Raw genomic sequence first — 72,089 nt, 5'->3', positions numbered from 1 at the left:
GTTGGTGTGTGAGTGGTTTTGCTATATGAGTGTGTGAGTGGGTGCTTAAGTGTCTTTGTAGGTCTGTGAGTGGGCATGTAAGTGGCTGTATGGGTGTGTGCGAGTGGGTGTGCATGAGTGGGTCTCTGTGTAGGTATGTGAGGATGCTCTGGGTCTCTGAGTAGATGTTTGATTGACTTTTAAGTTTGTGAGAGGGTGTGTGACTGGGTGTATGGATGTATGAGTGGGTGTGTGAGTGGTTGTGTGGGTCTCTGAGTGGTGTGTGGGTAGCTGTGTGGGTATGAGTGGTTGTATTTGTATTGGGGTCAGGATCCATGGATCCACTGTGGATTCAAATGGAGGCAGAATGTGAGTAGTTGTATGGGTGTATGAGTGGATGTGTAAGTGGTTGTGTGGGTCTCTGAGTGGCATGAGTATAGCTGTGTGGGTGTGTGAGTCAATTGTTTTGCTGTATCAGTGTGTGAGTGGGTATGTAAGTGGCTGTGTGGGCTTGTGAGTGGGTGTGTAAATGGATGTGTAGCTGTGTATGTGGTTGTGTGAGTGGGTGTGTGAGTACCTGTGTAGGTCTTGAGTGTGTGTGTGTGGTTCTCTAGGTCTGTGAGTGGATGTCTTAGTAACTGTATGGGTGTGTGAGAGAGTGTGTGAAAGAGTATATGAATGGGTCTGTGAGTAAGTGCATGTGTTTTTTAATTGGGTTTAGGATCTACTGATATGGTGTGTATTCACACAGGGGCCATGCTGAGCACTATGGTGCATCCACGGATCCTCGTGTGTGATGAATGAAACCTTTTTAGCCAATATCTTGCCCAAGAGGGGTCCCCCACAGACCTCTATCCTGACCCCTTATATCCTATTCATACTTTGTCCCTCCCAGGAACCGTGTACTGATTCATAAAATGGCTGCTTCAGTTCTTTTTTCAGGTTGCGAATCGCTTTGCTGTTGGCACGTGGACATATATTACCTACTGGAGGTTTCCAGTTGGCAGTTATTGGTAGGACCTAGTTTCCATAGGAAGAAAGTTTTTTTCATTTGCCAATAACTTTGACAATGTTTGATGAATCCTAGCAAAATGTTCAAAACTAGTTTGCTACTCACTTCAGCTGTTGTCTTAAAAGTTTTGGGGTGATCTGTCATGCATGGGCCGAGAAAAAGGGGGGAGTTAAAACATATTTTTCCCCAATGTCAATTTCCAAAGTAATTTTAGTCATGGGTACCGCCCGAATTACTGAACAGAATTACACCAAATATGGCAGAAAGGTAGATGTTGGTCCAGGATAATGTCTTTTTGTCAGTTGGTGTAAATCTGTTCAGTGGTAGCAGAGTTATTAAAATACATTTTCGATTGTATATATAGGGACACGGAGGATCCACATTCCCTCCTGATCTCGTGCTCAATCTGATTGGCTGCCAACACTTCAAACCAGGAAGTGTTGGCAGCCATCTTGGGACTCAGCTTGAGTTGAGTCCTAGAAAATATTTTTTTTAAATGAAAAGGGGCAAGATAAGATTACCCTGACACTCTAGGCCTCTTGGCAAGGTCCCACAGGGACCATGCAGGGCCGAAAAAGCATTTAAAAAAGATTTCAGAAGAAGTTGTACTTGATATGTGTCTCCCACTGAATATCTTTCTTAAAACAGAAGTTTTGGCTCCCCAACTTCTCTGAATTTGAGCCCCCAGCTCCTGGAGGATGAGGAGGTATAAAAGGGAGGAGGGTGCAAGGGCCCCCTCTCTTCTGGCTTATAAAAGCCCCAGGGATTGCCACCTCCCTGAAGCACTGTTTTTAATTTAGGAGGAGGTTGCCCATGCAGCAACCCCCATGCCCTTGGGACTACCACCTCCCCAGAGCAAATCTGAAATTATTGTGGGGACCGCTTCCTCCCGGGCCATTAAAAAATACGAATGTGGGTGGGACTCCTGGTGCACTACTATTTAGAGGATGAAGACCTCCTAGATGCTGGGGATCCTTGGGGGCTAACAACGCCTTGTGGTATCTCCAGTAAGTCCCTCACAGTGGGATTGCTAAGAACTAATCAGAGGTCTGCCCCCTTTCTCCATCACTCTGCAAACACGACTACTAGTTAGAAAACCATAGAAATGCACTTAAAAAACAAAGGTGACAGGGATGTTATAGTTAGGAAATAGAATTTAAAAACCTTTAGAAATGCACTAAAAAAACAAAGGTTACAGGGATGTTATAGTTAGGCTCAGATTTCACTCATACAAAACCATAGAATTTAGCAGTTATAGTTAACTGAGCTAACTTTAACTCACACCCCGCAGTGCAATGCTTATGACCACACATATTATATCACTCATGACATGGTCAGTGACATCACTGATGACATCTCAAATGACATAAGTAATGGGATCACTGATGACATCCTCCACAAAACTACTCACACACCCTCTCACACCCCTATACAACCTCTTGTACACCCACCCAAATACACACAGAAGCAGCCACATACTCATTTTCAGACCTATACAACTACTCATACATCCCCTTATTCATCCATAGAGCCACTCATACACCCACTCACTCACTCATACAACCACTCAAACAACTACTCACTCACCCAAACAGCTACTCGTGCAACTAGCCACTCACCAATACAGCTACTTGCATAGTCACACACTCATCTATACAGCTACTGCACACCCACCTATTCATCTACACAGCCTCTCACACACCCAGTCACTCACTCATCAGCCTCTCAACACAGCCGATCACTCACCCATACAACTAAGCACACACTCATTCACATAACTACACAACCACTTACATATCATTCATACATCCATACAAGTAATCACACATCTGCTCACTCACCCATGGGCCATTCACACAGACCCATACTCTCCAATACAGCCACTCACATAACCAAACTCTCACTCAGAGACACTCACTCACTCACTCCTACACCAGAATTACACCAGACTTACACACCCAGTCACTCTCTTACAGCCAAACAGTCACTGACACATGCACTCACTCACCAATACAGCCACTCACTCACCCAGCGACTCATACACCCACTTATACACCCACACAGCCACTCACACACCCATATAGCCATTCAGACACACATTTACACATGGATACACACAGCTACTCACATATTATTATACTAATCAGCGATGCCACTTGAGATGACATCAGTGATGTCATCAGCGATGTCACTGAGCATGTCATCAGTGATGTAATATGTGAGGTCCTAAGCAGTGCATGCAGAGGCGTAAGTTATAGTTAGCTCAGGTAACCATAACTGCTGAATCTCTTTGGTTTTGTGCAAATGAAATCTGAGACTAATTATAAAGTTCCTGTAACCTATGATTTTTTCAGTAAATATCCAATTTTCTTTTTTAAACAAAGGGAACTCTTTTATCAACATCTCATATTGTTATTGTAACCTTTGTTTTTGCAGTTAATTTCTAGGGTTTATTTATTGTAAAATAATATTGTATTAACATATCTAAAGCCAACTCCCTGCTGCTCACAGTCTTAGGCTTGCCACCCAGACCTGTCGCCAAACCTCCAGCAGGCTATCAACCCCACACTGCGCTCACTTTTTGGCTTGAATGGCATAGGGTTGGTCAACGGACTACGGGGACTCTATCCACTGGGGCAAAAATATATATATGAAGGGGAGGGGGGGGCCGTTTAGCTCCCTGAGCCTTAACTGTCCCGGGTCCAAATTCAAATAATAAGGGTATGTGGCACATCAACCCACTCCCCGAGCTTTAAAAGGCCCCAGGGACCCCATTCCCTGGGAGCAAATACCTTTAAACAGGGAAGGGGTGTGAGGCCCTTTCCCTGAGCCTTCTTGGGCCCAGGAACATATCCTCTGAGGCTGAATTCTAAGGGGGGAACCTCCCTTGCCACCCCTTTCCAAGCATTATTAGGCCCCAAGGACCCCATCCCCAGGGGCCGTGTGTTTTGTTTTTAAAGGGGAAGGAGCCACACAGCCCTCCTCCTTGAGCCATCTAGGTCCCCAGGGACCCCATCCCCTGGGTCTGTCTGTTTTTTAAAAGGGATGAGGTAGTCTTCCTCAAATTATGACAAAAGGGGTCAAAAAATTGAAAGTGCTCCTCAGACTCAGGTCTTGCCTTGCAAGGGGTCAGGTAAGTGAACTGGTTCTCTCTCACCTCCTACTTCTAAATGTATTCACAGGTAAGATCCCATATCTAACCTTTAAAAATATAGATCTATCTTGGGGTAGTTCTATGTGATCCAGAAACTATTCAAATTCCGGATTGCAGTTAAAATCAAGGAATGTCCTTATCAGAATACTGGATACTGGTTCAATCAGCCACCATATTTAGACATGCTTCCAATATCTTTTCCTTAGTTGGCCTAACATCTCCTTGGTAATCTGCCCTGGATTATCCCAAACTATATGTAGGCCCAACTCATATATCCAAGACCTGATGTGTTTGAACCAAGATATTGAGCCAGAATTATCTAAGGTTTTCAGGTCAGCAAATGCTTGTTTAAGGGGGATCGGAGATTTGCTGGTCCAGAGCCTTATCCAATAAGTTAATTATTTGAGGGTCGCAACATCTGCTATATTCTTTAAGCCTAGGACTAAGTGCATCATGTGAGTGGAGCACTTTGGGGCAGCATGAGTATTGATTGTATACATTTATTCTCTATGTTCACCATGCCCTTGGTTTGGTCCATGCCTCAGATGTCTGCACCATAGAGGGTTGTAGCAAGTTCTCTTGTGTAATAGATTTCAAATGCATCTAATATTTGTTTGAAGTTATATGTATTCAATGTCTTCATGGTTGCTGACCCAGCACACTGTAGGGCCATCTGGCTCTTTAATATTTGGGGGGCCATGATAATTTACATGCCATCCTCACTCCCAGATAGTCAAAATCCTTGCTTTGCGCCAACCAAGAAGATCCCAGCTTCAGTTTCCCTCAAAAAGACCTATGGGGTGAATGTTTGACTTTGTTCAACATTCTGTCCATCAATTGCTCTTTTTGCATTTGTCACCCGAGTGGGACGGGTATGCCCAGACGTGGGTCCTGTGCTCACCATGCCACTGGAATCAAGTCAGCCTGGCTGATGAGGGGTGAAACCCCAAAACCGGTCCCAGGATGCTTGTTTATGGTCCAGGGAGGACCTGGCCTGTCAGTTCAGGCTGGACTGTTCCCGTAGGGAGCAGGGTCAAGACTGATTTGCATAAGGCTGGGTTTAAACTGGAATGGCATGGGGATCAAGACATCAATGGATTTAGGCCCAGACCTCGGAACTGGGTGAATGTTTGACATTGTTAAACATTCTGTTCATCAATTGTTCTTCTTGCATTTGTCACCCAAAGTGGGACGGGTATGCCCAGGAGTGGGTCCCGTGATCTCTATGCCACTAGAATAAACTAGCTTGGCTGATGAGGGATGAAACCCTGAAACCAGTCCCAGCATGCTTGTTTCTTGTCCAGAGAGGACCTGACCTGAAAGTTCAGGCTGGACTGTTCCCGTAGGGAGCAGGGTCAAGACTGATTTGCATTTGGCTGGGTTTAAACTAGAATGCCATGGGGATCAACAAAATGATAGATTTAGGCCCAGATCTCTGCACTATGGAAAATGTTTGACATTGTTCAACATTTTGTCTTTCCATGCCACTAGAATCAAGCTATCCTGGCTGATGAGGGGTGAAACCCCGATACTGGTCCCATTATGCTTGTTTCTGGTCCAGGGATAACCTGGCCTTGCAGTTTGGGCTGGACTGTTACCATAGGGAGCAGGGTCAAGACTGATTTGCATATGGCTGTGTTTAAGCTGGAATTGCATTGTGGGCGGAAACACGATGAATTGAGGTCCAGATCTCTGTACTGGGGTGAATGTTTGACATTGTTCAACATTCTTTCCATCAATTGTTCTTTTTTGCATTTGTCACCCTGAATGGGACGAGTATGCGCAGACATGGGTTCCGTGCTCTCCATGCCACTGTAATCAAGCCAGCCTGGCAGATGAAGAGTTCAACATTCTGTCCATCAATTGTTCTTTTTGCACTATGCAGGTGGAAGGTCATAAATATAGTTTTAGATACCTTCATTTCCAGGTCATATTTCATGCAGGAGATCGAGAACAAATTTCTGAAGTTCTGCATGACTTAAACTAATAGCATTTCGTCTACAAAAAGTAAGCCCGAGTATCTTTGTTCTGCCAATTTCGGGTGATCACCGTTGCATCCATATAGTGTATCGATGAACCCATTGCAATAGAGAGTGAACAAGGCTGGTGCTAAGACGCATCGCTGGCGAACTTTCCATTTGCTGTTCATGAATTCCTTCAATTCGCCCTATCTGCCCCAGCTCACTTGAAGTTCTACAAGGGTATTATTATATGAAGCAGGTTGGTTGGTATTCCCAAATCTTTGAGTGCATCCCATAGTTTTGCCTGGGGAATCAAGTCAGAAGCTGCTCGCAGGTCAACAAACACTACATACAGCTTACCAATGATTAACGTTGCTGTATTCCAGAATATTAAAATGAAGTGAAAGACCTGGTTAATAGAATTGAAATATGACCTGAGTCTGCCTGAAGATGTGGAAATACTTGATTTTTTCGGCCCAGGTTTGGATCTTTGCCAGTATAAACCAAAGGGGGACAAGGGCTTTTACCATCTAGGTCCAACATACATGCCCTGCAACGTATAGGTACAAAAAAGGGTATGCTGTTCCTATGGGGTGTGGGCTGTGTGGGGTTGGATGGTATGGGGAAAGGGGTGGTTGGGTACAAAGAAATACGGGGAGTAAAGTCCGAAGAGGGAACACTAATAGGGAAGGGGGAGTTCCAATTGGAACAAGGGCCCTCACACACCCCAAGGGGTGTCATGCTTCATCATAGGGCAGCTCCTCATCGGGCCGACGCTGCAATGCCCGACGTGCCCAGCAGGGGGGCTCTTTGCCGGAGATCTTCTATGTTGTTAGACCGGGAGGCCCTGTGTGATGAGGTGGTAGGGTCAACATGTATTGAGTAGAGTGGTGTGGGTGGTGGTTAAAAATAGCTATAAGTGTCCGGAAAGGCCTTTATTAGCTGGACACTGATGCTATGGCTAAAAACAGACTATAAGAGTCGGAGCTGACAGGACAATTCAACCTGCTACAGCTAGTATGTGTAGTGTGGGGAGATAGTGTGATAAAAGGTTGACATGTTTCACACCTTGTTTCTCCTGATGGATGAGCGGCGTTTTTTCAGGACCGAGGTACAAGGGGTACCCAATCTATTCTCTCTTTTTAGAAAAGGTCACGGGCATCCTAAAGTGTACCGTTTCCTATAGTGAGGATTTCAAGGTAATCCGGGGTGGGGGAAAAACAATGTCAGGTTGGTAGAAACCATCCTTCTCAAGGACCTATGGGTTCCGGAGCAGGGGCCTCAGCCTGTGCATCCACACTTACCGCAACAATGATGGAAGGAAGTGGCCTCCAAATCAGAGCTCCTGAACGCGGGACCTACCCACATCTGGATGCCAGGGAAGGGATAAGGCCCCCTCTCCGGAACCCATAGGTCCGTGAGAAGGACGGTTACTACCAACCTGACATTGTTTTTTTCCCCCACCCCGGATTACCTTGGAATCCTCACTATAGGAAACGGTTCATATTCCAGTGTCTCCAGGAGCATAATCAGACAACTTGCGGGATATTCGGTGAAACTTTGGTGCAGGAGGCGCTGCACAGCCTCACAGGTATTCCAACACACCAATACTCCAAGTGTAGCTGCACGTATCAAACTGCCGTTCTCTGAACAGGCCTGATCATGGGCCAGTAAGGGACCCCCTACCAGATCATAATCCAGGTCAGCACATGATGTATTGGAGAGGCAGACATCCAGGGCCCAGTATAACAGGCACCATCAGCAATAGAACACAGGTTGCATGCAAGTAAAATAGGCGAAGCTGTAGGTAAGTCCATAACTCACTCTCAGCATCGCCAAGGGCAAGCATCCAAAAAGTTGTTGCATTCACTCACGGTACAGACGCAGCCGTTGCGTAACAGGAGTAGAAGTACCAGCACACTGCACGCCAGTAAGAGGATCAATGGAAACCCACGGAAGGCGCTGGAAAAAATAGAATTAATAAAAGCCGGTATTACTCCAAAAATCATCTGAAAAGAGTAAAAAAGGCCAGATCCCACAAGTTTAAAAAAAATGTGCAAGGCCTTCAGTTCCAGACGCATTAAATATCTGATAAATGAATTCCTCAAAATGCAGTGGGAGATTCTTATTCAAGAGTGACTGAATCTCACTTGCTGTTCTCGCCACCTGTAATTCAAAGGTCTCTTGAGCTGAACAGAGAGCGACTTCTTGTTGAAACAATAGCACTTTGAGTCTTCTTATTTTATTGAAGTCTGTTTTCAAAGTAAGAATGGAATGCCACAGTGAACTATCTACACTCCTGTGTAGGGCAGAAAAAGCACATTGCTGCAACAAGTAACACGATGGGAAACCGTTACTATATACGGAATGCCGGCTCGTAAACCGCAGCAGTTGGGATTATTTAGGATAAGATAACTCCCATTAGAAAGCAAAGTTAATGTGAGAACAGTTGAAGGGACTGGTGTACCTTTTAGAAAACAGGCCAAATTGGGCTCAGATACTTTGCAAGAAGCATGAAGTTGAACTTGTGGACAAACTAAAGCAGGTCACACAGTAGCATCACAGTCGTCCCCTGTCAGGAAAACTTTCCTATCGTCACGTAGACAGTGGAATGTAAACGGTAAGAACCATAATTTGTGCAGGAAAGTACTACCAAAGGGTTCAAATCAAATCTACTGATTGGAAAATGTTTCATACATGCTGTAAATCGAAAGAGGGAAATGTACAAAGAAATAATCCTGTGTATTAACCATAATGAAGAATCAGTCTCTGCTATTGAGAACGGAAGCTGGTCTAATTTCTCAATATGTAATAGTGTGTATGTCGAATCTTTTATGGACATAAGCATTTGTTTATCCATCAAATTAAAGGGCAAAAACAGGGTCATAGTGTTTAAATAATGCCAAGGCACTTTCCCATTTTTCAATGGTTGCAAAGTCCAGCTGAATTGCATTACAGAGCACAATTGATTTTGACCATGATACAATACAGTTACATCTTTCTGCACAATGTCAATTACAGATGAAACAATATTGTCCAATGTGTAAATACGAGAAACAAACTATTAATGCTGTTGTTGACCACATCTAAAACCTTACACAAGCTGTCCTGATCAAGTTGTCTTAATCTGAAAACTGCCTCCATTTGGGACAGTCTCCAGAATTCATTATAAGCCGCATATGCAAAAAGTTTTGGGCATGGTGATTTCGGACCTAAAAGGAAATCTGCCAGATCAATGTCGCCAGATAAACAAGAGAGATGTTGTTTTACAGATGACAAAGCAGACTATCCCAACCAATGTTGACATAATTTACCCACAGAATAGGTAGTAACCGAATGTGAGTGTGGGAAACGAGGATCCGGTCTACTGAGAGTAAACCCAGAGAATCCATTAGAGAAACGCAACTGCCACGCATTTGTATTGAGGGGCCATATTAACCAGCTCAAAGGCTTTATAGTGGATGAGTTAAGGGTACCATTGCGAACCATATCGTTCAATGCCTCTAAAGATAAATTTGAATACCGCTGCCAATCGCCATATGCTTCTAAAGTCGGGAAAGAGGGAGAATTTAAATTTATAGCTGTATATAAACCAAAACAAGTAGTCTGTTGTACAGTATGATTCAGGAATATCAGCTGTGATGGTATCAAACACGCACGGATTAATGATTCAATTCCCTGCACCTGCCAATCTTTAGAATTACATTTTAAACATTGATTTATCCCTTGAACTAAATTTTTCCCAGCATTGATATTTTCTGCCATATAATTTTGATATGGGTAGCACTGAGCAACTTCATAGAGAATATATTTTATAGCAAAGGACTTCTCTTTGGGTAATACATATTACCCAACATATTGGTTTTCAAGATATCTTTGATAGTGGGATCAAAATTTGAAATAAATATTTGTTAGACCTGTCAGCCTTAGGGGGCTCTTCCCCCAAACTTTTTTGCTTGATTACCTCTAATTGTGCTGAATTCTTTGTGTATGCCTTAGAACTCTGAGCACGGTGCCACTGTGAACCAGTGCTAAAGCACATTTGCTTCTATTTTAAAACATGGTTTGATTGACTTACCCCCAATTGGCATATTTAATTTATCTATAAGTCCCTAGTATAGTGCACTACATGTGCCAAGGGCCTGTAAATTAAAAAGTACTACTTGGCCTGCAGCACTGACTATACCACCCACACACATAGAGCTTTAAACATATTTCAGGCCTGCCACTGCATTGCCCTTGTGTGCAGTTTACACTGCCAGGTCAACTTGTCTTTAAAACCCCTTGCCAGGTGCCAAACCCCCTTTTTTTACCTATAGGTCACCCCTAAGGTAGGCCCTAGACGGCCCATAGGGCAGGGTGCAGTTTAATCAAAAGGAAGGACATGTACTTTTAACTTTTGCATGTCCTGGTATTGAAAAACACCCAAATTTATTTTTCATTACTGTGAGGCCTACTCCTCTCATAGGTTAACATTGGGAATTCCTTACTACACTCATACGCCACAATTCTTGATTGAGACCGAGTAGATCTGTCATGTTTCATATCATTGGAATGATGTTGATAAATCATCGATACTAGTAAAGTTGAATTCATCATTACCCTTTTAAAAATACCACATTCAGAAAGATGTAATGTATCTGCTCAAAGCCCTGGGTGCCTGCAGCCTGTCTCCAATACATGTCTGTGTGGGTGACAGCTGGACTTTGTGCATTCCCTCTAGACAGCCACACACAGAGCGCACTTATCTGTGACTGAGTGGACATCTGCATCCTGATAGATCATCCTGGGCCGGATAGGAGGGAGGAGATGGCACTTACATCTAAATAGACTATGTTATGTTCGCTTACAAAGGGCTGCATACCCCCCGGAGTGAGTCTGAAGCCAGAGCTGGGAGGTATGACCTCTGTGCACTTCAAAGCCCCTCTTTGAACTAACCCACACTACAACTGCACAGCTGGGTATAAGTACTGGGTCAGTGACCCAACCACTTCAGTACACTACTGAATCTGAAAATAACTCTGCCAGGAGGAAGGACTGCTTTGTTGCTACAAGCACTGCCACTCTGGACTGCTGCTCTGCATTGAACTGCTTTGTTGCAGTGCTGTCATGCTGCCTGCTACCCCCTGCCCTGCTGAGGAAGACCTGAACCCATCTCACTTTAAGTCAGAGTGATCCAAGGACATGCTGGCTTGCCCCCTGTTATAACTCTCAGTGACATCAAAGACTTTTCATTGACCTGCAAAAGCACCTGGGCTGTGCTTGCTGTGAGTCTTGCAAGTCTAGCCTTGATAAGTGGTGCCAATCCAGTTCTGGGACCTTTGAAGTGGGTATAAAGTGCAGAAACTGCAAAAATCAACACATCAACATTGTTGCACCGATTTGAACCAATGCATCTCCATCTCAGTGGCTGCGAGGAGCAAGTACATTGATCTGACGACTGCCTAATGCCTTTGAGCCACGCGAAACTGACGCACCTCAGTCAACGAAGATGCATTGTTGCAAGTGCAACGATCAAGGCCATCGCTTTGCCAAATGCTTGACACAACGCCTTCATTCCCAACGCATACTCACCTTTGCACAGCTCGAGACCAATGCATCGCCTCCGTCATAAGATCGACGATGACGCATCACCTCCGCTGCTCCCTGCATTGTTCTCAGCGTCATCGCATTCAAGGTACTTTTTCAATGGGCCAAGACTGGTCCCTGTTTCCTATCCACGCTGCATCAAGGTCAGCCTGAACTTTTGGAATTACCTTGGTCTAGCTTTAAGCTTTTAAGCAATATATTTTCATTTATTCTTTAAAAATTCTTAACTCTGGTAATACTTATTGGATTTTGTTGTTTTGGTCTTAAAAATACAACCTATTTCTCTGACTTGGAGTGCAGTCTTTTTGTGGTACTTTTGCTGTGTTATTGTTTGAAGTGTTGCACAAATACTTTTAACATTGCCTTTTATGTTAAGCCTGTCTGCTCTGTGGCAAGCTACCAGAGGGTGAACACAGGTTAACTTATGGTGTGTACCTGACTTACCCTAACTAGGATTGTGGTTCCTGCTTGGACCGGGTACATACCTCTGACAATTCTTAGCAAAGCCACATTATTGCCAGTGATTTACTGTTTAAGCTTAAAGAACACAAACAGTCACATGCTTCATAGATGCTGACTGCAAGGTGAGATGGCATTTGGAGGCAACATTAATAAAATATTGTACTTAATGACTGCACAGCAGATAATTCTTCCTATGCTTATTTTATTTCTGTATTTTCAGCTTTTGGAATATAGGATGTAACGTAACATGCAACCGCTATAGAGCTATCTGCAACAAATTGTATATCCATGTTATCATCCCACATAGGTAGAATTATTGGATTGTAGTCTTTGATCCATTGTGATCCTTGCAATCTCCTACGATTGTAAGTATTCTTTGGTGATTTCCCACTAACGCATGTCTGACAGATAAAATGAAATTGTTCACTCTTTCTTTATGTAGAATTGGCCTGGGAAATTCAATGCAACACTTAGGGCCTAAATACGAGTCTGGCGGTCTTCAGGCCACCAGACTCGTGGAGGCACATTATGATCCTAGTGGTCGTGCCGCCCTGGGACCGCCGACTCCACCGGGGGCATCCATATGCTTGGCGGGACCGCTGTGGTCCCGTCAAGCATATTACAAGTTTCCTTTCAGCCAGGATTTTCATGGCCGTTTCTCCTCCATGAAAACCCTGGCAGAGAGGAATCAAAGGGGGACCTACATAGCCTCCTTGTGCCCCACGCCCTGTGGATGCACACAGGGGGGCATAACATCTGCCGACCTGTGTGCATGCACAGAAGTTCCAGCGCAACATAGACTTTTCAGTCCATGCCGTGCTGGAACTTTTTTTGATGTTCTCATTGCAGTGCCTATTTTATAGGCACAGCCATGGGAATGCCAAAGGAATCGCCCACCAATGACAAAAAAGTAATCACAGGCAGTTCTCACGTGGGTTTGGCGGTGGGGCGGTCCCGCTGTTGCACCATCAAACTCGTAATCAGCCCCTTAGAGTATTGTTTGGGAGATAGAACTCTGAAGCAGGGGCCGTGTGGGGACATTTGAGAGGATGACAAGACCTGTCAGATACCGTGCACCGCACCTAGAAGACATCGTCAGCGCTATCTAGTGTGCCTACCTCTTTTGCAGTGCAGGAGCCTGCAGGGCCACGCCTTGGCAAAGACGGGCTAAGACAAGGCCCGTCTTTGCGTGTCATCTCCTTTCAGAGGCCTGTCAGAGCCACCCCTAATGGCCCTGACATTTCTAATCTATTCTGGATCACTGCATGATTTTGAGGTAAGTCATTGCTCTATAAGTATTGTTCTTTTTAAACCAATGGGAAAAGAAAGGCTATATCATCAAAGGAGAGAAACGGCAACCACACTGTTCACAAGTCTTCTATTTCAAATTACCTCACTACTGTAATGGATGTGATCTCTTCTGAGATCAAAAACATGGAGGAAAGGATTGGTGCTCCACAGCAACAAGCTCATAACCCACCTTTAGAACAAGAGATTAGTGTACTCAGAGGGGAGACAAAATGCCAGTTTGCCCGGAAATGTGTTGAAAGAGTTTCACAGGAAGAAAGGTTGGGGACAAATTTGCTTAATTACTCTAGACCTTCTACACTTTGTTCTAGTGCAGAAACTGAGGATGATCTAGGGATACTATGTCAATCTTAGTAAGCCCCTCTCCAGTAAAAAAGAAAAGAAGGTAGGTAAAGGCCAGAGCACTGAAATAATCAGCACCCGCCCAAGGTCAGTCTGTACTGCCTGCATGAAATAAAAAATGTAGTAGCCAACAACCTATGGCTGAAGAAACGTTGAGTAATGAAAGAGATTGGGTAATAAAAGGCATCCATGATTGTGGCATGGAGCTCTGTAAGGAGTTCCTTAGTAAAAACAGAATCTTTAATGAATGATTATTGTAGTAAAATGCAAGCTGATATTCTGGTCCTATTAAGACAATCGCTGGCACAAGCAAACTTACTACCCATATCTTCTGACCATAAATACAGAAGATAAATTGCCGGTATCCAACAAGTGGGTTTCATAGTTCCTGTTATTCCTGCAAACCAGTTGAGAGCGAAGACATGTGTAGAGACACATTTGAGGAAATACAAGGAAACCCATTGTCAGTCTTGCAACCAAGTGAAGTGTGCAACTCAAGAGCTTTAAGGTAAAATAAAATTAACTTGTTTACTTCCCCATAATGCTGGGATAAACAATTCTCAACTATTGCACTCATAAAGAGACCCTCTTTATGAGTGTAACTACCATTAGACTGCACCCCATATGTTTTACTGTTTGAAGTGTTGCAGAAATACTTTACCATTACCTCTTAAGTTAAGCCTGACTGCTCTGTGCCAAGCTACCAGTAGATGAGCACAAGTTAATTAAGGGTGTTTTTGTGACTTACCTTGACTACGATTGTGGTTACTGCTTGTCCAGGGCTCATACCCAAGTCAACCAGGAACTCATTTTCTAATAGTGATGATTTGTTCTGCGAGATCCTTCTTACACAGAAAGCTGGATGGATAGTACAAACTAGCAACAATTCCAGAGGCAACTGTGTTGTGGTGAAGTTTAGGAATCCAAAGCTTGTCAGTCATCTATACAATATTTAAACCATCTGGCAAAAAAGAAGAGGCAATACGAGTACATCCCCTTGCTTATTTTTACAGGCCGAATTATCCCCTAACACATATTTGCACTCATTATGAGTGGGACGCACAGCCAACTTCTAGGACACAGGACTGTTATAATGTCTCTGTAAGTAATCATTTTGAGTCAATTGGAAGGCTGGATATGATTGATTGACAGCGCTCCCACACAAAGATGAATGAGTATAATCATCAGATGGAAACTGAGGAAAATATTTAAAAAGAATTGTTGTAGGGTAGTGCTGCAAGACATTTTGCTGTGCTGCCCTACGCCGATTTCAAGGGGAAGGAATGCACTGTATTTATAAGATTTGGTGTATTTCTGTCCTTTCAGGCAGCGCCGCTCATGATTAGCCCCCGTGCGCCAATGCAGGCACTTTTGCATCCTGGTGCAAGGGTGTCCGTGTTGTTGGCAGGATTGTTTTGATGTCGGAAGGGACACCTTCTTGCACAAAAACAATCATTGGAGGTATTTTCCTCATCTTATGTCTGTTGCAGAATTCAGCTCTCGTGGAAAGATGAAAAAGCTATGAAAAATGTGAACATTTCTCTTCATTACGCCTGCTCTAAGGAAGCACAAGATTTTGGCACTGCCCCAACTTTATAGGATATTGTAAATCTGGCGCAGTGCCAAAGTCCAACACCCAAAACAACACCCTTGGAATGCCCTTTGACGCATAGTGAGGCAAGGCAGCAACTTTCGCTGCTTTGCCTTTAATCCATACCTACAAGGCCAAGAAAAGTCATGCAGGGTGGCTGTACGTGTCCTTGTAGATATGGCTAAGCCTTGTGCACCACCGGAGCATCACAAAAAGTGACACTACGGCGGCGCACAGGACTTGTAAATAAGCCACTGACTTTACCCAAAATACCTATTCATCTTTGGCTGAATTAGAGCGTTTTTCCGACAATAAGACACTTTCAGTATTGGGGGGCTTAAGTCTCATTTAATGGAACATTGCGAAGTCTTGGGGCCATATGTAGAAAGCCAAATACCGGTCGGTAACGGCCGATTTTCGGTAAATATCCCGTTACCGACCGGTATTTAGGCTTTTGCTATGTAGGGGGCATATTTCAGGATTCCGTAATTTACCGAATCGGTAGAATTACCGAATCGGTAATTTTACCGATTCGGTAAATACCGAATCCTGAAATGATATGTAGGGGGAGTGTCTCGTTGGTGTGGGGATTCGTTATTTACCACCAACTAAAAGTTGATGGTAAATGACGAATACCTGTAAAAAAGCATTTTTGTGCAATTTGAAGTGTGCAATGTGGCAGACATACATGCCCTTAGGCCATGTATGTGCGCCACATGTGCACACATGGACGAATCAGGGGTGCAACAGGGTGTCAATGTGACACCCTGCCACCCATGATGATGCCTCCCCCATTACCGATTCGGTATTTACCGAATCGGTAATGGCAACTGGCTTCCCATTCATTCCTATGGGCCTCCAGGCCCATAGGAATGAATGGGAAGCCAGTTGCCATTACAGATTCGGTAGTGGAGAGGTGTGGCTCACTGGTTAGAGGTGGCAGATCCGTAAGCAGAGAATCGGCCAGGGACCAGGGTTCAATTCCCGACGCGGCAGGGTCGTGGACCAGGGTCAAAACGGACTTGATAATTCTCCCCTCGGTACCTACTCTAACCAGGAACACACTCGGCAACTCTGGGCATTAAGCTTGCCTCATCTCTACAACGGCCCCCCACAGACGCCGAGGATGCCTGGTTTCACCTTGGAGATACCCAGAAAGGGACCATCTCACAGGGATAGCCAGGACGGGTTCCCCAGCGGTCTATAGCGCCGGGACACTTCCGAGTAGCTGTGCGCTGTATAAATGAAAATAACATAACAACATAACATAAATACCGATTCTAAAATACTGACATTTACTGAATCGGTAATAATTTACCTACATTACATTTACCGATTCATATATACCGAATCGGTAACATTCGGTATTTAAGAATCGGTAAATGTAATTTACCTACATATGGCCCTAGATCTTAAACTGAAAACTCATACAGACTTTCGTTTGTTAATGCCTTTGACATTATATAACGCCAAGGAACCTGGATGGCAGAGAAATTTTATTTTGATGGTTTTCATGCTTTTACCCAGCAAGTCACCTCCTCACCTGCTGGCAGGGCCAAGGGAAATCTTGCTACGTTTATCTCTGTCCAAATTCCCGCACTGCGAATATCAGAAGTCTGGTCCTCCCCACACTTTCTGGTTGCTCTGCTTTCCTTGTCCGAAGAACCGGATATATTGTTGGTTGATTTTTATTACAATATTTTTACTCATTGTACGAGCAATGTTACTGACCATTTTGATAGTTTATTTAGAAGGTTTTTGTTTGCATAATAACCGCACTGTTTTATTAATCTGGGAAGGGGATATTAATGCTACTAAATGTGAATACAAGAGCTGGTCTGTCTTAGGCCTGATGGACTTAAAGAATGAAAATGTGACACATTTCAAACATACCGTTTAAGGTGAGGCGCTAAATAGACTGGAACATAACCTAGTTTTCACTAGTGATACAATCCATAGGTAAAGTAATACCATACCAACATTTACAGGAAATTCTAAAGGGAGTAGAATTGTTTTTATTATGTTATCGGCCGATCCATCCCCTTTACTTTTTTATGTTAACGTTGTTAGTCAGTGTATAAGTCATCACAAACCTATTACTACTGTGTGAAATGCATTCATAAAACCAAGGATCACCGCAGAAAAAACATATGGGATTGAATACCTTAAGAATAAAATCAGACAAAGTCGACTCTGCCACTTTCATACATGATTTAGTTGGTGAGAATCTGGAAACCATTGTAGCCTGTTTGTCTGTGTAGGTCCTAGTATTATCCAGCACAGATTAAAATCATCTGTAGGTCTATTTCAGATAAATTAACTTCTAATAGGGAACTGTGAAAACCCCACCCCCATAGATGGTTTAATGCAGCCTTTTTGGCCGCCCATAAACACTTGAAACGTACACTACAAGCCAGCTAACGATCAAGCCAAGGTATTGGGAAACAGCCATTGCAACGCGGCTGAAACCAGGCAGTACCTTTACCATGCATGCGTAACAACACATAGCCCTTACCATGCTTTTTTTTACAACACGTATGCATTTACCACGCATGCGTTGCCAGGTGGTAATGGCTATGCGAGTAACTAAATGGTGCTATCGGTGTCATTGTGGTGAAGGTACTGGTGCTGTGGTGTCATCAGAGGAAATAAAGAGCCTTCCGCTTCCTCTTGACGACCCATGTAATGGCTCGTATGAGAAGAGGATCCACATCGTCCTGTAGAGGTAAGGGGGATTGGGCATCGATATAGGGCTTTAGACTTGGGGTGTGTTTTTTCCTAAAAAGTACCTGGGGGCGGTTCAGGCCTCAGGGCAGGGGTTGGGTATTTTTAAAAAGTGCTCGAGGGAGGGAGGGTCCTGCTGTGGTCTAGTGTTAGGGCTTAGGGCAGGGGGCGGGTAATTACGAAACAGGGCTTGGGGAGGGGGGATTGTGCTGGGATTTAGTCTTAGGGCTTAGGGAAGGGATCAGGTATTTTCAAAAAGGACTGAGGGCTGGGGGGCACGCTGGGGTATACTTCTATTGCTCAGGGAAGGGGTTGGTATTTTAACAAGGGCTGGGGGCGGAGGAGGACAACAGGGACCCGTTTAAGGGAGGGGGCAGGAACAAATGTTATCACGCATAGGGCTTTACCATACATGCCTTTAAAGCTAAAATTGTTGTAAAGGCATGTGTGGTCAGGGTATATTTGTAAAAAAAAAATGTGTGTTAACGGTTATGCGTGGTACAGGTAATCTTGTTGTAACACGTGTGGTAAAGGCATGCGTTGCAATGGAATGCGTTGTACCGTCATAGAACCCAAGGAATTACTAAGGAAAAATAAGTTAGGATGCAAAGCCTGGGATGACTGTTTGCCAGCAGAGAGGATGAGAGATACTACTAAATTCTGGGAAATAGTTAACTCCCCTTTTTGTCTCTGACTAAGATGCTCCAAAGGTTGGGTCCTCAATGACAGCAGATTTGTGGGTGTCCTTTTTCAACAATTTTTCAACCAGGAAGCATGGAGGGATATTGTACCAACCCAGATAGCGGGATGCACATCAACCCTCAAAATTCCCAAGTTTTTAATGCAACTTCACACTACACCTCTTCAATGTAAACCATTCCATTGTATACTGCGCTGATATATGTTACTTCAGTATATGCTATTCCACTAGGTGCCATTCCACTGTTTGCCACTCCACTTTATACTATGCCACTGTTTGCTGTTCCACTCTACACCACTCCATTCTACTTTATTCCATTGGATGCCATTCCACTGTATACCACTTCCTGTAGGCTATTTGTCTCTATCCCATTCCAGTGTACACCACTCCAGTCTGTACCACTTCACTATATGGCACTGCACTGTACGCAACTCCACTATATGCCATTACACTTTACGCCACTCCAATGTGCGATACTGCACTATGCACTATTATTACACTCTATGCCACTTCATTGTTCCCCATTCCAGTCTCCACTACTCCAATCTATTCTATTCCACTTTATGCTACTCCACTCTATGCCACACCAGTGTACACTCTTCCACTCTGTATAACACCACTCTACAAAACTCTGCTACACTCTGTTACTCTACTAGACTCTACTCACTCTAATCCTGTACACTTTACTTTCCAAATTTATACTCAACTCTATGACCTTACACTCTATTTTACAACACTCGACTCCACTCTATAACAGTTTTCAGCACTGTACGACACAGCACTCCACTCTAATTTATGAGATGCTACTCCAATTTATAACAGTTTCCTCCACTCTATGCTATGCCCATTCAATGTACGCTGCCCCACTCTATGCTAATCCTCTGTAAACTATTCCAGTCTATGCTACTCCACTGTACATCACTTCATTCTATGCTATTCTATTCTGTGCCACTCCACTCTTTGAAATTCCACTTTACAGGATTTCACTGTAAGTTATTCCACTCTATGCTACTCCACTTTAAGGAAATCTACTCTATGCCACCACTGTGTACACCACTCCACTCTAAGCCTCTCCATTGCATGACACTCTCCTCCACTCTATACAACTCCACTCTACGACGTTCTATTCCATTATATCCCCGTACACTCCACTGTCCAACTCTATACTCCAGTCTATGCCTGCACACTCTAATGTACAACCCTCTAGTACACTATACAGTATGCGACACAGCACTCAACTCTACTGTACAAAACCCCACTCCAATTTATAACAGTTTACTGCCTACACTACGCCAGTACACTCCACTCCATGCCACCCTACCCTATGACACACCAATACACTTTTCTTTACTTTACTTCACACTACGCTACACCACTCTGCTCCACTCTACTCCCCTGTATGAGGCTAGGCTGCTATACAGCAATCCACTCTTTGCAGCTCCACACTACTGTGCTCTATGCAAATCCACTCTACAACATTCTACTACACTGTATGCCACTTTCTGACACATTACCTTGTCTAGACCTCTTTACTCCACTACACAACACTGTAATATACTGTATGCCACTGTACAACAATCTACTCTACATTACTCTAATCCACTATACAACACTGTACACAACTCTTTGTATGCCACTGCAACCAACTTCACTTCACTCTACTCTGACACAGTACTCCACTCTACAGTACCCCACTCATGTGTACTCCACTCTACTCTACTACACTTTATCGCACTCTACGCCACTGTAGTATACTCTGCTCCATGCAGCTCCACTGTCCAACACTGTTCTCTATTGTATGCAACTTTGCTTTACAACACTGTACTCCACTCTATGCCACTCTGACAATCTACTCCACTCTATGCCCATCCACTCTAAGCCACTGTACTAAACTGTATGACACTCGATGATACGCCACTCAACTTCTCTCTATTATACGCCACTCCACTATATGACTCTGTACTCAGCTTTACAATTCTTTCCTCAACTGTACTCCACGACACTCCACTTGATGGTACTCCACTCTGACACTCAACTTCACCCTACTCCACTCTAAAACACTGTACTCCATTCTACGAAAGTCTCCGAAACCCTTCTTTAGTGTTCGACACCCCATTCCACTGTACAACTAGCTGCTCCAGTCTATGATACTTGACTGCACTATATGAGACACCAAGCCACAACACTATATAACACTTCACTACACTGCTCTACTCCACTCAATTCCAATCTACAATATTTCAGACTATGACATTAGACTTTACAACACTCCACTGCACTGTACGACACTTGAAATAACAACTATCCACTTGCAACACTGGATTCTACAATTTAAGAACACATTTTTATTCAAACATTTTCAAAAACATTGATAGTCAATGAAAATAACTACGTTTAGATTATTTTTCCTTTACAAAACAAGTTTAAACTACAAAAACTTTAAAAATGTTAAAGTTATGTTTAAAAATATTCAATACCTTCAAATTATTATAAGTAGCTAATCAGACAACACAAACTATAACTCGTCACTCTACCATGCACTGTGCTGTGACAAATAATGTCATTTGAAAAGGTATCTGCCAAAGAAAAATCAGGGGCATCATGATGGAAGGGAAAGATGGATGTGAGACCATTCCAAAAGCCCTCTCACCATGCCAACAAAACCAAAAAGCAACATCAACCACAGCAAGTAGAAATCAGGTAAAATCAATTGTTGTCAAATTCATCTCACAAAGAGTCTTCAATCTCAAAATCAAATAGCGATGAAGCAGATGAGTGTGCCCTAATGGTATCAACTAACAAGTGGTGTGCACATGTTGGATTAGTTGCACGTTAAGAAGATCACAGTTCAAAGAAAGCACGCCAAACAAAACAACAGACTTTTTTTTACACTGTCCCAAAATCACATTGACAGTGAACCGTCACCCATTAACTTTTATCATAGTCGGTGGTGCGTTGATTTACATCATGCCCATGGAAATATTAGCCTATCCCCTGTGCCACGCCTTACCCCGTTAGGGACAAAGGTCTATGCCTGGGCCACATTTGAGCCACGGCAAAGCCAAGGGACGTTCACAGCAACAATGAGTCACAAAAAGACATTGTTGCAACCCACCATTCATGTTCTACAAGGGATTTCGTTGAGTTCCTGTTTGCTCAACTTTTCCACTGCTGCTGACATGGGGTTGATATCCCTCAGCTACAACCTCTGTGCCTACTCTGAGGTCATGACCCGATTCCCATTGTTGTTCCACAGCCTAGGAAACCTCAAGAAAATAAAAGTACAGCTTCATATCAATAAAGACATTTGTTCTGTTGCTCAGCGTCATTGCAAAGTTGCTTTTCATCTACAAGAAGCTGTGAAGAAAGAACTGGAGGCTCTCTTGAAACGTCACATCATGGAACGCTTCAAAAGCTCCACACCATGAGTTTTACACATAATCATAGTGCCCAAAAGGGACAGTAGCGGATCTGTGCGCCTTTGCTTTGACAAGCACAAGGCGAACAAAGCCATTGAGAGAGAAAGACACCCTGGTACTCACTTAGTGGATATGATCATTCAACTGAACAGAGCCAAAGTATTTTCCCATCGTGACCTGAATAAAGGATGCCATCAACTTAAACTAAAGGATAACTGAAGGTACATTACTACCTTTTGACTCAGATTGGTTTGTCCAGATACAAGAGACTGAGTTTTGGAGTATCTTCAGCTGCTGAAATATTTTAGGATGTCATTTGCTGAGTAATTCAACCGGTCATACATGCTTACAACTATAGGGATGAAATATTGGTTTCTGGGAGAACACAAAAAGAACACAACAAAACCCTAAACCAAGTGTGCCAGTTACTCACTGATGCAGGTCTCACTCTGAATGCTGCAAAGTGTGAGTTTCACAAGATTAAACTCAAGTTTTTTGGACATATATTCTCTGATGGGGTATGTCATCCACTTGCACCCCCAAGATTTTAACATGCTGAGGTCCTTCTTAGGCATGGTCAGTTATTGCACAAGAGACATTCACAACTTTGCTACTGAGAGTGCCCCATTAATAGACTTGACAAAGTGAAATGTACCTTTTCATTGTTCTCCGGAGTGGAGCAGGCATTTCAGAGACATTAAACGTAATTGAGAATGCAACTGAAATGGCCTATTTTGACCCCAAGTTACATACCGAGATAGCAGTTGATGCAAGCCCAGTCGGGATAGGGGAAATCCTTGCTCAGCACAGTGGTCATCCGCATGCTCAGAAACATATTTTGGCCACTGCCAGTTGGAGCCTGTCTAAGACATAACACGCATTCTCTCAGCCGGAGAAAGAGAGTCTGACTGTGGTGTGGGACTGTGATTTTTTTTATGTCTTACTCTATGTGGTTTACTGTCATCACAGACCACCAGGCACTACACACAATTTTGGGAAATCTGAAGGTCCGTCATGAGTTCCAGTTAGGCCTAGAAAGAAACATTGCCATTTTTACATGAACATGGAGCTTTTCCTAAAGTTGCCTTTACTTGTCACATCGACTTTTGACACACATTTACATTTTTGACACTTTAAGTTAGTTTCCTAGAAGCATTGACCTTGCTTACACAAGTCAAATTCTTAAGAATACTATTGTATTGTCATGGCACTATGTTCAAGGCCTACACGTACATTGTGCAAATGTGTTTGTTATTCCTGTTCATATGGCGATACAGCTATCTTTAGCACACACACAATGGCAGCCTTATCAAATTCTGAGCCCAACGCAGGGATGCCTTTTTCTACAACTCTTATGATATAATGGGGTAATCCACAATTGTCAAGGACCTGGGTAACGATTGGTATAGGAAACAATGGTCCTAGACTTCTTTGAAGTTACAATTCAGTTATGCAAGACATTTCATTAGTCAAAGGGCATCAGGTAGATATAGAGTTGGTATTTGTATCATTAATGTACACCATTTTCTTTATAATGCAAACAAGTATATCCTCGAAAAACACAAAGGCACAAAATTTTGCTCCAAAGGTGTCCGTTTATTATTTAGTTACTTTTATAACAGATCACCATATACAATGCTCCAAATAGAGAAAGAGGTTGCTCCAAGGGGAGTAAGAAAAAGAAAAGTGCTCATGTGGTATGATAGATATAAGGGAGGGGAATCCAACAGGTAAATTCAGTAACCAATCAATTATACATTCAGGTATCCTTGGTAAAACTGGTTGTGGTTCATAGTGGCACCAGTTTTACAGATAGGCCTGTCCCTTATGGATTTACACATATTAATTTCCTGATTTTCTGATGGCGCACAGAGAACATTTATCTGTCAAAAGGCAGGGCTGGGATGATGTCAGGTACAACTCAATATCAAACACCAAAAGACCACACCTCCCTGGCCCCAAACCAATGGTGTTAGTGAACGATTCATGGGTACCCTCAAGAGACTCATTTAATGAGTCTCCCTGGAAGGACTCAACCTTAAACAAGCATTGTACCAGGCCCTCAGAGCCTATTGATCAACTCCTCACTTGACAACTGGTGAGAGTCCAGCCACCTTTCTATTTGGGAGAGCGATCAGAATAAAACTGCCACAATGGACCTCCAATCGGTCTATAAACACTGCTCAAGTTCAGGAGACCGACGCAACTTGGAATAGAAAAATTAAGACCTATGCCGACCAGCGTCGCCAGGCCCTGGAAACAGTCTTTGATGAAGGCGACTGGGTGCTGATTAAACAAAAACGAAAATGGACACTCCTTTTGCTGCACTCCTCTGCAGGTTGTGGCACGCAAGGGACATATGGTGACAACACATCATCATGGACAGACCATCACTCGGGACACATCACATGATAAACACATACTGCAACATTTGTCATGCCCTGGAACTACATGTGAGGGGACCCCACCAGCAGTTTTGGCACAAGCGCCTGAGGCTAAGTTGCTGTTGCCCGATCAAGGTGGACCCGGATCATCTAAGATCACAAGTGCTGGCAGAAAAGTAAGAACGCTTTGCTGACTAATTGAAGAGATGTGATTACTAATGATGTCTGCCAATTCATTTACCAAAGGGGTAGATGTAGCATATTGGCGTTATATGCGCTAGGACCCTCGTGGTTCTGGGGGGGAGGTCTATACAGGAACTGCAGAATATGCTGGCATGTGTCAGTGTGTGACTACCTGATAAGTATGATGTTATACGCAGGGCATTAGTGTATGCTGAGTGTTAGACTTGACTTTTTCACTGGGTTTATCTCCAAACCTTTTGCTTTTTGGCCTCCTGTTTTTGGCCCTGTTTTTGTTGGTTTTAGGACTCTGGGGAATTTACCACTGCTGATCAGGGCTAAAGTGCATATGCTCTCTGTTTAAATTGCTAATATGGATTGGTGTTTACCTGATTGGCTTGTTTGACTTACTACTAAGTTCCTAGTACAGTGCACTGTGTTTGCCCAGGGTCTGTAAGTCAAATTATGCTAGTGGGCCTGCAACATGGATTGTGCCACCCACACAAGCAGCCTTTCAAAGGGGTCTCAGACCTGCCACTGCAGTGTCTGCGCACAGTCTCTACTGCCATGGCGACCTGGCAAGTGCACCCACTTGCCAGTCCCTAACCTTCCCTTTTATTACCTGTGAGTCACCCCTAAGTAGACTCAAGGTACCCTTGTGGGCAGGGTGCAGTGTATGTAAAAGGTAGGACATATACTGATGTGTGTGACATGTCCTGATAGTGAAATACAGTGTATTTCGCTTTTTACTATTGAAAGGCTATCTGTCCCATAGGATAGAATGGGAGTTTACTTATAACGTCTTATAAGTATAACCTCCCATTGCGACAAGAAAGAAAGATGGAGTTCAGTATGCCGGAAACAGAACATAAAAATGCATCTTTTAGTAGAGATGATTTTTATAATGTGTGTGTGAAAATACCACTTTTAGAAAGTGGGTATTTCCTTGCTTAGCCATCATGTGTGCCTCTGCTGGTTTGTGGATTGACTTTCTGGCTTTGGAGTGACAGGGGCTTGGGATGTGCATTCACTGTAGACAGCCAGTGGGGCGGTTTGAGGTGTGTCCTGCCTCTCTTGGATGAGTCAGGGTTGGGCTGAATAGAACTGGGCTGCTTTCGAGTGGGGGGGAGATTTCTTTGCACCTGAATGGACCTGGTCTGCCTTATACAATGCTGTCTCCACTTCCTGCTGGGAAGCTGGACCAGAGAGGACAGAACAGTTTTTGACCGAGCACAGAGCCTCTCTGCCACCAGAGAACAAAGAGAAATGCTGTAACTTTAGAATACTTCTGGACTCAAGAGGAACCTCTGCCAGGGAGAAAAGCTGGGAAAGCTGAAGGAGAAGTGCTGCCTCTTTGCTGTGTGCTGAATGGGGTTTGCCTGCAATGGCTGTTTCTGAAAAGAAGAGGACAAAGACATTGCTGTGTGCTGTGTATCCTGCTTGAAGATCTTCTAGGGGTTGAAGTAAGGCTTGCCTCCTGTTCTGGAGTCTCAGGGACACAAAGACTACACTACCAGCTCCCCTGAACTTCCTTGTTGGGAATTCTGACTTGCCAAGAGGTGCTTGTTATTGTGTTGGGCCTCTGGAGGTTATTCCTGCTGCTGGGAGCTGGAAAAGAGATGCAACTAAGAGAAGCGCTACGCATCCACACCCTTTTCCGACGCATCGCTGCTGTGCCGCTGAAGAAATAGACGGCGTGCCTCCCAAAGGCTGGAGAAATCGCTGCATGATGAATCCTGAGTGTTGACTTCGAAGTCTGAGATCACTGCACCGATTCCGGCGCAGGCCCTGCTGTGCGGCTGCAAGAACCAACGCATCATGGGACTGCGGCTGGAGAAAACAAAGCAGCGCGGTTGCCACCGCATGGAGAACCGATGCATCCCCAATCCCCACACATCGCACCGGGGTGCCAAGTCTACAAGAACGCTGAGGCGGAGGAAGAAACCGACGCATCACCACCCCGCACAGAAAAAAGCAGACGCATCACCTCCCATTCAGTAAGGAACCTATGCATCACCTCCCCTGGAGTAAGGAACTGATGCATCACCTTCCCTGGACATAATGACCCAACGCATCACCTTCCCTGTTGCTGTTTTTGTTTATGATTGTGACGCATCCAAGGTACTTTGTGTTGAAAGCGTTGCATCCATAGTTTGCTATGGACAGAACGGTTTTACCTTCTAAGAATCACATTTTCATTATTTTATGTTGGATTTTTGTTGTTTTGTGTCTTGTTTAGTTTAGATAAAGATTACTTATTTTTCTAAACTGGTGTGGTGTCCAGTTGTAGTGTTTTCACTGTACTACTGTATTTGTGCACAAATACTTTACACACTCCCTCTGAGATAAGCCTGTTTGCAAGTGCCAAGCTACCAAGGGGGTGGGCGGGGATTATTTTAGAAGTGTATCCCCCTTACCTTAACTAGGGAGAAAGGTCCCTACATGGATAAAGGTTCAAGCCATTGACAACTAGAGACCCCCATTTCTAACACTGAGGAATTAAGAAGTGCTTAACGAGAGCTCCTGTGTGGTGTACTTCATCTGCGTGCTCCAGGGCTGAGGAAGACACTACAGTCTCTTTGCCTGAGTTAATGTTCTAATAATAGATGCTGTAATCATTATGCTTTCGCTGTATGCTATTAATGTATATTAAGCGCACCTCATATACACTTTGTGTTTTTAGTGTCTTCACCAAACCAGACATGCTCCCGCAGTCACAAATCGTGTAGCATGTTTACTGCATTCCACATCCAAGCCCATTTCATGTCATAGCTGAGGGGAGGGGCCAGTGAGAACTTGTGTGATTTCTCTGTGAGCCGATGTGAAATCTCTAAAACAGGCGTTCAAGATCCATCACGTCAGCCGTGACTCTTGGCTAATACTAACACTGATCAAAAGGCGTTTTCTAAGATTGGTCAATTTCATGCTGAATTCTGGTCGAAAAGCAAGACAAGAGGTTCTTCTCTCGAGCACAGGCTTGTATGGTATCCATTTTTTGACTCATTCTGTTTAAAAAATCTTAGCTCTAAGCCAACCTGCAAACAAGTTCTGGTAGCTTCCATCTGGACAACACTCCATTGAATGAATTAAACTACTGGCTATGTTGGTGTCATCCTGAAACAACCTATCCTTGGATATTTACACAGCAGTGGTATGTGTCATGTGCTATGCAGCAAAGAAAAGGTAAAAACACTCTTTGAGCATATTTCTCAAATCAACATCACGTGATCTGAGAAATATTTTAATTGTTGGCATCGCTGCATAACCCTTGACCAACAGCAGAGTGCTTTCATGGAACTACTTCGAGGGAGATGCTGCCACAGTGAAAAACTTTAAACTCCCCTTAAATATAACTCTAAACATTAAATCAGCTGGCTAGCATCTGCCTCAGTGGGTTAGGCAATTCCACCAGGCTGGCTTATCAGGAAGTATGTTCATTGCTTTTTTTTTTATTTCTGTTGAGTATTTTTAGAGAGACAATGTAGAAGCATAACATCTCTCTATTCACTGGGACCTAACAACTTAAGCCAGTATTTCAGACAGAAATATCATCTGACATAACTATAATGTCCTAAATATCATTTACAATTATATCATCCCATTGGGGGTCGATTTTAAATTATTAACTTCAGTGGAGTGATATTTTTCTAACCTATATCCAGAACATAATATTGAAGTCAGACCATATTCTGACAATAATATTTTGCTACTGCACTGGGATATTTGTTATTTGAGAATCCCAGCCCATGTCCTGCACCAACTCCAAACCACCCAGAACGCTGCCACCAGACTCATCCTGAACATCCTGTGAAATAACCACATCTCTCCACACCTTAACAATCTCCCCTGGCTCCCTGTCCACAAAAAAATATAAGTTCAAGCTACTCACCCATGCCTACAAAGCTCTCCACAACACCAGTCTAGCTTACCTCAACCACTGCCTCAACTTCTACCAACTCATCAGACACCAGACACCTTTGATTTGTGTCCCAGGCAAGATCACACATCCGTCTCATCAAAAAGACCAGAAGCAGAGGATGTTCCTTTTCATACCTCACAGCTAAAAACTCAAACGACCTCGCAAAGCACCTCAGAACCTCACACTCCCTCATTGACTTCCGACGGCACCTCAAGACATGACTCTTCCAGGCGAAACAGGCATGATCTCCTTCCCTTAGGCCTGCCCTACTTAGCGCCTAGATACCCTCACGGGTATTTTGCCCCGATATACAAATTCACATAAGATAACATGACATGACATAACAAATACATTGTTCATATCAAAATAATCCCTGTTGCACTTGCTGCAATGTGTGATGCCCACTGACGTATTAGGTTATCATTTCAAATGAATTAGCTTGAAGAAGATGAGATGGAGGGGCAAAGCCGATGGGATATCATGGGGGAGGAGAGCAGGGGCAACGACTGAGTTAGTGAAATGATGTGGCACAATCAATGAGCGTGCATTAGACTGATGTGTTTCCATGTAGTACGGAAGTACGTTTGTTATTAATAATAATATATTATATTCCGTGCCATCATTTTTTTAACTAATGATATTTTATAAAGGCGCTTCTCTCAATCCTTTAGTTTAACATTTAGCTTTTCCCTCGTTTCTATTAGTTTTTTTGTATAGCTTATACCATCTGGGGAACGTCAGAAATCTTTACAAACCTATGTCTCAAGAATAAAACAGAACCAGATCACAAAAAGTAATTTACATAGGGGTGTTAGAATACATCCTAAAGGTGTTGAAAAGAAAGCATAGGATTAACATAATAATCGCAAAAAACACCAACAAGGATACAGTAGGAGCATGAACATAATTCCTTAATATGACAAAGAAAATACTCAAATCAAATAACTTTAAAAGTGTTTAACGAGTAGGTGGGTAGTCAAACTAGTATCTGTCAGCCCAGCAAGGAGAGGCTTACCAGAGTCAATTAAATTGATCACAAAAACCTACCTAACTTGAAATCCTCCTTGGTGAGGAAGGAGAACAACTTTAAATGGACTGCCATTATGGGGTCACGGTTAAGCAGCACAGCAACATTTGGTTCGTTTCTGTTATGGGGAAGCCTGCAGGAACCTGCTGAAGAAGGATGATTGAGAAGGTGATGAAACCAGCACATCTCACAACAGTATAATTACTATGGTACATAACATAATCATAACTCGTTCCTCCAATATCCTTTGTATACATGCAAACATATTTCTAAAAATGGGACACTGTTATTTCCAAACATCACATTCCAAGCATTTCATGCACCCATCCAGTGACAAATTACTGCTTTTGTAATCTAGATCAGGCAGCACCAGTAACTTATCAAGTTGCACTGCCAATGGAAACAGCAACAGGGCTGTGCTCGACTTCTAAAGAAGCCCACATAATCATATAAAAGATTTAATGGAGCAAAGTTGCCAGCTTTAATACACTTCAAAAAGAAAAAAAAATCACAAATTCTTTTCACAAAACTGGCAGAAGAAGTTGGCAAAAAGTTGGGGGGAAGTTTTTATATTTAAGATCAATGAATACTTCCTCCTGCTGTAGAGGCGGGTGGTTTGGACGGAATGGAAAGCGATCGATACAGTTTTGTGGAAACAGCAGCAATTCTCAAGCTAAGAACAACCTGTGCTGTCTTATAAAGGAAATGCTTGCAAAAGTGTCTCCAGACATTGGCGAAATTTTTCTAAAATACTGTACAAACACAGAAAACACAAACAGTGAGTTCACTTCAATGCCAGAGATTTGGTTTAAAAAGAACACGAAAAAAGCATGAAAAAGGTTTGCTGAAAAATTGCTGCTAATTGAACAGGATTGCCATTACTGTCAAAATGCCATTTCTATGACCACATTTTCATTATACAACGTGTCATGCTGTACTATACCGCATCCTGCCAGAAAACAAGAAAATTGGTCCCTCTGATGAAAAAAATCTCATTAGAAGGAAGTCTATGGGCGTTGGATTAATTTTGTTTTATAAATGTTAGAGATGGATCAAATTTAACAAGCTTACATTGGAATAGTATAACTTTTACTAATGGATATTGAATAGTGGTAGTCTAGGCTCTGTCATGGAGTTTTTAAGAACAGAACGTGTAAAGATGCGGAAAGACCAATTTTGTAGATCGAGTACTCACTTGTGTTGTTGATTACAACATTATGACCAAATACATTTTATGAAAGGTGTTCTTTAATGTGCTCCAAAATCAAACTGACAAGTGTTTTTCTCCTGCTTGCCATATACATTTTTTTTTCTCTTTCTTTAAAAAAAAAAAAATGGGTTGGATTTTATCAGAATCGGTCAATACATGTATAACAAAAGCATAAAAAAGTAAAAGAAGCAGTTAAAGGGTAACCCCCGTTGAAAACATGTGGATACACACATGGAAACGTAGCAACCCATCCACTATGGGATGAGACTGTGTCCGATCCATTGACAGAAATAAAAAAGGAAATGAGAGAGAGAGAGAGAGAGAGTGTGAGAGAGAGGAAGGATATAAAAACAAACAGAGACCCATCAAACCCTTCAGATCTGCTAAAGGCAAATCACGGTTCAGTTTGCATATTATTCCATGAGTCCCAGTGAAACCCCAAGCAGATTCTGTCAAACTTCCCATGCGAGCAAGTACCCCTTATTTTGGTGAGAGCAAGTACAGACTTGTATATCTGCCGGATGTTAGACCACCACACCGTGGCCTGCGGCGGGGCTGAAGACTCACAGCATCTAGCAATGCAAAGTCTGACAGAGACAATGATTATAGACAACAGCTGCCTTAGACCAGAATCATATTCCAGAAAAAAGCTTGTAATCAGACCCCAATGCCAGTCGATATCTGTGGCATCTAAGGTGTTTGTGCATGTTTAAACCTACCATCTGTAAGTAACCATGGTTATGGAATGAGGCCATGTCATAGAGAATGCCCAGGGGCTGTGTTACCAGCAAATCTGGCCAGCAGCTGATGGGCATTGATGGATGGGATCCTTCTGGAGATTACACCTTCTTACTTAATTGACATCTGGCTCCTGTACTTCATGTTTAAAGGCCTACCTTGTTTTACTGGTGACAAGGATGGGATGTGTTACCATAATCCAGAAAAAAAAATCAAGAGAAGGATCCAGACATCACGTGTGCCTAGGATCAAGTTGTTATTACTCCTGTGATCAGCATTGCTCTGATTCAGGATTTTATTGAATTCTGCTGGTTGGCGCTTGGAGCTGCTCTACTCAACCAGGAGCCAAGGTGGCGTGGATAGCTACCGAGAGTTTATCAACAGCTGTTTGGGACGGAGCACGTGATTCTGCATTGACCAGAAAATTTGTTGCCAAACGTGTTTCTTGTTTGGTGGTGGAAGTGTTTTCATTTTTGAGGCGACATCTTCAGAAACAACTTGAGTGTTTTACCTCAGTTGCATTGGGGATATCGTTTGCTGCTGGTGTCCGTTTAATATGGAGGTGCGATTGGAGCGCACGCCATCTTTGAAAATCAATTTACCTGGATTTTTCAGCGGGGAAGGAAGGCCATTGTCATATCTGTGTTCCATTGTGGCTGGGAAAACACTTGTGGGAAATCCTCAATTGACTCCTCGAGTGCCATTGTCAGACGCCTGACTTCCTCAACATTCTGAGTGGAAGTGACGCCCTTGTGAATATCCTCACTTAACGCCTTGAGTGCCATTGTCAAGTGTCTGACTTCCTCAACTTTCCAAGACTCCCATGGCTCAGCAGCTCGGAAGATCCGAGCGTCATCACTCAATTACACCATGAGGTGGCCATCTTGAGTTGTCCAGGGAAGAACCAGTGACTGTCACTGCGCACACCAGCACATTTAGCAGGGCATCGGCAAAGTGTTTCTGTCAGTAACACACACACTTGCATGTCACTCTCATCGTAACTACTGTGTGCCGATCCTCCCAGGTTCATTTCCGTGATGCACACACTGTCCTAACTTTTGGAGGTTATGTATTTACTCAATACTGGTTACTTTGAGTTGCCTGGACTTCTGTTCTTCCTTTTCTCCTTTCATTTCACTTTTCTTTTACTTGTGCATTAATTATTTCATATTGTGGTATTATATTTCTACATTATCTCCCTGACACACCACAGTGTAACATTTATAATAATTATGCTCATTGCAGGTGTGGTTTGGGTGGTTTCATTTTATGCAAATGCATTAACCATTTTGTTTGAAGGCTGTCTGGGGCTAATATAGGCTGTTGTTTTATTCTTTGGGAGATTTCATCTGCATTTCTACATTCCATTGTCCTTCCTGCATATATATTCAAAGTATGTAGAACGTAACAGCGCCGCCATTCTTTTTTACATTACCTTGAGATCCATCTAGCAAATGGCAGAAATGGAGCAAGGTGTTTGAAAGATATTCCAGGGTGTGTGGGACATCACTAAGTTCAGAAAGGAAAACTGTATTTCTTCTGCACAGTTTAGGCTCAGAAGGGCAAGAAGTTTTTGATCATTTGCTGGATATTGTGGGTGAAGATTTGAGGGAGTATGAACTCTGTACATACTCTAACATTACCATTTTGGTTGTAAGAACCAGATGGAAGGAGAAACAGTGGAAAATTATATAACAAGTTTAAGGAAATTAGCCTCGTCCAATAAAGTTGATGCTTTAGTGGATGAAAGGATAAGATATCAATTGAGAAGAGCTGTGGCAGAAGCATGAACCTTCTCTTGATGATGTTCTTCTTATTGCTAAAAGAATAGAACATTCTATGAAGTGTGTTGAGGTCATAAAAGGGAAGGAGAGAAAAGGAATTCAGTGCACATAGTTAAACATCAGCACAAAACTCAGGACAAAAGGAAGGATGTTGATAATAAGGGGAGAAGAAAACTATGTTTCAAGGCAAATGCTTCTGTTGTGCCAAAACAGGGCAATTAGCCAATGACAGACAATGTCCAGTAAGTAAGGCTTCTTGTAGCAATTTTAAAAGGAAAGGGTATTGTGCCATTGTTTGCAAAGGATGGACGTTTAAGGGGAAAGTGAGCAAAATCAAGGATGGGTGTGAATATTCAAGTAAAGAGGATACAGATTTGGAGTGTGGGCAGATTATTCTGCAAATAAATGGTAGCCCTGTGGATGAGGTGATTGTTGAGACTACTAGAGTACTGTTTGAGTCGGAGTCATAATCACCATTGTTTAGAGAGAATTTTATCTAAAGATGATCAAGGAGAAAACGAACTTGCCCTGACATAAGACTGTGCTCATATGGTGGTGAACTCATCAAATGATTTGGATATTTTGGGGGTCTCATTGAATATAAAGGGAGGAACACCGGTGTAAAAATGTACATTTCTCAAAAGGGGGACAGTACACTTAGTTGGTTCCACCTGAGGGATCTTGGAGTGATTCTGGACCCAAATAGTTGCCCTCCCATCAGGCTGAAGGAAAATTTAGATGTGAGAAGGATGCATTCCCAGGGTGATTCCTCTGAGGATTTTGGACATAGCTTGGAGGCAAGAATTCCATGGGTTTTTGGGGATCACTTGGTTGTCTTCAACACTATATTCACCACACACGCCTTCTTGAGGGAGCAAAACCTGTTTGTGATAAAGTGCATAATGTGCCAGTGGCAGTGCAGGAGCAGATGCAAGCAGAGTTGGACAAACTCAAACGAGATTTCATTATTGAGGAGGTGGAAGGAACACAGTGGCTTGCCTCAGTTGTAGCAGCTAAGAAGGCCAACGGAAGTTTACGCTTGTGTGTGGACTTGAGAGAACCCAAGCACCAAGCACTTGGTAGTAGATCGGTACTCACTGCTAAAGATAGCTGACATGTTGATGTTATTGCAAGAGGCCAAGATATTTTCTACCATTGACCTCAAGTCTGCATATCATCAGATAAAGCTTGATGAGACCTCTAAGGACCTCACTGCATTTGTCCACCCCTTTGCGACATTTTGCTTTGTCAGGCTTCCTTTTGGTTTGGTGTTGGCAGCCTCTGTGTTCCAAAGGGCCCTGGAAAACGTTCTGATGGGGCTTGTAGGTGTGAGAATATATCAAGATGATGTGTTTGTCTTTGGAAGGGATAATGTCCAACATGATGAGATGGTCTTGCAGGTATTGAGCAGGCTGAATGAATTCAATTTAACTGTCAGAATGGAAAAATGTAAGTTTAAAAGAGAGTCTATAGAATATTTATGGCACACGATCTCTGGCAATGGTGTGATGCCCAAGGCTGATTTGATTGATGCCATACAAAGTCTACAGTCCCCTGCTAAGAAGGAGGAATTAATTACATTTCTTGTTTTGGCAGAATACTACGGCAAATTTGTGCAGGGATTTGCAGGAATATGTATCTACATGAGAGGTCTGCTTCGGAAAGGGGGTGAGTTTGCATGGGATGAGCTGTGTGAAGATGAGTTCAAGGTAGTGAAGGAGAAACTGGGTAATGCCCCTAAATTAAGGAATTTTGTCCTGAGGAACAAACAACTTTGATTACTGATGCTAGCACGAAGGGATTAGGTGCCGTATTACAGCAAAATAATCAGTGCCACACAATGTCATTCTCTTTCTCTCTTGAAGTCTCAAAGGGGCAGAATTGCGTAATGTTGTGGAAAGGTAGGCATTCATTGTACATTGGACTGTAAAAAAATTAAATATCTTCTATAGGGCAGTACTTTTTAAGTAAGGACAAACCACAAGCCCTTATGTGAAATCTTTTTTTTTAAAAGGTGGATTGATGCTTTTTCCTGCTGAATCACCAAATGGGTAGTTGCCCTCCTAGAGTATGATTTTGAATTTAAGTATTTACCTGGAGTTAACAACAAGGTAGTGGACACATTATCCAGATTGGCGGAGCTGGATGAGGAGAGTCATTCTAGCATTTCTGAGGAGGAAATGAGGGTGGCCTTACTGAAAAGAGATGGTGTGATGCTCTGGTCTTTGATCAGGGAATGGTGAGAGTGATGGAAGTACTGAAGAAAGGATTGAGCATCAAGCCGAAAGGGGATGAAGAATCTGAGAAGTTTTGGCATGTCAAGGATGAATTATCTGAGAAAAGGGGCTTCTTGTGCAGGGGCCCAAGGTTGGTCTGCCCATTTTCCTCAGGTAGGAACTGATCAGTTTGGCACATGTAGGTCACCAAGGGATGTCCAAGACTAAAGAAAGGCTTAGGTTAACATACTGGTGGCCAGGAATGGACACTCATGTGGAGAGGGTCATCAGGAAATGTTTTAAGTGTGCCAAAATGGCCAAACCCAGAGTCCAACCTATGGTGATAAGAGACCGACCCGCTGGTCCATTGAAAGAGGTTGCCCTTGACATAGTAGGGCCAATTCGTGCAGTGGGTAGTGAGTCTTATGTAATGGTCTAAGTTGATTTGTACTCTAGGTGGCCTGAAATTGCCTTCTCCAAAGGAATAGAAACCAAACATGTGATACAGTTTCTGAAGGAGTTGTTTGGGAGGGAAGGCATACCTGGTGCCATCCTTACAGACAATGGTTTGCAGTTAGAATCAAAAGAAATGGAGCAATTCCTGTGTGAACATAGTGTGAGTCACAAGAAATGCTCTCTGTAACGCCCAGAAACGAATGGAATGATGGAACGCTTCAATCGCATGTTGAAGGACACTGTAACCATCGCCAAGGATGCTGGATTGGACTGGACAGAAGTCATCAAGGAGCTGAAAGCATAGAGCGTGTCTCCCCATGCCATCACAGGAAAAACTCCTTTTGAACGTTTTAGGGGTAGGCCAGTCAATACCCGGATAGCGCCAACATGGGTCAATGATATGGAATCTAGATCTGGAAATTATGAACAGGGTGGTGATTGGGAGCTTAGGGAGGCCAGGAAAATTGAGATTCTCAAGAAACATTTTGTTTGTTAAAAAAATGAAACTCAAAGTAGGGAAGTGGATTATGGTCACGAAACCATGCAGAAAGGAGGCTCTGCAGGTTTCTTCATACCTATGAAGGTAATGAAAGTTTTCAACAATGCTGTTAGGACATATGGAAGTGGAGCTCAGGAAGGAGGTAATCGGCAGGAGTTCAGTGAACCCTGCCATCCCAGGGTTCAGAAAGGATGGAATGTGCAAAGGTTCAGTGGACTCTGGTTCCCCAGAGTGGTCTCTCTGAAGTTCTGTAAGTAAAGCTACACCACTTGTTTGCTTAAGGGAATATGTGAAATAGATATACCTTTTGCACATTAGGGAGCATGTAAAATTCAATCTCGTTCATATTGACCTGTTCCATGTATATTGTTGTATTTTAAATTATGTTGTACTTAAAGATATTATGGGTGGGGAATGTGTGGCATCTAAGCTGTTTGTGTATATTTAAACTTGCCATGTGGAAGTAATCATGTCTTAGAGAATGCCCAGGTGCTGTGTGACTGGCAAATCTGGTCAGCAGCTGATGGGCTTATGATGGATGGGATCCTTCTGGAGACTAAACCATCTTACTTAATTGACACCTAGCTCCTGTACTTCATATTTAAAGGTCAACCTTTTTTCAATATCCCTGTATTAACAGGTCTTGTTTAAATTAAAGTAGCAAATTGTGAATCTGCTGGCAAACGTTGCCTAATAGTACAACTTAAAAGCTGGTAGCTGTAACCCCCCACCCCCCGTTAGTACGGAATCTTTAGAGATTGAACAGCTCATAGAGCCAGTTTATATCCTCAAATGAAGTTACTTATGGCTTCTTCAAGGCCTTTGAAAAATGAATTCGGGACCCTGCGTGGGATTGCCCAGCATACGTATAAGAATATAGGCAGTTTATTCATTTTTATGATATTGCAGTGGCCCATGATACTTGGTGGAAGCCGATTCAAAAACTGCAATTTAGAGAGAGCAGGGGCTCCTAATATAGCTTAAAGATGTTATCAATTTGTGCACCCAGTTTAATACTCGGGTAAGTAACCAAGGAAACTACCCCAGAAATTTTGACAACTGGCCGAAAATACAACAATAACTGAGTTTTGACTACATTTAACCCCTTCAGTGCCCGCCCCTTTCCCCGCCCTGTGCCGGCCGTTGCATTAGCGGGCGGGGTCTATGACGAGCTGGACTCGTCATGGACACAGCGCAACCGCGGCCCATGACGAGTCCAGCTCGTCATGGGCACTGAAGGGGTTAAATTATAGCAAGAGTATATGCCAAACCAGTCTGCATCTTCAGTCATGCATTTCATAGCGTCAGATGGATTGGTCGAATATAGAGCAACATCGTCACCATAAGTGATAACTTTGAGTCTGAGGTCTCCAGAGACCAAAGGCCAAATTCCATCATTTTTCAGCAATGATTGCAATAAAGGTTCAAGGTAAACAATTAACAAAAGTGTGGATGCAGGCACCCTTGCCGGGTGCCCCACTGTATCTTAAAAAGAAGCAAGGAGGTCCCAGAATAAACAAGCATGGCACATGCAGTCTTAGATAAAGACTGTGCCAATCTACAATACCTGTCGCCAACCCCAAACGCCTCCATAGTAATCCACAGAAAGTCCCAAACCACATGGTCAAATGCTTTCTCGGCCTCCAGAACTATCATACCCAACTTTTTCTCTGATTATTCTGCCACTTCAAAAGAAGCAAATTGCTCTCTTAATATGACTGGTGGTGCCCCTGTCAGGGATGAAGCTGTGTTTTTGTTGTGAGACTAAGCCTACGAGGAGAGGAGCAAGCTGAGTCACTTGAGTTTTAGCAAAAATTTTGGATTCTGCATTAATCAAAGAGATGAGTCGGTATGAACCCATCTCTGTAGATGGTTTATCCTTCTTCAAGAATATAGTAACGTTGGTCATGATCCAAGTGCTGGCCACCTCACCGCCCTTATCGATACTCTATATCACACTAAGGAGAGGGGAAACTATAGTATCTTTGAAAAGCTTATAAAATTCCAAAGGGATAGATTCCTCCCCTGCAGCCTTGGCCTACGGCAAAGCCGCCTCTATTTTCCAGCAGTCAACATTTAGGATTCCTCTAAACGTGGAGGCCTGCTATTCTGAATATACGCCTTGAGCCCAGACAACCTCAATGAATGAGATTCCGGAAACTGCCTTTACTACAGGGGCTGATCCAAGCGTGCCATTTCCCTGCAAGCTAAATCACGCTTGCCTTAACCACGCATATGCCATAACCATGCATATGCGTGGTTAAGGCAGTACGAGGTCTAGCTGTCCGGATGAGCAGGGAGACTGAGAAGGAGAGGAAGCGTTTGAACAGGAAGCTCCAGACGCAGACAGGTAAATGGGGCTGAGGCCCAGTCAGTTTTAAAGGGTTGGGGGTCAGTTGGAAGGGCTCAGGGTGGGGTAGGGACGTCTTGGTAATTTTTAGAAGGGTTTAGGGCTCAGGGCGGAGGCGGGGGGTCAGGGCACTTGCTGGAAGGATTTTAGGGCTTAGGCCAAACAAGGCCTTGCATGCAGCAACTACATAGCCTATCCTTGCTAACCAGCTGGTATTTGTTGCTGAACTTTAAAGACTGTAACTATTTATTACATTAATTGTGCCTTGGTATCCAATGTTCAGATGTTCCTATCCTTTTGTGTTAAGCATATCACCTCTTAAAATCTACACGACAATATTTACTGATGTTATTCAAATTAAAACAAGTTATGAATAACACCTTCATGCTGAACACACCAAAGTTTAACTATCAACCTGAATCAGCCGCACTGATCAGTGTTTCTTTATTGCTGCAATTGGTGCCTCTCCATATTTCCCAAAAGTAGAATTCAGCATAATAAAGCACTTTTATCAAAAAAGTAAATTTAAAGCTAATGGTTACCTCTCACTGGCAAACATTGCAAACTCATCGTCCTAAATCTGCTCTGCATTTTTAATGGTTTACAAACGACCTTGGTCAAAGTGAATATGTTAAACAATCATAAAAGCAAGTGAAAAAGCTAATTCATAAAAATGTTCACAGGGTGGGTGTGGGGGAGTCGGGCAATTTCTGGAAGGGTTTCAGGGCTCAGGTCGAGGGAGGGGCTCAGGGTAATTTTTGGAAGGGCTTTAAGGATCAGGTCGGGGTAATTTTTGGAGGGGTTTTAGGGCTCAGGGTGGGGGAGGGGAGAGGGTAATTTTAAGCGCTGGGGCTGAGTTTGGGGGGTTTAAGGGTGAGGGTAGGTTTTAGGGCTCAGGCATGTGGAGGTCATTTTCTTAAAGGTGCAAGGGTTTTAGTCCTCAGGGTGGCTGAAGGAGTAGGGGTAGTTAGGTTTTAGACCTCAGGGCAGGGGGGTGGGGGGATAGAAATGTAGGGCTTAGGGCAGGAGGGGGTTCAGGGTAGTGGCAAACCTAACCACTCATATCCCCTTACCGATCATACCTTTACCACAAAATTGCATGGTAAAGGAATGCGTGGTTAAGACGCATTCGTGGTTCGGGATGCAATGTAGAGGCACGCATGGTTTAGCCATGTGTGCCTCTGTCATATAACCTTGAGATTCGCTTTACAATTCCTGATAGAAAAGGGAGAACTGCTCCATGATAGCCCGAGGGTTAGTATAAACCAATCTGTTGCTACCTTTAATACACTGAATCTAGCATTTAGCCTGTTTGTCTAAACTTTGGTGTGGCAGGATGTGTCCCACATGTTCCCCATGTTCATATTGGAGGGCCTGATTTGGATCAGATAGCAGCTACCTTCTCCCTCAGGTTTTGCCCCAAAAGGGACCATTTATTTATCAACTGAAGATGGAGAGATCACTCATCGGAGCCACCAGTACTTATAGTCTTAACATGCAAAGTTTCCAGCTGTGAAACTGCCAGTCCCAGCTGTCTAGCCGTATTTAGCATACCTTGGTTTTTGCTAAAGATAAACTGCACTGTGATCCTCTCTATATAATCTTTCATTGTATCACAAACCACCAGCAGTGAACGTGTACCTATATTGAGACCTAAAACTTACATAAGAGAACCTGATACGAGTTTACAGTAATCAGGATTAGTAAGACGGTGTTGCGGAAACAAAAGATTTATGCAGGTTCCCCCTTGCAGCAGAAATTTTGATTGACAATAATATGTGGCGGTGATCAGAGGTAATTCTAGAAAAAAACTCAATTTCAGCATCTTGTACCAGATGCCCATTAGCAAATACCATGTCAATCCTCGAGTAATGTCTATTCGGGGGGGGGTGAAAAAAAAAGTGTAATCTGGGGTTGCAGGATGCAGTGCCCTCCAAATATCTGTCAGACCATGCAAGAGGATGATCTCCTGGATAGATGCCTAACCATGCAGAGAAAAGCATGATTGGTGGAGTCAATGCATTAATTCATTACACAATTGAAATCCCCCATTAATAAGAGCTCCCCAGACCAATCTAGTAGTTCAAAGCAGAGCATATCAAACACCCCAGGATCATTCATGTTCGTACTGTAGATGGCTCAGACAACACATTTCTGACTGTGTATTACCAGCTGTGCAATTGCCCATCTCTTTCTTGGATCAGCAGCCTTTTTCAGCACCTTAATCTCTAAATTCTCAGCTACCATAACAGCGTCCCCCCCCGAATGGAGACATACCTGGAGGTACTTATAACAGTGTGATAGCCCAGCTGTTTAAATAAGGAGTGATGTGGCGCAGCAGCCAGAGTTGCTGACTCCAGGGCGCAGGGATCACTGTTCAAGCGCAGGTGGCAGCTAAGCTCAGCATCATGTGACTCTGTGCAATAGCTTACTTAATCTCCCGACGGCCTCCAGCACCTTGAAACCCTTAAGGGGTGATATGTTTGCGCTTTACAATTAGGAATTATAGTGATCTTTATAATAAAGATTGGTCTCTGTTAAAGTTAATAGATGCAGGCTGTACATCTTAATCTCCTTCCGTACTAACTGATGTTAGTTAGTTGAGTTAAGGCCGGATACATTCCAGCACATGCACTTAAATATAATCATTTTAGTGAGTCCCCTGTCCTTGTGCGGACCACCCGGCACCAAAAGCCGTCATCAGGTTGTACCCCTGAAAATATTATTCAAATTGAAGTACTTGACCGTTCTGACCTATGTCACCCTACAGCACCCCGAACCCAACCGTGGCAGAATTAACTGCAAAACCTTGTGACTTGCCCCCCTAACACAAACCCATCCCCACCCTGCTGCAGAACCCCCGAAGGGAATCACCCCTACCCTGAGGCTGTCTTTGGACTTAGACAACCCTGAGAGACTACCTACCCATGCCCCACTAAACCCCACCCTGCCCGAAACAGAAAATAAATAAGAAATGAGAAATGAGCACATTGAAACTCAAGCCAAGAAGAGGCTAGTTTAGCACTAGTATAGATAAGCTTACACCAGCTTAATTAACATTGTCAACAGTGAAACAGAAGAGCAGTAAAGCATTAATGCACAGTAGTAAAAGCAAACTCAATCTGCGCTGTAGACCCCTTCATTCTACTGAGGGCCTTCGCAGCCTCCTGTTCTGTAAGATAAATCTTAACACAGCTATTGTTAACAATCTTAAGCCTGGCTGGCTTGTGCAATAAACTTGAGCCCCAACCACTTTCAGAGGGTCGATCAGCAGATGTAGTTTCCAACACCTATTCATTGTAGATTTACACAGATCAAATTGAACAAAAATAAGCATAGAGCCAACCCCCACAGGTGAAGCAGTGCAAGCTTTCAGTGAAATTGCGTACCTAAATAAGAAGTTACCCACATATACTAAGATATGTCGAGGATATGCAGGGCGGGCGTTTGAGAGACCCTTGTTGATGCCCTGATTAAAGGGGGTGCTGATGAGCCTGCTGAATTTGTGAATCCATGCCCCAATCCATGAGGCCAGGAAAAGCCTTGCCAAACAGTTGCACAATGAATTGCCGGTGACCTTTCCCTTCTTTCGCTTCAGGTATACCAAACACCCACAGGTTTATTCCTCCTCTGACGATTCTCTAGGTCTTCAAGTTTATTCTGGATCAAATCCAAGCGACGATCATGATTCTCGACAAGTGTTACCGTGGCCGTGACCACTTCTTCTGCATCAGCCACTCACTGCTGTAAATCAACCATCTCTGTAAAAAGAACAGACATTTTGCCAGTGACTTCAGCTAAAGATTGTTGTATTGTTGCATTATGTGTGTGAAATTGTGCATAATGTTGTTGTGCCCACACCTGCTGTGCCTGTAGCAACTTGAAGATTACCAACAGAGTTGGCTCCTGGGCATCATTCACTGCAATAGTATCTTCGTAAGTCCTTGGAGGTGGAGAGGGAGCCACCTGGAGAGTCAGAGCTAGACCCAAGAGAAGAGATGGCTTCAAAGCTGAGGGAAACTGTGATAGACGGCCTCCCTGGGTGTCACTTCTCCCCCCTTGAAAATAATTGGCTTTCCATGTTAGCAGTGAGCAAATGGGAAATTAAGGACTTAACCTCGCCCTTGTACATCACCCAGTCCCACAAAGGGCTACCTTTTGTACCAATGCTCGCTGTTCTGCACCGAATCCGTGGTGCTAGAAGCCTGGGTTGAGAGCCCAGAAAAGCTTCATTCAGTTTTTCAATTTTCCCATGGCCATTTTGAGAAAGCCACCTGTCTTTCTTTGGTAGAAACACTCCAGGGATCTCCTCAGTTGTTTCCTTAATTCCCTCCACAGTACCAACTCCCCCATTAGCATCACCCATATAGGTGGGTGCTAAACATGAAGCTGAAGTCGAAGATGTAGAAGAAAGATTAGCTGGGTCAGGAGCTGGTGGCACTGCCTTAAGTACAAGTGCATCTCTTGAATCCACACCCCCTCCTGCAGCACAGCCTCAGCCTGCATTGCCGCCAGTAGTGACCACCAAAGTACTCACAGAGTCAGCAACCAGGAACTCTCCTGGAGATGTTGTTGGTAACAGTTCCAATGCAACCCTGTGAGCCAGCTGAGATGATGCCTTGGGGAAGGTAGCAAGCAAGGGAAATTGTCAGAGTGTGGATGAACTTATGGGTTAAGCGTCTGATGTTCAATGTTTCAGTCAGTGGATGGAATGGCAGACAGAGAACCAATGTCCAAATAGTGCCTAGAAGTAAAAAGCATTATTTGAGATATCTGGTCGCGCTGGATTGGGACAAAGTCAAAAGTCTAGGCCAACTGCGATAGAGCAATGACCAGATACAAGGACCCATTTAGGCCCTTGGAACAAAAGTATTTTGACCCTGAGTGCGTGCACCTCGAGGATGCGTGGTACAGTTGAGGCGATACATCTGTGCCAATCCATGCAACGGTGACAATGAGCTGGTCCTGATCCTCTCAGCAGCAGCGATTCATCGGCTCCAAAGAGCAGTAAGCTGCAATGGGAAGGTTTGATGTTGAGGCTGCCGTTGACAGCAACTTGAGGACCTTGCGCTGGGATGAGTGGTGGGTCCAAAGGTGATGCGTCGGGTCTTATCAACGAAGAAGCGGAAATGCATTGGAGCCGTTCTATGCAGCAGAGACAACGTGCCATTTCTAATCCATGCAGCTAAGGAAACTCATCTGGTCTGATCCTCTCAGCAGCGGCAGTGTTTCAGTTCAACAGCAGATACATTGATTCTGCTGGAACACGCACCTTAGGCCCACTTCCAAGGGTATAGCACTGGGGTTGCACCACTTGGCACGGCATACTCACAGATGGCAGAGTCCAGGTGCACAAGGAGGGTGGTTGGAAATCTTTTATGTCCCTGAGACTTCAGATAAGGATGCCTGCCAGCTAGCCCTTGGAGTCACTCAGGGTTCAAGTAATGCAGGTCCAGTCCTTCTCACCCAGGCAGGGGAACAGCAAGCAGCAGGTAAACACAGCAAGGCAGGAGTCCAGCAACATAGCAGTCCAGCAGAGTGGCAGTCCTTCAGCAGCACAGCAATCCTTCTTCCTAGTAGAATCTTCACAGGTCCAGTAGGGTACTGGAGTGGTGGTGTCAGACATACAGAATGTATACCCAGTTGGGCTCTTAAAGTGGGAGAGTCTTCAAAGATGGGTCTTTGAAGTGCACAGAGGTGCTCCCATCCTGCCATGGAGCCAGACTCATTACAAGGAGGTATGCAGCCCTTTGTGTGGGAACAGGACACAGCCTTTTCAGGTGTAAGTGAACCTGGGTCCAGCTCCTCCCTCCCATCCTCCCAGGATGGCCTTTCAAGCTGCACCTAAGCTTCCATTATTTGTGGCTGTCTAGGGGGACTACACAAAGCCCATCTGTCACCCACCCCAGACTGACCAGAGACAGGCAGTAAGCACCAAATGGCTAAGTAAGGAAATGTCGACTTTCTAAAAAAAGTGGAATTTTCTGAATTGGAATTTAATATTCGACTACCCCATAAATTAGGTTTTTAAATTAGGATTCTTGAGACACCAAACTTGGGTGTTTTAGCTCGTCTCAAATGGAATTTACACTTATAAAATGTAAAGATGGTAATCCCAATGTTATGTTATGGGAGAGATAGACCTTGCAGTGGTGAAAAACGACTTTAGGAGTTTTTCACAACCAAGTACATGTCCTGCCTTTTAAATACATTGCACCCTGCCCTCTACGTTGGCCAATGCCTACCTTAGGGGTGACTTGTATGTAAAAAAAAAAAAGGGAAGGTTTGGGCCTGGAAAAAGGTTAATTTTCCCAGGTTGACATGGCAGTATAAAACTGCACACGCAGGTCCTGCAGTGGCAGGCCTGAGACATGTTGAAAGGGCTACTTCAGTGGGTGGCGCTATCAGTGCTGCAGGCCCACTAGTAGCATTTATTTATTTATTTATTTAAATTTAACAACCTGTAAAGCGCACAAATACCCGTAGGTGTCTCTTCGCTATGTGCTGGAAGGGTAGACAAAGAGCTGGTGAGAAAGCCTAATGCTTGAAAAGCCATATTTTTATTTGTTTTGTAAATGATAGCAATGTGGGACTAGCCTTAATCTGCAAGGGAAGCTAATTTCACAGTTTGAATGTGGCAACAATGAAGCTTCTGTCATCTCAGTTGGCTTTCTTGGTTCTAGGGTTGACCAGAAGATTGGCATCTGCTTAACGAATAGATCTGATGGGCGTGTAAGCCAGAAAGGCTTTCTTCAAGCATTCCTGGTCCTGCATTGTGAATTGCCTTATAGACAATACAGAGAGCCTTAAATTTCATTTACAGCAGCAATGATAGCAAAGTGCAGAATTTAGGCAGCATTAGATGGTGATCATCAGGGGCAGCACTCTCCAGCCCACAAACAACAGCTGCATTTCAACTAGCAACAGGAAGCGGTGGGCCAGGTCACAAAGCACAGCTGCACATTTATACTCAGAGTTCTCCGTCATGGGAAAAGTCTAACCCTCTGGTAACCAAACAACAAACCACTCATCCATTGCATCCAGGGGGGTCTTTCTTCAGTTTTTGCCTCTATACCAGCGGTATGGATTCTTATTGCGTAATGGTATACTCCCTTCGCCGCCTTCGATTAAGGCACTTCAGGACTATTATCTATGCTTGGACCCACTTGTGGACTACCATCAGCCACTGGTTATTATCTGGTGAATGACTGCCCTTCCAATACATTGCTATGGCCCGTTTGGCTAATACTAGGCCCAAGTCTAAAAACAAAGGTTTACCTATGTGTTCGTGAGAAAGCAATCAGTCGCAACATGCAAGTCAACCTATCTTGAGGAACAGCTCTACCCAATACCTCGGCATGGGTTAATACTTTTTGGGCACGGTTTTCCTATATTACAGAACAAATCAACACCATATGTAAAAAGTCCACCCCAGCAGTTTCTACGGCAGTCATCTGTGCTATCCTGACTGTAGTATGGTAGCTCTGGTACAAAATAGTGAAATTGTGTGTTTTTGTAGCGTTGTTTTCTACTGACCATCTTGGTGTTTTCGCAAGGTATTGTCCCACACCCTATCGGCAAGCTCCCCAGAGTGCGTTCCCAAAGGGCCCTAATGGATCCCAGGTAGGTATATAATGTAGTTCAGATCATAAGATACAGTTGGGTAATGGCTTTCCTTTCCATCCCGTGAGGAAGGACGGTGTGAAGAATGTCACACGTAAATGGCTCAAATTCACCCTCTCCGACTGCAGACTGATCGCCTTTTTGTGAGCAGTATATGTGAGGAATTTGCCAGGGCCCAGCTCCCAGTCATTTGCTAAAGTATGATAGGAGTGTAAAGTTTCATTTGTAAATAGGTCCCCCCATCATCTATCCCCAGCCTCAACCCACATCCCTCCCTATGTTTATGTTGGTCCAAAAATACTCAAAGTCATTGAAGAAACTAGAGGGGGATCCCCGGAGCTAACAAATCTAGATGCCCTAAACATTTTTTCAAGTACAACCAGAAATGCCTAGCCAACCACACAGCTTGGGGGCATTTCACCAGCAAAGGCACTGTGCCATAGACTGCTTCATAAAGTGAGATAGGAGCTAGCTCCCTTACAATCTCCATTTGTATAGCGTCCCGCCCTGGGGCCAACCACCACATAGGCCACGGGAGTTGAGCCACCAACTACTAGGCTCAATAATTTGGGACACCCAGACCTCCACTATCTGGAGGGTGCTGGAGCTAACAGCACACCACCCTCTTCCTGTCCCTATCCCAGATCCACTGTCGGAGGAGAATGTCAAGCTTCTTAAGAAATCCTCTTGGATAACAGCATCAACAGAGCTGGAAAATAATCGAGGACCTGTGGGAGCAACAAGATCTTGGCTATCACCACCCGGTCCACTGGGGACAGAAAAAGAGCACACCAGAAATAAAGGGAGCTTCTTGCAGCCAACAGAACTCAGTCCCAATTCCCACTGAACAAACGTGTCTTGTCACAATATAGCTGTACATCTAACAACAAGAATGTGTCATCCTCCCAATCTCAGGAGCGTTTTGTCATCATCCAGTCTGGATTGGGTATGTATAGGAGGACTCAGTGGGAAGAAACCGGACTTACTCCAGTTTATTTACAGCCCAGATATGTGGCGACAATCTGACAGTAGCTCCATTACCCTTGGTAACCCTGTGGTCCCACAAGCATGGTATGGTATTGTCTGAGAACATGAACACGATGTGTGTCCCATGTGTTCAAATGCCCCACTCACGTCCTCTACTTGAAAGCAGACAGGCCAGAGGCCCCATTTCTAGGGCAAAGAGGAGGTGCAATTGTGGGCATTTCGGCCATTGTTGTGACACCTTGCGACCCGTGTGCACCCTGGCCAATGGTTGGGTGTACATCAGTTTCATCCCGAGAGGGATTTAGTACTCAATCACTGGGCCCTAAGTACAGCAAATAAATAAGGCCATAGAATGGTATAGGATGCTTTTTGATATCTGTTGAAAGGATAACCGTATTCCCGACAGTCTGGGGCACTTGATCCAAAACATGTAAAAAAAGCTGTATATTAATAAAGGTAGGACATCCAATAATAAATCCACATTAGTCCCCATGTACCATGGCTGGCAGTAAATGTTGTATTCTGTTAGCCAGTATTTTGCCTAGATTTCTCCCGCTCGGATTGATTTGCGAGAGCAGGCAATAAGATCTTACATTGGGAGGATCCCACACCTGTTTATGCATCACTATGATTATCACGTCCCTCCCGGAGAGGGGAATAATCCCACTAACAAATGTCTCAATGTACTTTTCTAACTGTTGTGGGGCCAATCGTATCTTATATGCCATGTAACCCCCCGAGGACAGGCCGTCAGAAGCAGATGCACTGCTCATCAAAAGCTGTTCAATCACTGCAACAATTTGTTCAAGGTAATAGAAGCCTCTAATGTGGATGCCTAGGCCATGGCAAGGCACAGAAGTGTAAGTCGACAAGTTACTGTGGTATGTCAGTGATCCAGCGATCAGGGATCGATAAGTTTTCACTAACAAAGGCGCATTTACTTAACCTAACTAATCCCTTCACGCTGGGTTCAGTGTGGTACAAGGCTTATACCTAACTCACTAAATAAACCTTAGAACCTGCATTTCTCCTTACAATATAAATGTGGCGATTAGACCTTGGGGAGTTGAATAGTTGATGACAATAATATGTTCTTATCTATACTACCCAATACTAACAGACTCAGTGTGTAATTTATAATGTTTATTGAAATAATGTGAAATAAATGCTCATCAAGTACCAATATACAATGAAAAACATAGATTATCATGGAGAAAAAGTATTAACAATGTATAGAATCAAACTAATTTCAAATAAACAATCCATTGAAGGAGTGGATAGGCGAAGACAGAAAAGTTTCAACCCACATCCCTCCCTATGTTTATGTTGGTCCAATAATACTCAAAGTCATTGAAAGAACTAGAGGGGGATCCCCGGAGCTAACAAATCTCGATGCCCTAAACATTTTTTCAAGTACAACCAGAACTGCCTAGCCAACTACACAGCTTGTGGGCATTTCACCAGCAAAGGCACTGTGCCATAGACTGCTTCATAAAGTGAGATAGGAGCTAGCACTCTTACAATCTCCATTTGTATAGCGTCCAACCCTGGGGCCAACCACCACATAGGCCACTGGAGTTGAGCCACCAACTAGTAGGCTCAATAATTTGGGACACCCAGACCTGCACTATCTGGAGGGTGCTGGAGCTTACAGCACGCCACCCTCTTCCTGTCCCTATCTCAGATCCACTGTCGGAGGATAATGTCAAGCTTCATAAGAAATCCTCTTGGATAACAGCATCAACAGAGCTGGAAAATAATCGAGGACCTGTGGGAGCAACAAGATCTTGGCTATCATCACCCGGTCCACTGGGGACAGAGAAAGAGCACACCAGAAATGAAGGGAGCTTCTTGCAGCCAATAAAACTCTGTCGCAATTCCCAATGAACAAACGTGACTTCTCACAATATAGCTGTACATCTAAGAATGTGTCATCCTCCCAATCTCAGGAGCGTTTTGTCATCATCCAGTCTGGATTGGGTATGTATAGGAGGACTCAGTGGGAAGAAACAGGACTTACTCCAGTTTATTTACAGCCCAGATATATGGCGACAATCTGACAGTAGCTCCATTACCCTTGGTAACCCTGTGGTCCCGCAAGCATGGTATGGTATTGTCTGAGAACATGAACACGATGTGTGTCTCATGTGTTCAAATGCCCCACTCACGTCCTCTACTTCAAAGCAGACAGGCCAGAGGCCCCATTTCTAGGGCAAAGAGCAGGGGCAATTGGGGGCATTTTGGCCATTGTTGTGACACCTTGCGACCCATGTGCACCCTGGCCAATAGTTGGGTATACATCAGTTTCATCCAGTGAGGGATTTAGTACTCAATCACTGGGCCCTAAGTACAGCAAATAAATAAGGCCATAGAATGGTATAGGATGCTTTTTGATATCTGTTGAAAGGATAACCGTATTCCCGACAGTTTGAGGTACTTGATCCAAAACATGTAAAAAACGCCTAGATTAATAAAGGTAGTACATCCAATAATAAATCCACATTAGTCCCCATGTACCATGGCTGGCAGTAAATGTTGTATTCTGTTAGCCAGTATTTTGTCTAGATTTCTCCCGCTCGGATTGATTTGCGAGAACAGACAATAAGATCTTACATTGGGAGGATCCCACACCTGTTTATGCATCACTATGATTATCACGTCCCTCCCGGAGAGGGGAATAATCCCACTAACAAATGCCTCAATGTACTTTTCTAACTGTTGTGGGGCCAATCGTATCTTATATCCCATGTAACCCGCCGAGGACAGGCCGTCAGAAGCAGATGCACGGCTCATCAAAAGCTGTTCAATCACTGCTACAATTTCTTCAAGGTAATAGAAGCCTCTAATGTGGATGCCTAGGCCATGGCAAGGCACAGAAGTGTAAGTCGACAAGTTACTGTGGTATGTCAGTGATCCAGCGATCAGGGATCGATATGTTTTCACTAACAAAGGCCCATTTACTTAACCTAACTAATCCCTTCACGCTGGGTTCAGTGTGGTGCAAGGCTTATACCTAACTCACTAAATACACCTTATAACCTGCATTTCTCCTTACAATATAAATGTGGCGATTAGACATAGGGGAGATGAATAGTTGATGACAATAATATGTTCTTATCTATACTACTAAATAATAACAGACTCAGTGTGTAATTTATAATGTTTATTGAAATAATGTGAAATAAATGCTCATCAAGTTCCACCATACAATGAAAAACATAGATTATCATGGAGAACAAGTATTAACATTGTATAGAATCAAACTCATTTCAAATAAACAATCCATTGAAGGAGCGGATAGGCGAAGACAGAAAAGTTTCAACCCACATCCCTCCCTATGTTTATGTTGGTCCACTAATACACAAAGTCATTGAAGGAACTAGAGGGGGATCCCCGGAGCTAACAAATCTCGACGCCCTAAACATTTTTTCAAGTACAACCAGAACTGCCTAGCCAACTACTCAGCTTGTGGGCATTTCACCAGCAAAGGCACTGTGCCATAGACTGCTTCATAAAGTGAGATAGGAGCTAGCACCCTTACAATCTCCATTTGTATAGCGTCCAACCCTGGAGCCAACCACCACATAGGCCACTGGAGTTGAGCCACCAACGAGTAGGCTCAATAATTTGGGACACCCAGACCTCCACTATCTGGAGGGTGCTGGAGCTTACAGCACACCAACCTATTCCTGTCCCTATCCCAGATCCACTGTCGGAGGAGAATGTCAAGCTTCTTAAGAATCCTCTTGGATAACAGCATCAACAGAGATGGAAAATAATCGAGGACCTGTGGGAGCAACAAGATCTTGGCTATCACCACCCGGTCCACTGGGGACAGAGAAAAAGCACACCAGAAATTAAGGGAGCTTCTTGCAGCCAACAAAACTCGGTCCCAATTCCCACTGAACAAACGTGTCTTGTCACAATATAGCTGTACATCTAAGAATGTGTCATCCTCCCAATCTCAGGAGCGTTTTGTCATCATCCAGTCTGGATTGGGTATGTATAGGAGGACTCAGTGGGAAGAAACAAAACTTACTTCAGTTTATTTACAGCCCAGATATGTGGCGACAATCTGACAGTAGCTCCATTACCCTTGGTAACCCTGTGGTCCCGCAAGCATGGTATGGTATTGTCTGAGAACATGAACACGATGTGTGTCCCATGTGTTCAAATGCCCCACTCACGTCCTCTACTTCAAAGCAGACAGGCCAGAGGCCCCATTTCTAGGGCAAAGAGTAGGGGCAATTGTGGGCATTTCGGCCATTGTTGTGACACCTTGCGACCCATGTGCACCCTGGCCAATGGTTGGATATACATCAGTTTCATCCAGTGAGGGATTTAGTACTCAATCACTTGGCCCTAAGTACAGCAAATAAATAAGGCCATAGAATGGTATAGGATGCTTTTTGATGTCTGTTGAAAGGATAACCGTATTCCCGACAGTCTGGGGCACTTGATCCAAAACATGTAAAAAATGCCATAGATTAATAAAGGTAGTACATCCAATAATAATTCCACATTAGTCCCCATGTACCATGGCTGGCAGTAAATGTTGTATTCTGTTAGCCAGTATTTTGTCTAGATTTCTCCCGCTCGGATTGATTTGCGAGAACAGGCAATAAGATCTTACATTGGGAGGATCCCACACCTGTTTATGCATCACTATGATTATCACGTCCCTCCCGGAGAGGGGAATAATCCCACTAACAAATGCCTCAATGTACTTTTCTAACTGTTGTGGGGCCAATCGTATCTTATATGCCATGTAACCCCCCGAGGACAGGCCGTCAGAAGCAGATGCACTGCTCATCAAAAGCTGTTCAATCACTGCAACAATTTGTTCAAGGTAATAGAAGCCTCTAATGTGGATGCCTAGGCCATGGCAAGGCACAGAAGTGTAAGTCGACAAGTTACTGTGGTATGTCAGTGATCCAGCGATCAGGGATCGATAAGTTTTCACTAACAAAGGCCCATTTACTTAACCTAACTAATCCCTTCACGCTGGGTTCAGTGTGGTGCAAGGCTTATATCTAACTCACTAAATACACCTTATAACCTGCATTTCTCCTTACAATATAAATGTGGCGATTAGACCTTGGGGAGTTGAATAGTTGATGACAATAATATGTTCTTATCTATACTACTAAATAATAACAGACTCAGTGTGTAATTTATAATGTTTATTGAAATAATGTGAAATAAATGCTCATCAAGTTCCACCATACAATGAAAAACATAGATTATCATGGAGAAAAAGTATTAACAATGTATAGAATCAAACTCATTTCAAATAAACAATCCATTGAAGGAGTGGATAGGCGAAGACAGAAAAGTTTCAGAGACAAAATACATTTGCAAATAAATATGCAAAATTCTGAGTGTTAGCTATACTAACCCAAGAATCAAGGAAATATACCCTCTGGCCAAAAGGGCAGTAAGGCCCCTCAAGAAGAGTCGAGTGGCAAAGATTAAATCATGAATCAGGAAACAGGTAGGCCGCTATCTGGAAACAGCAAACCGACGGACGCAGTGATCTCTCGCTAGCTGACCATCACCGACTTCAACCCCCGCCCACCGGGCACCTCAATTATACCCTAAAAACCCAAATCTCCAACCCACATTTGTTTCAATATGAGAACGAACTCCGTCTCTCATGGGCTAAGGATGGGGGTGTACTGTCACACCACTCTAAACATGACCATTTTATTCAATGTTCTTTTGTCTTAAACTTTCAGCATCATGACAGATTCTCTATGACAGATTCTCCCAGGAAACAACTTTAAACACAATCATAGTACATATTTCCTGTAGCACATTTCATGTATCAAGTATTTGCGCTTCCATTGTTTGCCTCTGCCATCTCGAGAAGGAAGTTGCTTGCTTCCACTGATTATCTCTTTTTTTTCTCCGTAGCTTGGCAATCACTCAGAACATTATGAGGGCAACGCACAGCTTTTGTGTTCTCGCTTCCCTCTCGAAACACTCTTTTGGTCATTTTATTTTTCCACCAATTATTAACCCCAGACTGGCATGCAGAAAAGAAGGCCCATGCTTGCTTTTTCTACAGAAAACAAACACAAAAATTATTATTTTCATGAAATGTAATTTCATTGCACACCATCCCAGCATTGCACTATCCCATGTACAACCCATGTTATCCTAGCAAAATGTTATTAACATGCGCTAAAGCAGCATTAGTCTTTATATTTTTTCTATAGCTAAAAGCGTCTGCGGCCTAGTTCCATGCATTAGTACACGCATGCGCAAAAGCATTTCCCTTTACTTTAGTTTTCTTTAATAAATGTTTACACAGCACACTGTTAATGAATGAGACTCAGGGTTGAATCCGAGCAGGTTTTATTTTCTCAAAACCCTGCTCCCTGATCAGCATCTTACTCCACTAGCCGGGGGGTGTAAAGAGATTGATAGTAGTTAGCAAACAAGTTAATATCAGCTTTAGTATGTCTCAACACGGTTGTTTGGTCTCTGACTGTGCAAATTGGGGTTCTGGCCATCTCTGACTTTAGCAGCCAGTCCATCAGGCCCAGCTTCCCACATCGTGCTGTCGTGCAATATATTCTTGATAATTAACATGACAAAGTCAAACCTATTGCTAAGTGTCTCTTAAAACCACACAACTCAGGGAGGAGAATGGGGTCTGTGTCGAATAATTTCACACAGTCTTGCATTACTATTTCTAAGGAGCGAATCGGATCTTTTAGCGCCTTTTGAACACTGCATGTTTCCTGAATGCAGTGGCCCATGATCATCATCTTAAAGGGGTTCCACTCAGTACCACATTACTGTATGAAACCAGCGTTTTCAGCAAAACACCGATTGATGTGTTTCCCAATGACTGTATGGAACAATGCATCTGGAAACTCCTCAATGGGGAGCCGCCGAATAGGGATCTGGAGGTGTGGCCCCGTCCATACCAATGACAACAAAAGTGAACTACAGACTGATACTAACTATCTCAGATACTGTGCTTTATCTATCAGCAGAGCGGTGTCCCTGTCCCCCAAAAATAGGTCCATCCTGGGGGATTACATGCACCGGAGAATAGTAGAACTCTTGAGCATATGGTGTAGACCCCTCATTGTATCTGAAAACTACACTGTTTCATCCAACCTGAACATTTGATAGAAAGGGAATTGGCCTTGGATCCTTGCAGTCATGGATGGGATCTTTGCCTTGCATAGTCATTCACCATGTTAAACTTGCCTCGCCAGAGTCTCGCCAACAAAGCATATCGCAAGCAAATGGGACTAAATCTGTTCAAGAACTATGCTTGATGAACATTAGGTGCAGACACACTGGCAAACAACAAGGACCTGCCATCCAGTGTGCCCTCAAAAATCTTAGATTACACCTCAAGATCTACGCAGGAATCATGCCACACATCCAGGAACACTGTCACTATCCAGATCAAAGTAACCCTGGAAAACACCGGGTATGCTGTCCCATATGGCATAGTCACTGTCATGTGGGTTTCTTGGAGGCATCCAAACTGAATGTTACGTCTCTCTAGAAATGAAAAGATACAATATCTCATATCCAGGGACCCCAAGCCCATCATACTCTGAGGCACTGTAGGTTGTGCAGCACCATGAGGACTAGGAAATAGGCTCCCCTTCAGGAACATACGCACCACAGGGGTTTGCAGACAGTCCCAACCTAAGGATTCATAACCCAGTTCACATGGGCCATTGCGACAACTGAAGTCTCTGCATCCTATCTTTTCTTATCTCCCCTTCCCACAACTACTGACACTTTCTGAGTCCAGAACAAAACCTATCCCGGACTTTATTTGACCACTCAAAGAACAGAAACACAAGAACAGAAACCACAAACTATAAAACAAAGTGTATCCATCTGGACAGTCTTTGCATCTTGTGCTTGGTGGGGGAAACATTTTGACTACCCAGGGGATACCTAGGCTCACACCACCTCTGTGGGCAGGATAATGAAGGAATAAACATATAGCATGACCGAGGGACATATGAATTGACTCCCATCCCTAATAGTACAAAGCCTGGTAATATCAGTGCCGGATTAAACCCTGTGGAGGCCCCTAGGCAGTCGAAATCTCGGGCCCCCTTGCAAATTATCTCCTAATACAAAATGCACTGGATTTTTGTTACAAACTGACAGCTGCCAGAAGATGAACTTTTAAGAGACAAACTGTTATGTAGATATGATGTCTCTGGTTTATGTACTTTAAGTTGTTAAAGGGTGCAATACATTAATACAGTATTTTCTCTATAGAGTCTTTAATGTAACGTTTTTGTTTCTTTGAGTTGAGTCATTTGTTTCTATCTTTTTCAAACAATATTTAAGAAAGCTTGATTGTAATTTTCTTTCAAGATCAAATCAATTTTATTTTGATTTATTGTCATGGGGTCAGTAAAAGGAGTGGGCCCCATAGGCCAGTGCCTACTTTGCCTATTTGGTAAACTGGGAATGTGTAATACATGCAAATAAATAATAGCATTGGATCAAATTCCACTAAAGGGTTACTAGAAATATAAACAATATACTAGAGACTTAGAAGTAAGTTACCTTTGTCCCATTGGTTTACAAGCCAATTAAACATACACTTTAAAGGTTCAAAGCACTGGCACTGATGTCTGGTTAGCAGGCCTCAGTGCACTCTCAGAGTCAAAACACCAGCCACATCGGTCCAAAACTTTGTGGGTGATCATGCAAAAAGAGGCATTTCCTTGCAGTAGTTTAGTCCAGTGACCATTGTACACTTCAGAGGTCAGTCATTCCTTGAGATAAAATTCTGGGTGATAACCGTCCATGCACTCTGGAAGTCCTCAATCTCCTCGAGAGCCAGTATATCTGATCAGGAACAAGGTCAGGGCATATGACAGACCTGTAAACAATATGGTGCGCCCTGATTATGGAGTGTACGGTATAGGCAAAGGCTGAATTCTGGGTCCAGTACATCCTTCTGCAGGTGCAACAGCTCTCACTAACAGCCTCCAAGCAGCACCAGCTTGCACAGGGCACAGATCCGTATGGCGCACGAGAGAGAGGGGTGGAAGCTGCAATTCACCATTCAGCTCCTGCACTTGTGTCCTGTCTTAACTGCACCTCCTGTGCTTCATTGTGGGCCTGGCACCCCACCTCAGATAGAAGCTCTGCAACTACGTATCTGCTGAGAGTGTGGCTGTCATCTTGCTTCCTGCCTGAGCAGAACACAGGGTAAGAAGTAAGTGGTCAGTACTAATCAATCCACTGGCTGAGTGGAAGTATCACCCGCCCATTCCGGATGAACACTCTACCGGGGGCAGTGGGACTGGGAGGGTCCAGTCTGTGTCTTGTGTTCCCTGATAGTTGCAACCAGGTAGGTGCAGTGCTGATCCCGAGAGCCACACAAAAGCTCTGCTCACTCCATGAGTGGTCATACCACGCTACCCTGATATGCAACTATCACTTGATATTGATATGTTGTGAGGTGGCATTTCATGGTCTCAAGTTTTCTCCAATGTGTATCGGTGATGTGGGCAAACGTATGAATGCAACTTGATATGGGTGTGAAGCTGAGATGGAAATACTTAGACAACTATATGGGAATGCAGCCATGTTTTGAGTATGAAAGTACCAGTGGCTGAGTCTAATGTGTATTTTTGGTGGAGGGTCAAAGATGAATATAACTTGATATGAGTGTGTTGTGGAGGTGGTAATGCTTCTCCAACCATAAGACTTGGAGGAGTGTTGTGAGTGTGGTGTTGCCACAGATTGTGCCTAATGAATACTTTTGAAGAAGGATGATAGTTATATTCTGAGAGTTGTCATTGATCAGTGTCAGCATGGACTGTTATTGTTGAATTTCTGATGCATATCTGTGCTTCATTTTTGTGTGTAGGTTTTGAGAGTTCTCACTGACAGTTGTGCAATGGGCTGATTTCAGTGCATTATTTAGGCATTTGTACAGATTTGGATGTAAATTGTAGTTACTGAGAACTGGTAGATGTTCAGTTGCTCTGTGGGACAAACAAAGACACACTGACAGGCAATCATGTCTTGCAATTATAGATGCTGAGATCCCATAGGTGTAATTTATTTACAAACAGAATAATATAACATTTTGCATAAGTATCATTTACATTCACTGCTTTTCACAGGCACAAAGGAAAGACGTTGGAGGGTATTGTATATCCTCTAATGGTAAGGTCCTGAACTTAAATGTGTCAGTGAAATCTCATGCTGACACGTCAGCAAAGTTTCAGGTATGCAATATAGTCATGCTAGAGTCCACAAACATTTCCCTCCATAGAGGTCCTAGCAATCAAAATACGACAGCCCTTCAGACAAATAAACTAAAAATGTGAATGTAGGACAAGTTTGACTCTCCCTCCTGAAAACACTGGGAGGCTGAGAGTATATACAGTAATTTATTTAAAGAACATGGGCAAAGCCAGAAAACAAATCTTAGAATGCCTGAATCACAAATGGCAATGAACTGTAAACACATCAAAATGCAGCACATAGCATTTAAAGACTACACTAACCATTTAGGGAACATGCTAAAATAACTGAAGGTGCAATGTCAAAACAACAAAGCCACGCAGACAAGAAATTAAACAGTTTTATGGAGAGATGGATGAAAGAACCACACTTACAGTTCCAAAATGACCGTAGAGTAAAATTTGCCAGCCAGTGCTAGAAAGTAGGGGGATCGCAGCAGATCTCGGTTTCACCAGCTATTTTTGTCATAGGGAAATGTGCTGATTTCTCCTGGTGATTTGACAGCACCAGGACATAATTCAGGAGCGCCTGCATGTGGTCTCCATCCATTCGATGAAGAAACCTGCAGGTAATGAGGAGGCTTTCATATTTTAATATTCAGGTGGACCTAAAACAAAGGCCTGACTTCAAGGGCCACCAAGCTTCTTTTGTTCAAGTATCACTGTATCTGGGAGTTTCTGGCGCCTATTACCTAGATGCCAAGGCAATGAAAGGAAACAATGCCACAAAGCTTAGCACATCAGAAGAGCTTTAGAGAAACTATGACTTTGACATGTGCATGCACTGTAAGAATGCAAGATTTATTTGAATGTGTTTAGTCATCCACAAATGTTTTGTCTTCACACTCCTGTTTTCTGAATCCGTTTTTGTTGGCTTGTAGGACTCTACGCAGTTCACCATTGTTAACCAGTGAGATAGAGTTTGTGCTCGCTCTTTAAACATGGTAAAATTGGATTACACCCAATTGGCACATTCAATTTACTTGTGAGTCCCTAGTAAAGTGGTACTACATCTAGCATGGCATGTAAATGAAATACTGCTAGTGGGCCGGCAGAACTGATTGTGGCACCCACTTAAGTAGCCTTTTAAAAGATGTCTCATGCCTGTCAATTGTAGCCTGTGTGTGTGCATATTAAACTGCCATTTCAACCTGGAAAAATAAACCTTTTGTCAGGCCTTAACCTTCCTTTTCATACATATAAGTCACCCCTAGTGTAAGCCCTGAACAGTCCATAGGCAGGGTGCAGTGTATTTAAAAGGTTGGACATGCACTTTTAACTTTTACATGTTCTGGTAATGAAAAACTCTTAAATTAGTTTTTCTCTACTGCAAGGCCTATCTCTCCTATAGGATAACATTTGGTTTCCTTATTAAATGTCATAGGTAATAACTTCCCTCTGGAGTGGGTAGAAATGTCAATTTTGCTGTCCAAAGAATTTTATAACCCTCTTTAATGATAATGTCGGATTTAAAGTCACAATTCTTATAATGCCACTTTTAGAAAGTTTGCATTTTCATGTCCTAACCATATGATGCCTACAGTCTGTATCCTGGGCCACATGACTAGGTGTAGCTCATAATTGGTCTTTGTGTATTGCTCCCAGAGAGTGAGACAAAGGGGGATGGGCCAGGATGTTGGCAGGATGGGCCATCTCTGACTTAATAGGGGGGCAGAGCTGTCACCTTCCACACTTGCACATCACAAAGTCTCTGTCTCAGCACACTCACAAAAGGTTACAGACTAGTCTTTTGTGTCCCCGACAAGTTGGGACCAGGGCAGAGAGGCAGTATATTTCAAACACCTCTGTTGTTGGAAACCTCCAGAACTTTCTCCAGCTTCAAAGTTGGCAACAGATATAAATATTGGACCCTCAGACCCAAATCTTCATATCACTTCTGAACCGTTGGACTCTGCCAGGAAGGAGGACAGCTTTTCTGCCAAGCCCTGCTGTTTTTGCACCAAGGCTCTTCTGTGCTGTAAACTGCCCTGCGTAATCCTTCCTGCCTGTGTGTACCCAGAACTCTAGTACATGTCCAAGGGTCAGTTGGCTGGCCCACAGTTCAAAGACACAGGGCCATAACAGGTTTCATGGACGCATTTCTACGCATCTCGATTCAGCACGGCTCAGTCCACCATCAACTCTGGCCCAGTATGACACAGCTGATCCTCAACTCTGATGCATCTCATCACAAGTCCTCGCAAGCAGCAGCGACTTCTTAGATGCAGTCCAATGCCAACCCTGGCCGGGCTTGACTTATCACGTCCCCTGCGCCAACGCATCACAGCTCAAGTCTCCGTAACCTTCACTGTCTTCCTCGGCAATGATGCAGGTCCTTGCATGGCAGCTCCTCGTTGATGGTCATTGACTCCACTGCTACGCGATGCATCTTGACACCGGACCTTGCATCGCAGCTCCTCGTCGATGACTCCTCGACGCTGGCCCGCGCATCTTGATGCAGGACTTCCCATCTCGACGACCAGGCCCACAAGGTACTTTCTCCGCAGACTGAAATTAGTCCTGTATCCAGCCCACATTCCATCGCAGTTGGCCTGTACTTGTGACTGGGACCTAATCTAACATGGCCAGAAACCTGTGGTTGGCACTTTCTGCTTCTTAGCACTTCATTTTCTTCAAAACCTTTAAAATTGCACATCTCCAGTTCTATTAATTGGCTTTTTGTAATTTTGAGCTTAACTAATTTATTCAATTTTACTCTATTTTTCTAAATTGGTGTGGGATTCTCCTTGTTTTGTGTTTTCACTTTATTACAGTTTGAAGTGCTGCATAAATACTTTACACATTGCTTCTAAGTTAAGCCTGACTGCTTTTGTTCCAAGTGACCAGAGGGTTGAGTACTGAATAATTTGGGGTTTGCTTGTGTTTTATCCTGACAAAAATTGAGGTTGAGCTGTTCCCCTCCCTTAGGTAGTCCAGGAGTGGCTACCAGACAACTTCAAATTTGCGGCGTTAGTCTTTTAGATCATATGTGAGCATCTCCATAGCCAGTGGTAGCCACAATTGACGTGTCCAAACGGCCATGTCCAAGGAGTTTTCCTTCTTCCAATGTGCTTCCATCTCTTCTTTGACAGCCAGCAGCATGTGGGATATCACCGTCCAGTTCCCCTGCCCAGTCCGGTCCATCCATGTGGGCGTATACCCAATATCACATCCAGTGTATAGTGCAGCAGTGGGAAGCTCGTAACCTTCTTGATGTGACTTAAGACTTCTTTCCAAAAAGGATTAAGTTCCCTGCAGTCCCACCAAGTCTGGTGTGCCATCCTTTCATTTCACATCCCTTCCAGCATTTACCATCAGTGTTAAGTAACATTTACATCAATTTGGAAGGGGTTCTATACAAATCGTAAACATTCTTGTACTAGGATTTACGTCCCAGGATGTTGTGAACAATTTTTGGTATGCCACCCCAAAACTTAGATCCACTGCTTCCGAGATGTATCCCCTTTGAGTGCTTTCTCCCATCTACTTATATGGGGCCATCAGTATCCCTTCAGTAGTGGTTTTAAAGCAGGATACATTACTGATAGGAAATTCTTCATGGTCTTATAGTATGTGAATAGCTTTTCAAAATTTGTTTTCTCGTCCCCACATCCCAGTTGCTTATCGTATTTCATAATGTTGAACTCCATCTTCAACTGGGTATACTACTGAATTGCCTGTCCCTGAAAGAGCTTATTCAACTTTGTACAATCACCCTTACATCATGTGTCACATGTGGTCGTGTTCAGGGCAGTTGTGAAGTCAGGGTTATTCAGTAATGGCATGAAGGGGAGCATTACGTCTCGTCACCTCATCCCAATCTGACAGCATGGTCCTTGTGACATCAGAGATGTATGCAACTTTGGGCCTGGCTTGCTTAGGGAGCCACAGGACATCCTACAGAGGGCACCTCAGCAAATGCATTTCCATTACTACCCAATGTTTCTCTGTCTCACCAATGAGCATTTGAATGCCACCCAAAGCTGGGCAGAGGCGTGTTAGGCATATATATCTGACAGTCCTTGTCGCCAACTCTCCCTATATCCCTACAGTACCTTTTTAGCCACTCTTGGTTTACTTTTTTTGCCAAACAAAGTTGGCACACGTTTTCTGTAACTGTTGCAGGTCTTGTTTGGTGATGAGTGCTGTTATCGCCTTCAAGAGGTACAGAACATGTGGGAAATATCAATTTTTAGGGTGTCAATCCAGCTTATCCAGGAAATGAACAAAGGGCCCTATCTGGCAAGGTTACATTTAATGTACCAAATAGTGGTCTATAAAGGTCTTGGTGGGTGGGGGTTACCTTTAGTTCCAGATACTTAATGGCCTACATCATCCATTTAAAACGTCGAGCCTCCTCGATTTCTGACCTGAAGTGTCTAGGCATTCTGAACCCCATTATTTCAGACTTAGATACATTGATAATGAAGCTTGACACTCTTCCATAATGTTGCATAAGGGTCAATATCGCCTTTGTGAACCTTACTATTTTTTTAAATTTAATTCTTTAACAGCACGACTCATTCCATTGTAGGATGTCTGAGCACTTTATATCGCACACAAAGGAACAATAAATCCTACAAGTGTGTAAATCAATGTGCAGGAAATATTACAAAAGACAGCGAGGGTTACATGGGGTAGAAATCACATATTGTCCATACTTGTAGACATTTTATGTTAATAGTGAATGGTTGGGAGAAACACAGTCTGGATATAGAACGCAACAAAGTGATTGTGTCTGTTTGTACTGACAACACCCTATTGCTTCCCAAAAGAACCCTTCTATGCAATCTTAGAATAACAGCTGATGAAGAAAAACCAGCGGTAGGGATATAAACCCATGACGTACAGTTTGCATGGAGGTCTTTTATGCCGTTTATTTATTTAGAGTTTTCTATAGCGCGAACCAGACCCAAGGTAGGGTATCAGAGTGCTATACATAGTGAGCAAGGTATGAATAGCACATTTAGTAGAAACATGGTATACAAAAACAACGCATACAAAGTAACAACATAGCAAAACAGAGTTTGGGGGATAAAAGCAGATTAGAGAATTGTTCTGAGCAGTAAGAATCAATTTGAGATTGTGCACGTCTTAGCTTCGAAATATCAGTGGACGGAGAGTATAGGCAAGTTTGAGGTTGTAAGCTGGCGTGGTGTTTGTGCGGATTTTAAGGGAGGAATTTGCTCATCAAGAATAATTTTGCTTCCTTTTTGAAGAGAGATGTTAAGGCGATTTTTCTGATGAATGGCGGAAGCGAGTTCCACATTCTTGGCGGCGCTCCAGAAAAAGCTCTGTTGGAGGTTTTAGTCTTGTTGAACCGCGAGGGTTTCAGGAGTAGATTACCTGTGCTCCTAGAATGTCTGTTTCTTCCAGATAAGGTACGTTTTTGGGCTAGGTACTGGGGGGTGTTGTGGTGTAACGCCTTGTGAGTGATGCAAGCCATCTTTAAGTAAATACGAGCTTCATAGGGTAGCCAGTTGAGTGCCTTCAGGTGTGGCGATATGTGGTCAAATTTCCTAGATCCTGTTATGAGTCTTGCTTCCGCGTTAAGACAGGCTTTTAGAGGGGTGGTAGAGATTTTGGGAAGCCCTGAGAGGGTAGAAAATCCGTACTCCAACCTTGTTATGACTAAGGACTGAACTGCAGTTTTGAGGTTCGGGTTTTCGATGAATGGCTTCATTTTTCTGAGATAGCTGAGGTGAAAGCGGGCATTTTTAGCCATCAAGTTGATGTGAGCTTGCATGTTAAGGTTCTTATCCAGTGTGAGTCCAAGTGATATTGTGGAGTCCACCAACGTTGGCGTGCAGTTTAGAGCAGTGATCATTTTGGTCCATTCCTTTGTTTCCCGGGAGTTATTTGGGGGGGGTTGATTAAAAGAAATTCAGTTTTCTGTGAGTTTAGCTTGAGGAAGTTGGTTGTTAACCATTGGACGTTTTTTTCGAGAGCTAAATTCATTGTCTTTCTCACTTCAATGGAGGTGATCTTAATGTAAAGTTGAGTGTCGTCCGCGTACATGTGGTAGGAGATGTTCGCCTGCTGTAGTAGATCGGTAAGTGGTTCGACATATAAGTTGAATAGTGTGGGGGATAGGGTAGAGCCTTGTGATACTCCTAGTAGGTTAGGTGAGGGGAGAAAAAGAATCTTGTCGGTAATGAACGATTGCGTTCTGTTTTCCAGAAAGGATTTGAACCATAGAAGGACTGTGCAAGATAAACCCATCCTGTTTTCTAGTCTTCTTAGAAGTTTGTCGTGAGTGACCGTATCGAAGGCTGATGAGAGGTCGAGCAGGACTAGTAGGCAGGTTTCATTGCGGTCAAGAGCTAGGAGGGCGTTGTCAACTATATGCAGGATGGCTGTTTCTGTGCTTATAAACTGGAAGTAACAAAATAATCGCAGTGTCAAAAGCAGTAGCTGATTTTCCTATCTACATTAAAGTCAAATATGTGATCTGCATGTTACTCAATGTGCTCTGCAGCAGGTACATTAACACTCAATGGTATACTTTGAAGCAAAACTGTGACTGGACAAATCACAGAACTCTCCCAGAACGATGTTAACAAATAGAGTTATCTTAACAGTATTACAATACCGTTAAAATTGATGTGCACACAGACATCTATGCAGTAGGTATCTTTTTTTTGTGTTGCAATTCTTTATTAAAGTTTCACAGGGTAAACATCTTGGAAAGGGTACATGTTAGTAGGTAACATCTGTCATCATTACAACATATTCAATATACATCAGTGAAAAGGACGCATGGATGACTGGCAGTTGCATCATATTAGCAGAAAACCATATTTACCTAGTAGTGAGGGGGGCGAATTGGGAAAGGGGTAGGGGCAAGAGGAGGGAACTCGGTCAGTGGATTGGGGGGGCAGCATATAAGGGGCGGCGGGTGGAGTGTTGTTGTAGACTCTGTGCAGTGCAGTGTCTCTCCTGTGTCTGTGGGGTTGGTCTCTGTAGACGGAGGGTTCGCGTAGTATCGTGAGCAGTGTGGTCCCCTAGGGGCAAGGGAATCCCACCGAGTGCAGTAATCGCGGTTGAGTCCCTAAGAATGGCATGTTCCCCGTGCGGTGTCTGGGGGAAGGGGGGAATGTTCAGAGATGGGTGTGCATGTAAGTGGGTGGGTGTGGTGCTGTGTGTGTGGTAATAGTACTGCTGGGAACAGGTCCAAGTTCATACTAGTGCGTGAGAGACTAGGTGCACAGGTACTAGGCTGAGACAATTCTTGTCCTTGGGGAAGGGGAGTCGCCGGGGACCGAAGATGGGGGAGAGTGGCCCTCTTCACGTCCGCCTTGCCCTCCTCGTTCGTTGTGGGCACGTATATCTGCCAAAATGTGGACAGGGTATGGTGATGAGGGGCGAGCAGCAGGCACGGGGGTTTACAGGTGCTATACTATTTTCTCAGACCCCTAGCAGCCGTCATTAATTCCTGTAGATGGATGTGAGTAGGTGGGCCGTCGTCCAGTGTTCCATGGCATGGGGACCACGTGATGCCGTGTCAGGGTGCCAGGGTCAGAGGAAGGGGGGCTCGGGGAGAGAGATGGAGGGGGTAAGTGTCTGGGATAGTGGTGTGGGGTGGGGATAGTCTCCTGTCGGATTATGGGCATAAGAAAGGGGAAAGAAGAGAGAAGGGAAAGAAAAGGGGGGAAGAGAAAAAAGTGGATGGATAAGAGAGGGGGGTGACAGAAAATGACAGATCATCCGGCAATATGGAATACAATACGTGGATAAGGTGCGTGTGTGGGGAGAGGTTGCATGTGTGGGATCCATGGAAAGTGGATAATGAAAGTAGTGTGGGGGAAGAAGAGATAGAGGCCTGCTGCTCTGTGGGGGCACTGTATGGGGCAACCTGGGAGGGGGAGAGTGGGAGAGCTGCAGCGAGGTGGGTTATTTTACATGCTGTGTCTTACATGGTAGCTGTGGGTGGTGGCTGTGACGTAGGCGCGGGATGTGTAAGAGGGGGAGGCTCCGGTTCCCCAGTGTTGTGAGTGCCTCCAGCGTTCACCTCTGTGCGCAGGAAGGGTGCTCATGTCTGCACAAATAGGTCAGATTGGTCTTGCAGGATGTAGGTGATTTGTTCGTGGGAGGCAGCATCAATCATGGCTACTAGCTAGGACTCCTGTGTTGGTGGGGCTGGTGCCCTCCATTGTCATAGAATACATAGTTTGGCTGTGGCCATTGCCATGTGGAAGAGGTGGCGTTGGGGCTTTGATAATTCTGGCGATTGTCGCAGATCATGCAAAAGAATCGCAGAGGGGGTAAGTGGCAGATGGATGGGCATAGAGATACTCAGGGTCTGGCCCACATACAGCCAAAAGGGCTGCACTGAGGGGCATTCACATATAACATGTGCTTTGTCTCAACGGGTATTCGTGCACCTCCAGCAGCTGGCATGTGGGAGTAGGCCCGATCTGTGCAATTTCATTGGCGTCCAGTACCAATTGTGCAGGACCTTGAAGAGACAGAAGTTCAACCGCGCCTCCCTGGTGCCCTTGTCAAAGGGTTCTAGAGTATCCGCCCATTCATCCTCCTCATATGAGACTGATAGCCGTGAATGCCAACTGGCACAAAGGGTTCGTGACAGAGGTTGCGAGAAGAGATGAGAGGAGAGCACCCGTACAGTCCAGACATTACCCCTTTGTGCTTCCCCCATCTAGAGAGGTATAGCAGTACTGGTGATGTGGGCAGAGACCAAGGACGTGGGCCTAGGCACTTCCTCAGGCAATGCTGCAGTTGAGTATATTTCCAGTGTTGTGCCAAACTCCTCTCCCAACTGGGCCAGCGGTTTCAGGGCGCCATCGCAGAGGAGCTGGTCAAGTATATGTATGCCTGCTGCCTTCCATGAAGGTCATGACAGTTCCCGTCTGCCTAAGCATATAGCGGCATTCCCCCATAGGTGGGCTTTCCCATGTAGTCAAGGATGCAAGTCCAGTAGGCGGTGTCCTCGGTGCCAGGCCCTGCGCATGGTGGATAATATCGGGTGGGTGGGGTCTCATGTATGGGACCCCATCCCATATAGGACGTATCTGCATGGGAGGGGTATCTGTATGGGAAGCATCCCAAGGACATAGTTAAAGCGCAGGAGTGTGACCATGTGGACAGCCTGCACTCTACCCCACATGGAAATCCCCAGCACCTTCCATTTCTTGAAGTTGCGCTGCATCTGGGTGGTCAATGGGTTTAGATTGTCTGAGACCATTCCTGCGAAGGCCCTTGTTAACCAGGATACCAAGGTATTTAAGGTGCGAGTGTTGCCAGTGGAAGGGCAAACCATGGATAGCTGCTTTCTTGGTCCCATCTGAAATGGGGAGTGCTTTGCTCTTATCCAATTGATTTTATAGCCAGAGAAGGATGAAAAATCTTCAATGATTTGGAGCAGGGACGGCAGGGATAGACGCAGGTCCGTAAGGGTTAGCAGGATGTCGTCCATGTCAAGGTATAGTTTGGAATCGCCAACCGGGAGGCTTATGCCCGTGATGTTGGACGAGTTACGTTTGGTGGCTGCCAGGGGTTCCATGGTGAGCAGGAAGGGGAGAGGGGACACCCCTTTGGGGTGTTCCTCTACGGATTGGAAACGGGTCTGATAGGGAGCACCCGCAGTTCACCTGTGCGGTAGGGTTGTTGTGTAGCAAGCGCACTTTGGCAATGAATTGGTCACCTAAGCCGAGATGTTCCCTCGCTTGAAATAAGTAGTCCCATTCAATGCGATCGACCGCCTTTTCCGAGTCAAGCGAGAGGGAAAGCACATCTGAGGTAAGCTCTTTGGCAGTCCAGAGCGTGTGTGTTAGGGTGCCTAGGTAGTTTCTAGAGGAACGACCCGGCACAAATCCTACTTGCAAGGCGTGCACCAGTGAGGAGGAATGTATGATGTCACAATGCATACATTTACAACACATGCCTTTACAACACAGTTTTTACATCACAACATCATTATTTTACATTGCATGCCTTTACATCGCATTTTTAGAAACCTCCTTTACAACGCATTCCATTACATCGCATGATACCATTACAACGCGTCCCATTACAACACATGCCATTACATTGCATTTAAGGTAAGTGTTGGATAGTGTAGGGGTAGTAATTACTATTCTAACTCCAGTGAGTGCAAAAGTAGGGTAAGTGTTGGATAGTGAGGGGTAACAATTACTATTCTAACTCCAGTGAGTGCAACAGTAGGGTAAGTGTCGGCTAGTGTAAGGGTACTATGCATTGTAATGGTATGCTTTGTTATGACTTGTGATGTAATGCCTGCGTTGTAGTGACATGCGTTGTAATGACATGCGTTTTAGTGACATGCGATGTAATGGCTGCATTGTAGTGACATGCGATGTAAAGGATGTTGCGATGTAATGACTGCTTTGTAAAGGTAGTGCGATGTAATGACTGCGTTGTAAAGATTGTTTCCCGTGAGGTGAGGACTTTTCGAAGGCAGGATGCCAAAACACTGGTCAGGATTTTAATGTCGCGTTTGAGCAGCAAACTGGGCTGGTAGCTGCCACACAGCAGAGGTTCCCTCCCAGGTTTATGTCCTAATGTCGTTTTCCATCCCCTTTTGTCAGGCAATATTTTGTCTGTTGGCCTGTGCTGCTTCTCGGATGATTTGGCCCCTGATGATGGCTTTTGCTGCGTCTCAGAGAGTCCTGACAGAGTCCACGGATCCACGGGTGTCAGAAAGATAGTCTTTGAGGTGCGTCTGCAATTGGGATTTGCCTGCAGGGGTCCGAAGGCACTCGATATTCGCATTGGCTTGCGTCCCGGACTGGCCAGCACTATTTCCAGTGAGAGAAGAACCAGGGAGTGGTCGGAGAGTGCTGCCTCCAGGATTTGGGATTTCCGGGTGAGCTGTACCACCCTGTGGGTGATGAGAAAGTAATCCAGTCTGGAGAGCGTGCCATGTGTCGGAGAGGTGAAGGTATATTCTGTGTCTGTGCGGTGGCTCAGATGCTAGTGGTCAACCAGACGGTTGTCCAGCAGCACATCATTCATCAGGGCCCTGTCCGCTGCATTACTCTTATCAAGGGGTCCCATTCTGTCCAGAACCAGATCTCTCACAAGGTTCCAGTCTCTGCCAATAAGCTATTGTGAGGTGCCTCTTTCACCGAAACACGATTGAGCTGTAGGAGAAATGTTTTTTTCGCCCCTGGAAGCATAAACCGACCCTATGCATATATGGTGATCACCCAGCCTTAGCTTTGCAAATGCCCATCAGGGTCTGCCCATGTTTTACTCATCATCACCAGAAAGGATTTCCAGAGTAGGATCGCCACAAGGGATCCGCATCAGCGTCCCGGGTGTCTCCACCCTGTGCGCTACTATGGATCACTTTTCCCACCCATTGTCTGGGTAGCTTGTCTGATTCCAGAGCGTCAAGATGTTTCTCCTGCAGTAGTGCAACATCCATTTCCTTTGATATAATGTGTGAGGCCATGAATGTTCCAGGTCATAGCAATTAAGGGGTGAGTAGGACTCATGATGGTAAGTAGCGTTGAGCGGGGGTGAGGGGCCCGGTTGTGGGTGTGTGTCTCAAAGATTCCTGCAGGGGGAGAAGTGTGATGAGATAGCACCGGAAAAAGACCCCAGTTGCAGGGATCCAGCAGGGGCGATGGAGGGTGGGGGGGGTGAGTCTGGAGGGGAGAAGTTCGAAGGCCCGCAAAAGTGGAGAGGGGAAAGCAGGTAAGAGACTGATGCAGAGGAAGAGGAAGAGAGAGTCGAATGGCATGAGGATTATGTAGAGAAGAGAAGCGCAGGCTCAGGGAGGGATAGTGCGGGGGGAGAGGGGTACTGATGTCGGGTAACTTCCTGGCACTGTTCAGGCGGGGAAGGGCTCCGTGGGGCAGACAAGACCTGTGGTAGTCAAGGGGGGTCCTGTTCTGGTTGGTGTACTGCACAATCAAAATTGAGAAGTTGGGGAGCAGGGTTGGCGCAGTGGGAGGCGCACTGTGTCCATACAGGAGGGGTTGAGGGGAAGGTGAGGAAAGAAAGAAGACTAATAGGGGGTTGAGGTAAATAACAGTGGGTAGTGCATGGTACACTAAACTTCCTACAGTAGCTCTAAACTCATCGGTGCACCGCTTCGAGAGTGAGTCCTGTCTGCCGACGGGGGTGGGGCACTGCAAAGGATGGCTCACGATGATGAGAAAATGAGGCAGTCTGGGGGGGTACAGCGGCAGCAGGCGAGGGAGAGGTTCAGAGGACCAGCCTTGTGAACATGGCGGTGCGCTAAATATTCCCAAGAGAAACAGTATCGGGATTAGAATCAGGAGCAGGGCCAGTGGGGAGGGAAGAATGTGAGCTTACAGATGAGAAAAGACAGGTGTTGGTGCTAGTCATAGAGAATAGCAAAAACAGTTATAACATCGCTAATAAGTGGCTTATACAACACGTATAACTTATAACTTGCACAAAACTTTACTAGCCAATACAGTGTTAACAATACACAGCTGTCTGAAGTCTGGCATCCAGCCCCTTGTTCATGCAGCTACATGTTCATTAGGATGTCTCTAGCCGGGGGTGCCTTCTCCAGGCCCCCTCTTATCTCAGTCAACCTCCCATGTGGGCTTCAGAGGGGAGCTGGATTTGTCTCTCTGTTGATCATGTATGAAGGCAGCCACAGTTTGGAGGGCGGAAGCCTTGTCCTCATGGGTGCGGGTTACCCTGTCATGGTCTCTTCCACGGTTCCATGATCCGCTGGTGATCTGCCTCCTGTTGTCCACTGCTTGAGAGGGAGCACTATTATGGGATTGTTCAGGAGCCTCATGTTGAGCGTCCATATCCTGCGTTCCTATGGCATCCAGGAACTAGCGTAGGTCTTCTGGATCATAGAAATCCTTGGAGTCACCATCTCTAGTTATGCAGAATTGTGTGGGTTCAAAGAGGCCATATTTGATGTTCATATGACGTAGCCTAGGCCTTAGGGAGAGAAAAGTCTTGCAGCCCTCATTGGACTCTTTGGAGAAATCACCGGCCATCCGAATACTATGCCCATCGTAGGTGAATCAACCCAGGGCAGGCGCTGCAGCCAGTATCTGCCCGGTCTGCTTGTAGTGTAGGAAACAGGCAATAAGCGGGCGGGGTCTTGTGTTAGAGTCCTTGCGTGGGGGGCCAATTCGATGAGCGCGTTGTATCTCCAATGGAGGGTCAAAGGCAACCCTATAAGTTTCGGAAGGGTCTCTTTCAAGAAGATACTGGCATTTGGGCCTTCAACTGACTCTGGAAAGCCAAAATAGCAGACATTATCCCTTCGACTGCAGTCTTCCAGGTCGATCAGTTTGCTACAGAGGAAGAGAAGTTCTTAATCCCTATCCTGCACGGTGTCGAGACTACCCTCCACTGCCGTTAATCTCTGGTTCAGCCCTTCAGTTGGTGCAAGGAACCCCCGCTATGTCCACTTGTATCGATTTCGCTTTGTCCGCTAGCTTGGAGATGTTGGAGTCCATTCCTTCCAGCCATCGACTTACTGTGGAGATTTCCTGTAAGATGCGGTCCATGTTGCAGCGGCCGTTCAAGTTGTAGAGCATCCGCTTGCGGAAGGGGCGTACCCCTTCATGGACATGGTTGTTTGAGCGCCTCTTTAAATAGGAGCTGCCTGGAGGACTTACTTCCGTGCTTAGTGGTGGACATTCGCTCCTGGTCTCAGGGCGAGGCTCAGTACTACAGTGCCAAATTACCTAATGGCTGGAGAATGAGGCCGATGGCGGGCCAGGAGGGTCTGGCGAGTGGAGTATCCAGGGCGGTTGCTCCTCAACAGACCGCGGTTAAGGGTTGCAGGTGGGCACCCTCCCCGCCGCAGCATCGCTGGAAGGTATCTCTTAAGGTGCCCCTGGATGAGCCTAGAAGTACCTGCCACTCTGAATGTACTGCCAAGGCTGTACAATGCGGGGTGAGTCCCGGGGATGCCAGTCGAGGGGTTCCTCTGGTCTAATCTTCGACCTGCTGCGTTGTCCATTGTGGGTTGCACCTGCCGGGGGTGCTCAGAGGAAGGAGTGGGGGAAGAGTGATTAGCACTATGCACCTCCTAATGAACTCAGCGTCACACAGAGGTCAGTCTTGGTAGGGGGAAGCACCAAAGGAAGAAGGGAGGCCGGCTGGTCAGCGCGCACTGAGACGTGTTATGCAGGAGATGACCCTGTGGTCTGGGGATGCTGCATATGGCTCATTCCCCCTAAGGTCCACTGCCTTGTTATATCCCCATGCATACCTTCTCT

Source organism: Triturus cristatus, chromosome 11 (genome assembly GCF_964204655.1).
Source record: "Triturus cristatus chromosome 11, aTriCri1.1, whole genome shotgun sequence".
NCBI lineage: Eukaryota > Metazoa > Chordata > Amphibia > Caudata > Salamandridae > Triturus > Triturus cristatus.
This window is presented reverse-complemented; position numbering follows the sequence as displayed.